General features: G+C 45.1%; 1 protein-coding gene across 1 annotated transcript; it reads right to left on the reverse strand.

The window, feature by feature from the left end:
* Positions 1–6,796: 6,796 nt before the first annotated feature.
* KCNK12 (potassium two pore domain channel subfamily K member 12) lies at positions 6,797–43,444 on the reverse strand. Its single transcript, XM_033145058.1, has 3 exons — positions 43,169–43,444; positions 41,302–42,522; positions 6,797–7,762 (listed from the first exon to the last, which is right to left on the reverse strand). The coding sequence occupies exons 2-3, from the start codon at positions 41,642–41,644 to the stop codon at positions 6,867–6,869; spliced, it is 1,239 nt and encodes a 412-aa protein (XP_033000949.1). The 5' UTR covers positions 41,645–42,522; positions 43,169–43,444; the 3' UTR covers positions 6,797–6,866.
* Positions 43,445–72,089: the final 28,645 nt, after the last annotated feature.

Genomic DNA, 72,089 nt, shown 5'->3' on the forward strand with positions numbered 1-72,089 from the left:
CATGGTTTTAAGTTTGGTGATTAGTTGCAATTCAGCCACTTCTCTTTCCAGTCTATTTCTGAAATTCCTTTGTATTAAGACAGCTACTCACTATATTTAAGGGTCTAGTGACTTCCGTTTCAGTGTATCTGAAGAAGTGTGCATGCACACGAAAGCTCATACCAAGAACAAACTTAGTTGGTCTCTAAGGTGCCACTGGAAGGAATTTTTTATTTTATTTTGTTTTGACTTTGGCAGACCAACACGGCTACCTACCTGTAACTGCATTATATTACAAGTTTTAACCAAGGAGCTGTGTAGCTTTCTCTTGATAGGGCCTATGTGCTTTAAGCAGACCTTGATTAATCCAATCGACACTAATCAAAACTAGGCTTTACAGAGATCAAAAACGCAATGCCTTGAATGCAGCCAAGGCAGCAAAATACGGAACCAATAAAACAAAAGCAACCAAGGGCTTCAGGAAACAGCTGCTCCAGCTGTTCTGGAAGTAATTGACTAGTTCTGGGTTATATGGCAAGAAAAGGCTGCTTGGTGCAATTAATTTTACTTTCCAGTTTTGTAGCTTTCCCTTTGCTCTCTTTATGTTTCTTGTTCATCACCCAGTGTGTGAAATATGCCTCGGACAGCTGAACCTCCCCACTGCTGTCAAAGGAAAAACCCGTTGCAATCAGTATCACCGATACGGGCGGTTAATGAAGCCAACGGGGGATTGGATCTGTCACTTTAGCAAGCAATCCACAGGATGCAGGACCGCAGGCTGCAGACGGAGAGAAGAAAGGCTCTTGCAAGCTAATCTGCAAGGCATGATTTGAAGGACCCTGTTGTTTCATGGGAAACCAAAATGAGAAGGCAAAGCGAGACAAGAGCAAAGGGAAAAAGCACACTGGGGTCCCGTCAGCATCAGATCCTGTTCCTGTGGCCAAAGAGGGGGCGTGACTCCCCTAGAACGAAAAGCTACAATGTTTGGGCCTTTTTAGTTTAGAGAAGAGGCAACTAAAGGGGGAGGATAAGGTAAAGGGACCCCTGACCATTAGGTCCAGTCGTGTCCGACTCTGGGGTTGCGGCACTCATCTCGCGTTACTGGCCGAGGGACCCGGCATACAGCTTCCGCGTCATGTGGCCAGCATGACTAAGCCGCTTCTGGCGAACCAGAGCAGCGCATGGAAACACCGTTTACCTTCCCGCCAGAGCGGTACCTATTTATCTACTTGCACTTTTTGACATGCTTTCGAACTGCTAGGTGGGCAGGAGCTGGGACCGAGCAATGGGAGCTCACCCCAGGATAGAGGTGTACAAAATTGTGCATGGTGTGAAGAAAGTGGACAGCGCTTGTCTCCCTCTCTCGTAACATTGGAGCTTGGCCACCAATGAAGCTGAAGAAGAAGAAGAAGAAGAAGAAGAGTTTGGATTTGATATCCCGCTTTTCACTACCCGAAGGAGTCTCAAAGCGGCTCACATTCTCCTTTCCCTTCCCCACAACAAACACTCTGTGAGGTGGGTGGGGCTGAGAGACTTCAGAGAAGTGTGACTAGCCCAAGGTCACCCAGCAGCTGCATGTGGAGGAGTGGAGACACGAACCCGGTTCCCCAGATTACGAGTCTACAGCTCTTAACCACTACACCACACTGGCTGTAAGTTGGGGGGCTGAGGACAGATAGAAGAAAGTACTTCTTCATGCAGTGCACAGCTAAAATACAGAACTCGCTCCCTCAGGAGGCAGTGATGACTACCAACTTAGATGTCTTTAAAAGAGGATTAGACAAGCTCATGGAGGAGAGGACTGTCAATGGCATCTAGCCATGATGGCTTTGCTCTGCCCCCACAGTTGGAGGCAGCAGCGCTTCTGATGACCAGTTGCTGGAAACCACAGAAGAGCTCTTGGGCTCATGTTCTGCTCCTGGTTTCCTGCAGGCATCTGGTTGGTCTCTTTGAGAACACGGTGCTGTACTACATGGGTCATTGGCCCTCAGCCTGATAGTTATCCTGAGAACATTTCTTGGAATTTGTTCCACTAAAGGAGACTCCGGGTGCCTTCATGACATAAACTCTTCTTGGACAGCTTGACCAAATGGGATTACCAATTGAGAATCTGTATGGCCCTAGCTGTTGCAATTTGTAAGTTCCAGTTTGTGGCATCGCTTGTTACAAGGTGCAACACCCTTTCTGAAGTCAATCTTAAAAGCAAGCTCCTGCAAAATAAGGAAGCTGGTTTAAATTCAGCTGCAAACCAATGGCAAGTGGCCAGTAATTACCTTGAGGGCAGCAGGTGTGATGATGGTTTGCAACAAGTTCTGATTGCTGCTACTGAGATTGCAAAGGAGCTAGAAATACTACCAAACTTCATAATAAGTTAGAAAAAGGAGAAACAGCAGTTTGAGTATGAGGCTCAAGAAGAGGAACCACAAGATCCAAACAGAAATTCAAAGTACCGTAGGTTTCTACTATGATGTCTTTGATATGCCCATACAATCTGTTGACGAGAGATTCTAACAGCTACAATGATATAATCCCCCTTTTGGCTTCCAGTATGATATATGTAATATCAACAAAAAAAATCTACTGAATATGTACTTAAGGCCTTCATGAATCTGGAAAAACCGTTGATGTGCAATGGAGACAGAGATACTGATGCTGAAAATCTGTGCTGTGGACTTACAGCGATAACTCGAAGATTTCCAAAGTCTACGCCACCCAAGGAGTTTTTAGTTTCATACCACAATAAAAAAACTCCTAAATTATGTGCCTAATGTTTCTGTTGCTTTAAAGGTCCTTCTCACATGCCCAGCGTCAGCGGCAAGTGAGGAGCGTAATTTCTCAAAGCTCGGATGTATAAAAAACTTATATATGCTCAGCTATGTTGCAAAAGACTAGTTGGCTTGGCAACTATATCAACTGAACATGCCCAAGCACCAGCTCTTGACCTGATGGAATTGGTGACAAAATGTGCAACAGAAAAGGCATGCAAAGTGAGATGTTAATGTGCCTGAAATTCAGACATAAATTTTAACACCGCAATTCACGGGATTATTAAAAGTGATTTGTGTGCTACAACATTGTCCTCTTATATTTGAGAAAGATAATCAAAGGTTGCTGTGTTACTTATTCTTGCAATTATTATTTTTTTAATCTCGCAGTTTCGTGCTTTTTGTTTTCTCCACAAGACACCTGTTTTTGAAAACTGAAGTTAGGAAAAAAAATTGGGGGGAGGTGAGGCGGTCTGCAAGCAGTTAGCCTTGTCTAGGGAGATGTAAAAAAAAAAAAAAGTAAAGGCAAAGGACCCCTGGACGGTAGTTGGAAACTGTATTCCTCTTCTCACTCCTGTCCAGGAGAATGCCAGATCCTGTCAACACCAACTGCTTACTCATTTTTTAAAGATCTGGTGTGCACAGCACAATTGCTAGCCACGCACAAGGTGAAATAGAAGAGGTGTTGTATGCCTCTGCCAGCACTTATTCTCTTGCTTCCACTTGTCCCCTTGCCCCCCTTTCAGTGCTTCCCTTCCCAGCTCCAGAGGTGAGAGGGCTCTCAGCAAGGTGCTTGCCTGATGGGCCCTTGGAATCTGTCGTTGCAGTCGCCACCTATGGGAGGAATGCAACACTAAAAAGGTAAAGGTAAAGGACTCCTGGACGGTTAAGTCCAGTCAAAGGCGAATATGGGGTTGCGGCATTCATCTCGCTTTCAGGCCGAGGGAGCCAGCGTTTGTCCACAGGCAGCTTTCTGGGTCATGTGGCTAGCATGACTAAACCGCTTCTGGTCCAACGGGACACCGTGACGGAAACCAGAGTGCATGGAAACGCCGTTTACCTTCCCGCCACAGCGGTACCTATTTATCTACTTGCACTGGTGTGCTTTTGAACTGCTAGGCTGGCAGGAGCTGGGACAGAGCAATGGGAGCTCACCCCATTGCGGGGATTCGAACCGCCAACCTTCTGATTGGCAAGCCCAAGATGCTCAGTGGTTTAGACCACAGCGCCACCTGTGTCCCATAATGCAACACTCTGCTTTCCCAGTCATCACGGTCAGCTCAAGCATTTCAGCAAGAAGGTCCAGTAGCATAACCCATTGTGGTGCTAGGTCTGGGGCATTGATGCTGATCCTGAATCCAGCAACGACAGATGTGTTGGAGCTGGGAATGTACCCTGTCTGAAACCCTGGAGAGCCACTCCCAGTTAGTGGTCCGACCTGGTATATGGTGGGTTCTTATGGCCCGATGATCAAGGCTCGAAGGGATAGGCAGGTGGTTGCTGCAAACTGAAAAGCCCAGCTTGGGTGGCTTGTGGAGATCTGGGAAACATCTGACACTGGAGGCAAATGTTAGCTCATTTCAATATTTGCTTTGGAATTGGCATTTTCAGTACAGCCAAACTTATTACCATGAGGACGGTCAACAATGTTCATATTGTTTCAATGCTGTTCAGTGCCTTCTCATTTCCAACTCTACCTTCTTCTTCTTCTTCTTCTTCTTCTTCTTCTTCTTCTTCTTCTTCTTCTTCTTCTTCTTCTTCCTCTTCCTCACTTTTCACACCTTCATTTACCTTCACTGCCTTTAGATTGACGGCCTGAGATGACCCTCATAGGATGACTTGATTCTTGCAGCATCCACAATGTCATCATCTCAGGTGCAGCATTGTGAGGCCAGGCTAAGGGCAGTGAGGGCAAATTAAGTAAAGGACAGTAAAGGCAAAGAGGAAGGAAGTGCGGCAGTTAGAAGCAGCACCAGCTAGGGGGATGAAAGAGCAGCACTGTAACATAGAAGCAAATATAAATACATGAATGCAATATTGCTGAAAAAGGTCAGTTGTTTCTTCACCTACTGAACAGAAAACTCGAGCAGCTTGCCCTTAGACATGTGTGTATGGAGAGAGAGAGAGAGAGAGAGAGAGAGAGAGAGAGAGAGAGAGAGAGAGAGAGAGAGACCTTGACCACACATGTGGTCTAGTGGACTTAGCTCAAAACATGAATTTGGAATACCTGAGTTCTAGTGCTACTTCTACTTCACAATATAAGCAATTATTTTGTGCCCTTGGGCAAATTCTCACCTATCAGCTGTAGGAATAAGAACAACCTGCCTTGCACGGTTATTGTGTGACGTTTACATTTTTTGGGGTGGGGAAACAAACCACGGTAAACAATTTTTGCAAAATTAAAAATTATGTGCAACTGCTAAGTAGCAGCCATAGTTTCATTCTGAGGTTTCGTTGTCGTGGATAGCACACAAAAAACTACCCCTTACAAAATCAGATATGTATGTTTCGGGATTGAAGCTAGGGCGTAACAGGTTCGCAGTTGCAGTGTGTGTGTGTGTGTGTGTGTGTGTGTGTGTGTGTGTGTCACAGGGATGCAGGAGCTAGGTTTGCAGTGACCCGTCCTTCGCTGATTGTTTAGACCACATTCGCTCCTTGCAAGGAGAAGCTCTACCAGAACCGAAGTTATCTGTGCTTTTGCGGAGTCCTTTCCCACAGTATCCAAATGCACAGGTGGCAGGGATGGATGTCTGCCATTCACACTGGGGCTGGGAGATGGGGCTGCAGCCTCCGTGTCATTGCTGTTGTATTTTAAACCTGGATGAAGATGGTGATGTTGATGTTTGCTAGCTGAGCGTTATAGGGTGCTAGTTCTGCTAGGTCTAAGAGTATTTTTTTTAGCTGCACAATGTCCCCTCCCTATGTGAATCTGCTCTGGAAGGTATGGTGGTGGTGGTGGGGAGACAGATATTGGGGTGCCGCCAGAGTGCAGGACATGGTGAGGACGAGGAAAGTTCCATTGCACAGCCAACACTTCTTGCAGTAGCAGAACTGTTGGATATCACCCACAGAAACTGCCTTTCCTCAGCAATGCACCTCATTGCATCTTTATGAGGCCCCGCCGTGGGGGCCAGTGAAATGGCTAGCAAGCTCTTGGCTGCAGCTGTGGGGAGATCAAGCGAAAAGGAGATTCCTGCCTTTACCAGTAGCAATTAACAGGCAGTGGTAAAGGCAATGGGCTCTTCAAAAGGGAATGGCTAGCCAATCAGGAACCACATGGTTGCTTACTGCTGACTGAGGTTCTTCTGCCACTATGCAAGTGTTTGCTGATTGGCTAGTCCTCCTCCTTTGGGATTGGCATCCTGAGTCCACACAGGTGGGGCCCAGCCAATCAGAGCGGTGTTTGCATGGTGGTGATTGAAGCTTCCCTGCAGCACCACTGCCCAGCTGCAATCAGTAGTGGTGGGAAATTATTCTATCTCCTGAGATAGTAGCCGGTATTTCCTACTAGTAAACTGCTTGATCAGCCACTGCCAATTTTATTTATTGATCTATATAGACCGTTTGCTGCTATCCACAGACCTTGAAGCGGTTTAGTGTAAGTTGCTGGTGGTACCTGTGGAAGAATTTAAAAAAATGGGCTAAAAATGCCACGGCAGTGGTGCCCTCCCATCAGATGCATAGCTCCCAACTTTTCCCTTTTCTTGCGAGGAATCCTATTCGGAATAAGGGAATTTCCCTTAAAAAAAGGGAAAAGTTGACAGCTATGATCAGATGTCCAACAGATAAACAACTATTTAGCTTTTAGAAGACATCTGTTCAGGGAAATTTTTAATGGCTGATGTTTTATTGTGTTTTTAATATTGTGTTGGGAGCTGTCCAGAGTGGCTGGGACAACCCAGTCAGATGGGCGTCGTATAAATAAAATAAAATAATAATAATAATAATAATAATAATTTTAAAGAAGGCTTTCTTTTTAAAACAACAACAACAACAACCCTCTCAAGCAAACTTTGCATAAAACTTGCCCTCGAGAACGACTGGATGCTTTTTTAAAATGTTGTTTTATTAAATAAAGAATAAGAAAACACCTCTGTTTTGTAGAAGATAATTTCAAAATTTCTACCTAGAATCGCTTGTCTCTGCCAGTCTATTGTTCATGATTGCTAGAGCGCCTACTCCTCCCGAGAAGCCGTTTTGCCTCGTGTTTATGCAGACGTTCCGAGGGTAGCCATTTGCCGTCTCGGACAATTGCTTTTGCAGGAGGGCCAGGGAGACTTTGTTGGAGGCGGTGAGATCCCTCATGGAGATCATCTCACCCGAAAGCCTCCTCCCCTCCGTGTCACTGTCGTACTGTCCGTCCGTCTCCATAGAGATGTTGTGCCGGCGGAACCGGGACCCCGGCGTGATGGCATTGCGGCGCCCGAGGCGAGCGGTCGGTTTATGGCAATCTGGGCAGCACCGACACCGGAACTTTCTGAGCATCCAGTTTAAAACCTGCTTGATTACAATCGAGATGACGTTAAAAAGGGAGTAGATGCAGCAGACCCCCATCAATATAAACATGAAGTTCCCAAATCTGTATAATCCCTGATTTCGGTACACGGCGTTTTGGCTGCTCACCAGGTCGCCAAACCCGATGGTGCTGAAGGTTACGAAACAGTAGTACAAGGAGTCGATGTAATTCCACCCTTCCACGGCGGTGTACATGGCCGAGGCACAGCAAGCGATAGTAATGGCAAGGATTCCCAGGATCAGCATCACGTGATAGACTGATGGCTTCCACCCAATCAGGCTGTCAACGTCGGACATGGATGAGCCCCTTCGGCAGGTTGGAGGTAGAAGGCCGCTCCTCCTCAGCTGCCTCTCGTGGCAAGCCTTCATCACCAAAGCAAGCAGGGAGATGATGCGCTCCAGGAAGAGGTTGAAGAAGAGGATTGTACCGGCACACCCAAAAAGACCATAAACGATGAGGAAGGCTTTGCCAGCGACCGTTGCCGGTGTGGACATCCCGAAACCTGCAGCAGCAAAGAGAGAACAAAGTGTTTATATAAAAAGATACGGCCCAGAAACATCATAACCAGACACTGGAGAGACCTATTAGGAGTAAGCATGGACCAATGGTACCAAGTAGTATGGGAAACAGCCCTACTAGAAAAACTAACCAGTAAGCTGAAACTGACACGGGGACAAATAGAAGAAGATGCCTTCACCCTGGTATGGTTCCCCTTCATCACACACACAGCCCAACAAGATAATGACAAAAATCTACCGACAGCATACAAATCAATATGGCTAACCTGATCCAAATCACCCACCCAGCCCACTCACACACACAAACAAAGACCACCACAGCCAACCACAAATGAACAACCACACCCTAGGCCAACCCCAACCTCTCTCACCACCAAAGGAGCACAAGTGAACAACAGAGAACCTGCACAAACAATGCTGACACCAAACCCTACATATATTAAGTAAAATAGAAACATAGTCACTCCACCCCACCCGTCCCCCACCCCACCCACCTCTTTCCCCCTTTTCTTCCTAATGTGTCAACAAACGAAATTGATTTATAAAAATGTTACATGGAAAAAATATGAGAGAGGCATTGCACTACCTTTGTAAATCAAGAAAATCTTTAACAACAACGACAACAACAACAACAAATAAAAAGATATGGCCTGATATTGTTTTGGTGCAAGAGGCTGGAAATTTCCTCTCTTCTCCCCTGGTGGTAACATTATAAGAATTAACAAAATGACTGGCAACTGGTGGAGTGGTGTTTTTTATATGTTTTGTTTTTTTAATGGTAACTCAAAATGTCCCATGTGAGGCAGGCCAAAGGCAACAAAAATGGAAACCACCAAAAGGAATTTGAAGCAGGAGCTGAAAGCAACGGAGGGTGACTAAATAGATGTTTACTAATCCAATGTGTTTTGGAACCTACTGGGAAAGCTAAAACCAATTTGCAAAAAATAAATAAATAAATAAATAAAAAAATCCTTGTGGGAAGTTGGCTCAGGTTATAAGAACATAAAAAAGTCTGTTGGATCAGGTCAGTGGCCTATCAAATCCAGAATCCTGTTCTCACCCTAGTGAACCAGATGCCAGTGGGAAACCAGAAAGCACTCTGCCCACTTGCAGTAAGTGAAACTGGCTCAAAATACGGCGTATACACAAACAAAATACCTGATACCAAGCCTGAGACAAAAATATCATGAGTGGATAAAATAGTTGGCAACAATGCTGTGCCATATGTTCTCTAGACTTGCGTTTTTCCTTGAAAGTAGCAGTGGCAGGTTGAATCCAACTGCAACCAAATAAAGAAAAGAAAAAGAAGAGGGGGAGGTCTGTAATCTCTCATTTGCTGAGATTATTTGCAATGGTTTGCAACCTCTGCTTTCCTACTGTTGTTCTTTGCTGCTGTTACTCCGGGGGCCATTTATTTTGCTGGTTCATTATTCTGCCTTAAGTGATGCCAGCCAATCAGGAATCACGTACCAGTCTCGATGATGTTGTGATGATTAACATGTAGTTGATTAGAATTAGTTATGTACTGACACCATTAAAGGCAAAGCGCATCTATCAGAGGGATAGCAATGCTTCTTGTGTAACTGGCAGTCCTAACCAATCAGAGATCACACCAGGAATCAAGCAGTCCATTTGACGGATGGGCCCTTCTTTCAAATTTGCATGAAGATGATCATGAAACTCCGGCACCCATTTCTGCTCTGCACCAGTTAGTAGCCCTGTGCCTAGTTCATTGGCTGGTTCCATCTAGCTTGCTCAAGAGACAGAACTTCCAAGCCCAAAACTATGTGTGATGTAACCACATCTGAAGTAGTTCAAAGAGCCTCAGAGTTTTAAGCAGCAGAATGCAGAGACATCCCAGAAGCTCTGGCTTCATCCAAGTCTCCACAGAGTTATCAGCTATTCTCCATTTTGGGAGATGCCATTTACAGTGAAGAATAGTCCTTCATTCCCAAACTCTATGGTGCCACTTAAAACTGCATGGGACAGACAACCCAGTTCTGCAGCATCTCTTTGAACTAAGGAATATGTGTATCTGGCAACTCCGCACATACTTTATTCAGTGACAATCCAAGGGCTTAATTTGAGGGCTTGTTTGCTAGTGTGTGGTTGTTGTGAGGAGGAGCGGGAAGTCTTTAATAACACACTGGTGATAGATGAATCAAAACGTACAGCAAACCCCCCATACTGAGGAGGGTATGATAACACACTACCAGGGACTCAGACAGCTGTAGAGATTTAGAGCTCTCGCAGAGGGGAAAATTACACCCTTGTTTGACCTCCACACCAATCAAGTTCTTTTTTTGTGTGGTGTCTAAACAACTCAAGGACATTTCAGAAAATAGGACGTTGCCAATTATGTTCTCAGTTCCTCTACTAGTAAATTGTAGAGCAAGTCTTCAAAAGTAGCCTAATACTCAAAGCTGGAACTCAAGGAATTGAAACAGAAAACTGCAAACTACACAGGAGTAATAATTTGCTAGTCATATCAGGTACTTGTAAACCTGGGGATTTGATGACAGCAGCAACAGGGTTGTACCATTACAAATTATTGCATCCTTCGATACCACATGAAAGGCATTTAGTGACTGCCATATATTTCCAGACACCCAGGTCATATGTTAATTTAGTGGCAAAGGAACAATTTCAATATGGTTTGGTCCCATAATGGTCCTGTAATATATGAAGAGAAACACAGAGGTGGAAGGTATTTCATAGGCCACCTAGTCCAACCCTTGACTGATGCAGGACACCCATGCCTACAGGATCCCTCAAATATTGGCATCTAGCTTCTGCTTTAAAATCTCTAATGAGGGAGAGCCCACCACCATTTGAGGCAGCCTGCCCTGCCCTCAAGAAACTTGGACACTGAGCTATTGATGTTTAGTTGAAATCCCATTTTGTATTTCGAATTGATTGGGTTGGGTCTAAAGCAAGGTTAACCGATGTGGTGACCTCTAGATGCTGTTGGACTATAATTCATCATCAGCCCCAGCAAACATGACCAATGGCCAGGGATGGCAGGAGCTGGTAGACACCATAGAATCTGGTAAACACCATAGAATCATAGAATTGTAGAGTTGGAAGGGACCCTGATGATCATCTCATCCAACCCCCTGCAATGCAGGACTATGCAGCTGTCCCATACAGGGATCAGAACTGCAACCTTGGCATTATTAGCACCACATTCTAACCAACTGAGCTACCCAGGCATATTGGCTACCTTTTCTCTAGAGCATCAGGAAACAAACTTGTTCTGTCATCTATGTGACAACCTTTCTAATATTTGAAGATGTTTGTTGTATCATCTCCTAATTCTCTCTTCTCCAGACCAAATATACGCAACTCTTGGGGTGGATATGATGACAGGGTCCCCCCAACCTTATTGCCTGGCTCCAAATATACACAGTGCTGATATGGAGTGACCAACTAGTTAAGTAGTCATAGAAACCTATGAGAGAAACCAAGGACTCTCTTGGGATGCAATGCTGGGATTCTCCTCCACCTAGGCTCAGGTTATGTGTAAATAAACCATATATCATAAAGGCACCACAGTCTCTACCGTGTCTTGTTGTCCAAATGAAAAACAGGCCCTGGTAAGCACGCTTGGTAGCCCTGAGATCTCATATAGCTTGGAGATTGGAGCAGCAGCTAACAATATATTTCTTTGCTGTCCCAATGAGGTTTCCAGTGCTGGGAAGTTATTTTTAGCACCCTGAAAACATGTCCCTGCCCCCAGCAGTGTGAAGGTGCCATCACAAGCCTCTGGGAGTAATGATCAACCTGACCCAATGTAGAATTAGGCACGACTCATTGATTTATTTTAGAAACAGCAACTTTGTTGTGTCAACACAAGCAATTCATAATCACGGACCCGTTGGCAATCCCAATGTTAAAAGAATAGCACAGTAGATTAACAATAATTGGCACGCAGCCTCAAGGAGTCAGAGAAATAATGAGAGAATTTGGAGGCATAGAGAGAACAATTGGAGCTAGAGGAGGAGCATGTTGTAATCATTTGCAAATAAGATAACGGGAACCTGTAGCAACAGGGGAAGGCTGCTTGGGGACGGATTTGGAGTGAAGAATTTGTGGGTGGCCAAGCACTCTCCCCCATCCCAACTCTCAATTTCATCCACCTCAAGCAGCTTTTCATTTGTTGTATAATCACGGTGTGTGTGTGTGTGTGTGTGTGTGTGTGTGTGTGTGTGTGTCATGGACTGGCTGGACACAGAGGAATGATGGGAGGCATCAGCTGGGGAACCCCCAAGGGACGAAGGCTCAGAGCCTGGGGATTGGTGGTGGGACAGTGATGAGTGGTCAGAGGGAGAAAAGGGAGAAGCCTGGGGGGAGTAAGTGTTGGTAGCTGAAGAGGTAACAGGGTTTAGTGAGCAGGGAGTCTGTGGCAGATAGAAGGTTGGAAGCAGAAGCAGACGTGGAAGCTGGAGAGGAGGGACCCAAAGAGGCAGATATGAGCCAGGCTGATGAAGAAGCCAGGGTGTCTCCCCATCCTGCTGCAACCAGCTCCTCTCCCCCCTGGTCCCCCAGGACTAGGAGAAGTATGAAGCGGGAGGAGCAAAGACAAGTGTGCCGGCATATTCTCAGATTGCTGGGGAAAGACCTGGCAGAGGCAGGAATTTAGGCAGCTGTGGGAAGGCGGAGACCTTCAGCCTCCGCAATTGCCTCATAGGGGTAAGACAGATTGAGAAGAGTTGCTGTGCTCATTAGGGCTTGGCTCCCCTGAGCTGAGCTGGTTTCTGCTAATAAAGAGTTAACTTCACATACTCAGTGTGATTTATTGCTGGCTGACTCTCTAACATGCGAAGAATCTCAGGTCTGGGAGTGAAATGTGACCCTCTGGACCTCTCTACCCAGCCAGACCACACCCTCTCTTCATAAGCCCCTGCTCTTACTGCTTTTATCTCACTCACCTTTTACCTAAACTAAAAAGCCCCAAACTCTGCAACCTTTCCTCATAAGAGAATTATTCCATCCCTGGGATCATCACAAGCTAGGCAGCTAAAAAGGGTACCCATCTCCCCAAACAATTTTGTTGATAAAATGCTGAGGTTTTGTTTGGGTACAGGACATTTCCCCCATGGCTGCAGGTACAACATAACCCTTCCTTCCTTCCTTCCTTCCTTCCTTCCTTCCTTCCTTCCTTCCTTCCTTCCTTCCTTTGTTAGCAGAGCTGATGTTGGGGCTTGTATGCTGAGCTCCAGGGATTTTCCAAAGAATTGTGTCCTTGCCGAAGTTTCCTTTGTTGTTGTTGTTCAGTCGTTCAGTCGTGTCCGACTCTTCGTGACCCCATGGACCAGAGCACGCCAGGCACGCCTATCTTTCACTATCTTCCCTTCTTGGCAGGGGAACTGAAGAGAAGCAGAAAATGGGCAAAACTGGGGTATGATTTTGCCCGGTTCGCTGTCAGCTGGGAAGATCTGTGCACCATAAAACTGGCAGCAGAATTACAGGTAGATACTGAAGATGAAAGCTAGAGCCGTGGTAGCCGCCTCCTTAAGATTCTGCAGAAATGTATAGCATGCAAATGCAAGTGATCAATAACCCTCTTCGCTGCAACAACTCACTAGCAAAGTTTATGGATCTGGTTGTTTAAAACAAGAGGGCAACTAGGAATCTGAATATTTGTTAAAAGGTTTGCAGCCATAAATGGCATTTATGGACAAAATATCTCTGTGATCAGGCAGAGGAAGCATGCAACCGCACCATGCGGGTAGGATCTTTTAGAAAGAAATATTGGGCTGACGTTGTGTAAACTCCTCCAATTATTAAATTACAACTGCCCCCAGTTAACAGATGGATCGCAACAGTAAATATGCTGTTTGCCTTCGATTTCCATCTGCAGGACTTTACCCAGTGTCTAGTTCTCGATTTATCGAGAAACAAGTGTTCTCTTTTCAGTGCTCTTTCTACAATAGCAGCGGAGTAAACATAATATCTCCATAACAACCAAACACATCAACATTGCCTCTTTGGAGATTAGACCAGCACTACTAGAATGGCCTGCCTTATAACAACTCTGAGAGAGCGTAGCCACTTCTCCCTTCATTTCCTTTCGTTCTGATTGGTTTTTCTCACTTTTCCAAACCATGTTACTGACTCTGGGGGGATGTGAGGGAAGGTTTGCAGTGCTGCAAGATCAAAGCGGAGGGGAATGCACTCGGAAAGCAGAAATGGTAGCGAATGAGACAAATAGCCCATGAAAACCCAAGAGAAAAGAACAAAAACCAGACAGTGGCCAAGCTACAGTTAACACATAAATAAATGCAGCGGGTCTGGCCCTTCTGTGACTCACTAAACTGAACAGCATAACTGTCAAGTTTCGGATATGAAAATAAGGGATCCTGGGGACAGTCTACGGTTCTCAGGGACAGTCCACGCCATGGTAAATCCCCCCTGGCTACAAATTAATTTACACCAGGCTACACACCGTCATCTTTCTCCACCTCAGGGTCTCTTTTCCAGGGAGACTTCTCATGCGATGCTTCAGGATCTGTCCTTCCGGTGAGCAGAATGGACACCACCCCCATGGCCTGCCTGACACTATTCAGGGTCTCACTAAAATCAACCATCTGAATGGTCCTGGGCCGCTCTTATTTTATGATTTCCAAATACTGAGCTCTGAACTTTTCCTAGCTCATAAAATTATGATTATCTTCCCAGTAACTACCACCCCTCACTTTTGGGCACTTGGAACTTAAGGAAGTGATTTTGCTCAGTGCCCTTTAGAACATCCATTATTCCTTATCTCCCAACTTTGTGCTATATAGCTCATTAGCAATCTGAGTGCCCCTACCTGAAAGCCCAGTACAAAAATCTGAGACTCATCTTCCTCTCCCCCAGTTCCTACATATAAACAGAATACACTACCTCAGAATGTTTAATGTGTTTCAACATGCTTATCTTCTGTGTAACAATTAATATGAAAATCTCATGTAAATTTAACCTACTCTGACATCAATCACATTGGTTTTTCAGTCTGTTGGTTGCAGTTCTCAGTATGTACTGTTTTTATGGTGAGCGAGGAAAAAAATGGCCCAATGCTGAATATGGCCCAAGGAGTCTTTGGTTCAAGATTAATTTTAATTGCTGGTATACACAGTACTTTCCAGTTACCAGCAGTGTGTCTTATGTTATTTGTTTATTTGACACAATTAGTGTATCGCTTAATCATTGAAGTGACTTACATAAAATATTTTCACTTTATCTATTCATTTTAAATTTCCTTAATATTACTAAAACTTGTATGTTTAAATATACTGCAATATATTTCATATATTTTGCTTTTGAATTATGGTGCTGGAGGAGACTTTTGAGAGTCCCATGGGCTGCAAAAAGATCAAACTTATCCATCCTTAAAGAAATCGGCCCTGAGTGCTCACTGGAAGGACAGATCCTGAAGTTGAGGCTCCAGTACTTTGGCCACCTCATGAGAAGAGAAGACTCCCTGCAAAAGACCCTGATGTTGGGAAAGATGGAGGGCACAAGGAGAAGGGGACGACAGAAGACGAGATGGTTGGACAGTGTTCTCGAAGCGACTGGCATGAGTTTGGCCAAACTGCAGGAGGCAGTGGAGGATAGGCGTGCCTGGCGTGCTCTGGTCCATGGGGTCACGAAGAGTCGGACACGACTGAACGACTGAACAACAACAAATTTCATATCTGCAATGTCTTAAATGCCAGCGTTTCCAATCTAAACTGAGTATCATGTTAGTTCCTATGCAAGCATATCTGCCATGTATTATTAGTAGTAAGTGCTATCTCTGTACAGTATGTGTCATTTCATACAATAACAAAAGCAAATGCAGGCAGAAACTTTTTTGAAAATCCAACCTAACCAGTGTGCAGGGGGGAGAGTGAGGCTAACCTTTGAGGATCAAAGGCTGCCTTCATACATTTTGTGAGTATTAAACAACAACAGCAAAAGACTGGTATTAAAGTTAGTTATGCAGTGAGCAGGAATGATATTAGATAAGCACATTGTGAGAGACCCTTCGTTTCCCACCAAGAGCCCTCACACTGTAAAACGTTTCCCCTGACTGTGTCTCTCCCTAGGTTTCACCGACGACTAAAGTGAATCCTAAAATGATGTTATGAGAGATGTCTTCGGGGTACCTCAGTGCTCCACGTTCTTAAAATGAAACTCCTGCCACCTTGGGATCTCCCGCCCTGGGTTCCCAAACTGCTGCAGCTTGCCTTTCCTTCTGGCAACTGCGTAGCACCTTTGGCTTCACTGCCCAGTCCTCTGTGTGTTAGGGAAATAAGCCACCCGTCCCCTCTATCACAGGAAACCTTAAGTGCTTTTCCCCTCAACCACACCTCTAGAGGTACTGACGCACTGCCAGAGTCCACAAACGTTGAAAAACAAAATATGTTTATTGAGGTAACTTAAATATCATGGATGTTAAGGTAGAATGCGGTTACAATGTTTTTCTATTAGGTACGTAAGCTTGGTTACAACATTAAACAGGATAAAAGCTTTCCTTCCCTAACCTAAGCCTAACCTCCAACCCGCTCACCCTCAATCCCTGACCCACAACAACCGCCCAACTGCCATTCTCTCCCTTTTAAAAGGTAGAAAAGACCCGCCTCTGCGATTGAGCTGCCAGTCATCTAGAGTGGGTGTTAACTCTTCGAGTGCTGGGCACCTGCTCACACCCAGGCACAGGGTTGGTCCGTTACACACATCAACTATGATTTGCAGGGGCGTCGTAGGGGAGGGGCGGTGGGGGCGGGACGCCCCCACTGACAGGGTGATAAGCGGTGCGTGGGGGTGACAAGCGGCGGCCCCTCCCGTCACTCCCACGCGCCGCCTCTCCCTCCGTCACCCCGGGAGCAGCAGCGCTGCATGGACGGGGTGCTCGCGAGCACCCCGTCCATGCAGCGCTGCTGCTCCCGGGGTGACCGGTGGTGCGTGGGGAGTGGCAGGAGGGGCCGCCGCTTGTCACCCCCACGCACCGCCGCTCGCTCCGTCGCCATGGGAGCAGCAGCGCACAGTGCTCCTGGGGCGACGGACGAACAGCGGCCAAGCGGGCGGGGAAGTGAAGCCAGCGCTTGAACGCGCCGCTTCATTTCCTTTTTTTCTCCCCTTTCGGCGCTGGCTGGGCTGTGTAGTCGCAGCCCAGCCAATGGCGAAAGAAGCAGCCGAAAGGGGCGAAAAAAGGAAGCAAAGCGGCGCGTTTAAGCACCGGCTTTGCTCCCCCCCTTTCCCTTTTGGCTTCTTTCGGCGCCGAAAGGGGAGAAAAAAAGGAAGCAAAGCGGCGCGTTTAAGCGCCCGCTTTGCTCCCCCCCTTCCCCGGCGAAAGAGAAAGCGGGCAGGGTCCAGGGAAGCAAAGCCGGCGCTTAAATGCGCCGCTTCGCTTCCTTTTTTTCTCCCCTTTCGGCGCTGAAAGAAGCCGAAAGGGAAGGGGGCGTGGCATCGCGCTGGGGGCATGGCGTCATGACGCACGCACACGTCATGATGCCTCGCCCCCAGGGGTGCCTCTTGGCTTCCCGCCCCGGGCGGCCAAGGGGCTAGGAACGCCCCTGATGATTTGAAAGTTCTGGCCAGGTCTTCTTTTTTTAGGAGTGGGACCAGTACCACAACATGGAGGTGGCCAAAAGCAACCTTTATCATCCCCGGTGCAAAGCGCGAAGCCCACGCAGGAAGTCGAGCCTCAGCGGCCGCCCCCTCCACACTTTTGCTCTCCCTTTACTTTCCGCTGATTGGTCAGCTACTCCCCTCCCACTTTCTGTTTGCCCTCACCCAAAATGGCCACCTCACCGCATGACTTCTAAACGCTTTAAGCCACTGGCACCCTCAAGCAAGATGGCAGTTGTTGCTCCCCCCCCCCCGCCGCCATCCTATACACAGGGCCTAAGTGGCGTTCAGCCTCCTCGGGACCTGCTGAGAGAGGCTGAGGATTAGGGAGACGAGCTGCTTCCTTTGAAAAAAGGGAATTTTAAGGGATATCAAAAATAAGTGAGAGCAGCGGGAAACGACTTGGAATAAGGGAGTTTCCCGCCCAAAAAGGGATACTTGACAGAACAGCTTGGACTTAGAGGGGATTAGATAAATAAATGGAGGATGGCTTTCAAGAGCTATTAGCCATGAAAGCTGAATGGAGCCTCCATGAGCAGGGGCAGTATAACCCTGAATACCACTTCTTGGGGTGGTCAACAGTTGGAGAGGGCTATTGCCCTCATCTCCTGTTGAGCAGTTTCCTGGATGTATCTGGTTTCCCCCATCTGTGAAACAGTGTGCTGGGTTCGATGGGTGCTTGATCTACTTGGCAAATCACCAATAGTGCATTGAAAACTGATACATTCCAGGAATAATCCCTCCTTGGCGGCCTCACTATCTCAGCATCACCTGAGCCTCTACATGGCTTAGAACTTCAGAATCTAAAGGAACTTCCCATGCCTCATGCTCACCAACTGAGGGTCTTCCATGAATTCTCCTTCCATCTGAAGTGTGAGAAACAAGAGAGGGGGCCTTCTTGGTGGTAGGCCCTGGGCTCTTCCTAAAGAACCTTCCTAGAAAGACCAGCATAGGGCCTGAAGTGACAGCAGCAAGGAAATATATTTTTGTTCACCCACGCCTTTTAACAGATTGTAATGTTAAGTTTTATTTTTAGGCTGGTACTATTAACTTAGTTCTATTCTGATAGCATTTGAATCCTTTATTTTTCACCCCATGTGATAACTGTAGCCCTTTTTGGTGTATTTGTAATTTGGCTGCTGATATATTTCCTGTTTTATTATATCATTTGTGAGCGCTGCAACCCCAGAGTCGTCCGCGACTGGGCCTAATGGTCAGGGGTCCAGGAGCAATTTTGAAACTGGGACGCTGCAGGATCAAATTTTAAACTGGAATGGCTTCTGAAAATAGGGACACTTGGAGGGTCTGTCATACCGATTTGCTTGCACAAATCTTGTGCGGATGTTAGACTAGGTCCAGTCTTTATTTAAACAATCTATATATTTCTAAATCTCTAACCATTATATAAGGAATACAATACAGAAAAGGTAAAGGTAAAGGGACCCCTGGCCATTAGGTCCAGTCATGGACGACTCTGGGGTTTCGGTGCTCATCTTGTTTTATTGGCCAAGGGAGCTGGTGTACAGCTTCCGGGTCATGTGGCCAGCATGACTAAGCTGCTTCTGGCAAACCAGAGCAGCGCACGGAAACGCCGTTTACCTTCCCGCCGGAGTGCTACCTATTTATCTACTTGCACTTTGACATGCTTTTAAACTGCTAGGTGGGCAGGAGCAGGGACCGAGCAACGGGAGCTCACCCCGTCGTGGGGATTTGAACCGCCGACCTTCTGATTGACAAGCCCTAGGCTCTGTGGTTTGACCCACAATGCCAACCGCATTTAAATTGGTTTAATAGTAACAACAAGCAAACCAGACTTCAATTAAAACGCCTGCTGGAAGGGGTGTGTGGACGTTGCAGGTTCAACAGGGAGGGGGCCTGTCTGATCTCAACTGGAAGGGGGTTTCCTAAAATTGTGCTCATACAATGCTAAACACATGGCTCCTCGTGGTTTACAAGCCAAGCATCTAAGTCAGGGGTCCCCAAACTAAGTCCCGGGGGCCAGGTGCAGCCCAACCGCCTTCTAAATCTGGCCCGCGGACAGTCCGGGAATCAGCGTGTTTTTACATGAGTAGAATGTGTGCTTTTATTTAAAATGCATCTCTGGGTTATTTGTGGTGCCTACCTGGTGTTTTTACATGAGTAGAATGTGTGCTTTTATTTAAAATGCATCTCTGGGTTATTTGTGGGGCATAGGAATTCTTCATATATTTTTTCCAAAATATAGTCCGCCCCCCCCCCCAAGGTCTGAGGGACAGTGGACCGGCCCCCTGCTGAAAAAGTTTGCTGACCCCTGATCTAAGTCAAGGGGAACCACTAACAGTGACTCAGCCTACGATCCCAGTGATCAGGCAAGGCTATAAGGGATTAGGTGGTCTATGAAATATATTGGACCCAAGTTGTTGTAAAGTCATGGAAGACTCTTGAACCTGGCACACTAGTGAATGGGCAGCCAGCACAGGCTTTTGAGGACTTGAGTTGTGTGCTGGTGATAGTCTGTCTCCATCAGCAGTCTGACATCAGTATTTTGTACCAGCTGGACCTCGCTAACCAGGCCCAAGGTTAGCCCCACACAGAGTGCATTGCAATAATTGAATCTTGTGGTCACCAATCCTATGGCCAGACTATTGGGTATTCATTCTGATTTGCTTACTGGGCAGTTACATGACAATGAGCCTTCCTCTTGCATTCATTCTGATCTGCTTGCAGGGTGTTTACGCACCTTCTCGTTAATCATTAGTTTGTTTCATACTTTTCAGTACATTTCCCAGTCATTTCCTAACTGCAAAAAACAAACAGGTGTTTGTTTTTTTAAAATGTGGGTTTGTTGTGACAGAGAGCATTGATCCACTTTAATTGTGCAAAGCTAACTTTCCCAGCATGTGAATCCCTTCCACAAAACAGTGACGGTCTGGAGGCGCCCATAGAAGGTGATAACGAACAGTCCTTTCCTCACTGTTCTTCATTGTCATCCTTCCTCCTCTGCTGTCTTCCTCTTTCTATCTTCATTTCCCCTCCTCCCATCCCTGTTCATTTCATTATTAGCAGGGGGTGGGGTGGGGAGACCATATGGGAATGGTTGTAGAAATATTTGGAGTTGGGAGAGGCTGACAAACTGGCTGAAGTTTGCAAGAAGAAATGACTTTAAAGAACGCTAAGTTCGCAGAGAGAAGGACATGTTTGGCGAATGACTGGAATGTAAATGATAGAAATGCAAGACCTGAGAAACGTAATGAATTATTGTGTTTTCACTTTGTATCTTGCATTTTTTAAAATAATACTGTCACAGCAGTGTGAGATTCCAGGGAGTTCCAGGTGCTTACCCAGGGTTTGTGTATCCTTTGGAAATGAGGCACAGTGCAGACTGGGCTGCCTTTATGATATATGGTTTACTTACACATATATACAACCTGAGCTTACGATGGAGGGGCTCCCAACTTTACACTCCAAAAGGGTCTTGCCTTTCCCATAGTCACAGTCCTGGGTCCAAGCAGCTTGCCTTGTTTCTCCCACTCAGTGTGGTGTAGTGGTTAAGAGCGGTAGAATCTGGGGAATTGGGTTCGCGTCTCCGCTCCTCCACATGCAGCTGCTGGACGACCTTGGGCTAGTCACACTTCTCTGAAATCTCTCAGCCCCACTCACCTCACAGAGTGTTTGTTGTGGAGGAGGAAGAGAAAGGAGAATGTTAGCCGCTTTCAGACTCCTTCGGGTAGTGATAAAGCGGGATATCAAATCCAAACTCTTCTTCTTCTTCTTCTTCTTCTTCTTCTTCTTCTTCTTCTTCTTCTTCTTCTTCTTCACATGGCTCCTAACTTTGCACTAGGTGGCTGCAAAGTTATGTCACAGCTTGTTGCTGTTGTTTAGTTGTTTAGTTGTGTCTGACCCTTCGTGCCCCCATGGACCAGAGCACGCCAGGCACTCCTGTCTTCCACTGCCTCCCGCAGTTTGGTCAGACTCATGTTGGTAGCTTCGAGAACACTGTCCAACCATCTCGTCTTCTGTCGTCCTCTTCTCCTTGTGCCCTCCATCTTTCCCAACATCAGGGTCTTTCCTAGGGAGTATTCTCTTCTCATGAGGTGGCCAAAGTATTGGAGCCTCAGCTTCAGGATCAGTCCTTCCAGTGAGCACTCAGGGCTGATTTCCTTCAGAATGGATAGGTTTGATCTTCTTGCAGTCCATGGGACTCTCAAGTGTCTCCTCCAGCACCATAATTCAAAAGCATCAATTCTTTGGCGATCAGCCTTCTTTATGGTCCAGCTCTCACTTCCATACATCGCTACTGGGAAAACCATAGCTTTAACTATATGGACCTTTGTTGGCAAAGTGATGTCTCTGCTTTTTAAGATGCTGTCTAGGTTTGTCATTGCTTTTCTTCCAAGAAGCAGGCATCTTTTAATTTCGTGACTGCTGTCACCATCTGCAGTGATCATGGATCCCAAGAAAGTAAAATCTCTCACTGCCTCCATTTCTTCCCCTTCTATTTGCCAGGAGGTGATGGGACCAGTGGCCATCCTTAGTTTATTTGATGTTGAGCTTCAGACCATATTTTTCGCTCTCCTCTTTCACCTTCATTAAAAGGTCACAGCTTACCCACTGAAAAACCTTTCCCCCTAGAGCACACCAGGGCAAACTGCAAATCCTGAAACTCTGCTCCTGGCCTTTGTTCTTCCACCCAACTCTGACCTCAAGGAGAGGCTTCACCTATTTGTCGGCTGGCTAGAACATCTGCTTTGTTGATCACCCACCTCTCTGACCCCTTTTGTTTGCTTGACGACTCAGCCATTAGCAGGCTGGCCTGGACACGGGAAGCTGAGCCCTGCTATTAGGAAGCTGACTTGCTGGCACACTTCGAGTAGATTACGTATGCAATTTCAAGCATTTTTGTAAAATAATAATAATAATAATAATCATCATCTCCATGTTCTTCTTTGTCATAAATTATCCCAGGGCAGTTCACACCAAAACTATGAAACAGAAGCAGATGGCGTGGTAGCACATGGGTGGCACTTTCCTGACCTCCTGGCAGTGTGTTCCTAACTTCCTGACCTCCTGGCAGGTGGCTGCTTACTGGGAGGGGGGAAAGGTGGCACAGGGCAAAATTGTTTATTAATTTATGAAATGTCTATACTGCCCGCCATCCAAGGATCACAAAAATATAGACCACCGTAACAAATAAAAACACCCTCCCTACAGTTTAGAAAGCCATAGATTGTTTAACTAGCCCAGTGCACCAACCAGAGCAGTTCATGTGCCACCCTCTCTAATGCATCCCTCCTCCATCTCCTCCTCCTGCTAAGCAGCAGCAACTCACCTGCCGGCAGGTCAGGCGAGTGCCTCCACCCCGCCATGCCATCTGCTACTGTTATAAAACACGGTACAATAGGTTATATTGATGTGCTTCACATCACATCATGTTTGTTTGTCCCTGGCTGGAAAACCATTAGCTCCGAATGTTTGTATTAATTAATACAAACGGCGCTTTTCAGAAGGAGCTGGCAGGTGTATTCCAGCCTGTCTCCACGGAGGGAAAAGATGAAAGTTTCCTGCAGTTAGAATTTGCCATCGCAGGAGAGAGGAGAAAAGTATCACATCTCCAGTCTCTCTTCTCAACAGGAGTGCACTAAGCAAAACATATAATTTCATAAGGAGGGAGGAAAAACTGAGCACTTCAAATGCCAAGAGTACTTTTTAAATATCACATCAACATTTTTCCTGCCATTGAGCTGTTCTAATGTCTTTTGGAATGAGTGAGCGCTTGTCTTGATTGAGGCTGTCATTTCCTGCAGGACGTGGGACCATTCCAAACACAGAGATGTCTAGGAGAAGATGTGCGAAGCAGACCCACCCCAGTCTGCAGCTTCACTGGCAATGCCTTCCAAATTGCTTTAAAAAAAAAACAAGAACACCACTCTCCCACATTTAAAAATGTATTATCTAATACAGCAGAGGATAGGTCGGTGTTTGGAAATGAGAGGAAGATTGTGTGGGCTTTATAGAACACTAAAATTGACAATAATAGGGGATCTTTAGGGTGTGTGTGTGTGTGTGTTTTTAGTGGTTGTCATTTTTTTATTTTGTGGATTAAAGGGAATAGCAGGAGAGGAAATGCTTCTCCTTCCTTGGAGGTTTTTAAGCAGAGGTTGGATAGCCACCTGCCATGGATGATTTAGTTGAGATTCTTGCATTGCAGGGGGTTGGACTAGATGGCCCTTGGACACCCTTCCAACTCTTTGATTCTATGATTCTTGCTAGGAAGGATGTGGCTCCTTAAGATATGAGGAGGACTGCCGTCTTGCCTCTTTAACTGGACCAGCTTTTGGGGGTGTACAGTATGTGTGTCTCTGAATCACCTCTTCCCCTCCTCAAGGCCCCTCTTTCAATAAGGAGAAAGGCTCCTGTACAGATTATCTGGTCTTCCACCCTCTCTGCAAGGCTGGGATGGGGAGATCTTGGCTAGGCAGCCTGAAAGCGTTACTGTGAAAATCTTCTTAGTGACAACTTTTGTTCCTTGGCAAAGCAGCCTTGCGCTCCCCATGTCCCTGCCTCCTCCAAATCGTGTTAGCAAACTTTTAATTCCTAATGATGCTTAATATGGATTCTAAGCAGGGTATAACATCCTCATGTTATGAGTATGTATTTGTAGTGTGCGAAAGTGATTAATGGATAATCCATAGTTAAGATAGTTTGAGCAACAGGATTGCAGCCAGTTTGTTCCCATTACGCTGTAATTCTCGCTGGTGGTGAAAAGGACCCATTGCAAGAAGTCCATTTAGCATGGAAATGACAGTGACCCATTGAATGCCAGCCCCCAAGGGAAGAGGGGCTGCATCAGGAGAACAAGGATACAACAAAATAGACATATATGATTTCTCAATGTCCTTCTCCTCCCACATCCTCCTGCTAAGTTTTACTATTTGACTTGGACTGACACTTCTGCGCTGGGCAAAGAACATTCTCCTTTTCAACCACGGGGCTATAATTCTTCCATCAAATTCTGATAACAAGACAAACTGTTCCCTGTCATCCTTCATGATGGATTTATAATCCTGTAATTCTTTTACTTCCTAACACTTGTTCGATGTCATCCGTTTCCTCCACAGAGTATTGCAGGGAAGAAGGGAGACACCTGCCAGATCTTTACCGCTGCATTTATTTTAGCAACGGTGGGTGGAAGAAGTTCACTGGTTGGAAACCGAATGGGCCACCAGCCTCCTCTTAGAGTAGTAGCTATTTCATTTAGGAGCACAAGAAGCAGCCTTATCCCAAGTAAGATGCCCATCTAGCTCAGTAGTGTCAATGCTGACTGGCTGTGGCATTTCAGGCAGGGGTCACTCCCACCCCTTCCTGGAGGTGCCAAGGACCTTCTGCATGCAAACCAGATGCTGCTTAGCTACACCCTTCACCCAAGTCATTTATAAAGTTATTGAACAACAACGGGCCCAGGACAGAACCCTGCGGTACCCCACTTCTCTCTTTTTTTCCAGGATGACAAGGAACTATTCATGAGTACTCTTTGGGTTCGGTCAGTCAACCAGCTACAAATCCACTTAATAGTTACCTCCTTCAGCCCACATTTTACCAGCTTCCTCGCGAGAATATCATGGAGGATTTCATCAAAAGCCTTACTAAAATCAAGCTACACTATGTCCACTGCATTTCCTGCATTTAGCATTAGAAGGGGAAGACCAGGTTGGGAATGGGTAGCTCCAGCCTTGGTGTCAGCAAGAATATGTGTAGGCGAGGAGGTGACTGTCCTGGAATGCAGAGCCACGGAAAACGTAACAGCTTCTCAGAATTAATCACTGGAAGGATGCTGTCAAGCTTTCATAATGAGCTAAGGAGACCTCGCTCAGATTTTCTTTTAATTGAATGAAGGCATGTTTGCAGTCATTTCAGTGGGAGTACCTTTCGCTTACGAGAAGAAGGGTTTCAGGCTTTGAAAGCAATGCAAAGGGTTTTCTTGGGGTTGGCAGAGTTCGTTCCAAGGGCCAAATCAGACATCATGGAGCAGCCATGTGTATTTTGCTGCAATGCGCTCTTTGTGTGACTTCCCTTGTGCAGAATACTGCGGCACAATTGCTGACCCTGTTCATATATAACAACTTTGCTCAGAGACCTATGCCCGTTGCTGATTTTCTGTCAGGCCAAGTTCAAGCTGTTACTATGAATATATAAAGCTCGGGACCCGTTGGCCTGCAAAGTTGCCACGCCCCACTTGACCACGTCAATCTTTGGAACTGGCACTGTTACAAGTTCCACGTACTGTAATACTCTTTGCAAGCAAATTGATATTTTAGTGTGGCAGCAGTCAAACTTCGGGACTCCCTGCCTATTGATACAGTTGCTTTAAACTGGTTTTACTATTAATTTCATTGTTTTATTCTTTTTGTACACCACTTTAGGGTTGTTGCTTTCGTTTTTCAAACAATCAAGTAGTATAACATTTTATGAAATAAAGCAAATATTTTATGTGGATGCCCAATTCATATATGGTGTGTGAGTGGCCGGGGCAGAAGGTAGGGGAGTATATTATTATTATTATTATTATTATTATTATTATTATTATTATTATTATCATCATCATCATCATGAAATGGAGCATACAGGTGAAGGAAGCTAAACATAGCTTCTTCACTTGCTTCGTGGTGCTCCATTACATCATCATCACTTTATTATTATTATTATTAGTAGTAGTAGTAGTAGTAGTAATAGTTAGTAGTAGTAGTAGTAGTAGTAGTAGTAGTAATATTTGTATTCCCTACCCACCCTTCCCCCAAAAATTACAGATAAAACAGCATATGAAAACAGAATTTAAACAGTAAAAACAAGCCCACCCAGAATCCCCCCAAACCATAATCCAAACCATAATCCATACAATCCCTTGCAGACTCTGTGTTATAAAGGTAAATGTTAAGGGTAAAGGGACCCCTGACTGTTAGGTCCAGTCGCAGACGACTCTGGGGTTGTGGTGCTCATCTTGCTTTATTGGCCGAGGGAGCCAGCGTACAGCTTCTGGGTCATGTGGCCAGCATGACTAAGCCGCTTCTGGCAAACCAGAGCAGTGCACGGAAATGCCGTTTACCTTCCCGCCTGAGCAGTACCTATTTATCTACTTGCATTTTGACGTGCTTTTGAACTGCTAGGTTGGCAGGAGCAGGGACCGAGCAATGGGAGCTCACCCCGTCGTGGGGATTCGAACCGCCAACCTAATAATAATAATAATAATAATAATAATAATAATAATAATAATAATTTATTTGTACCCCGCCCATCTGGCTGGGTCTCCCCAGCCACTCTGGGCGGCTTCCGACAAATATTAAAATACATTAAAATATCACAGGTTAAAAACTTCTCTAAACCTTCTGATCGTCAAGCCCTAAGCTCATTGGTTTAGACCACAGCGCCACACGTGTCCCTTTGTGTTATAAAGATATCTCCAAATATGACATGAAGACTGGCAACATCAACCCTGCCATATGGAAATCCCTTGCAGACAACCACAATGCCTGGATACAGGCAGTCAAGTTGTGTATCCATAGCAGTTCCCAGAGGAGGAATGACTGCTGGGAAGAACGCAGAAAGAAGAAACGCCATGGTGCATCTGCAGCAGCCCAAGCGGATGCCTTCATCTGCCCCAGCTGCAACAAAACATGTCTCTCCCATATCAGTCTCGACAGCAGCAGCAGGTGCTGCAACTGTCCAGCAGCTTCACCTCACCCGCCCAAGGCGCACTCCTCCATTGTCTCCCGAGACAGATGGACGCCAACAAAATCCATACAATACATTACAGGAAGGACACCCAAATACATTTTCAAAGGCCAGGGCAAAGAGCTGCATTTTCAGTAACCAAGAAAGCAGGTACACCCTGGCAGAAATGGTTCTGCTTATTTGGTTTGATTCCTAATTTGAAGTGTGACGAGAAATTTGATTCAGTTAAAAGCAAATTTACCTAATCTGCACCTCCTGAAAGATATGCAAAGAGAAACAAAATTCACGCTTCTCTGAATTTTGCAATGCAGATCTCTATCCAAGTAATGCGTACAAAAGTGCATATACTAGAGTAAAGTGTGCATATAAATACATTTATTAGTGAAGACTACATACCTAGGTGCATTATATTAGGGGGAATGGCTTTACAAGAAGTGTGTGTATTAGAGAAAATTGCATATGAAAAAGAGAAAATTCACACAAAAACACTGACCAATTTTCAGGAGAGCTTTTTTAAAAAACTACAAACTGATGGGAAAATGTGGAGAATTGAATTTGAGATTGGGGGAAAGTGCCAAACTGAGAGAAACTGAAGTTGACACATTCGCCAATCCCTACCCTTGATAGAAATATGGGTTCCCATCTCACCCCAAGCTTTATAAGTGAACAGTGTAGGCATTTGATTACTTGTGACTGTCCCAGTACATCTTGTTTGGCCTTAAGGCCAGGGGAGAATTGGATATTGCTGTCCTGATACTGTCACCGTTTCCTGGCTCTGAAAGCGAGGAACACGAGCTATGGACCTGTAAACTTGAGTAATAGCTGCGTCTGACTTTGAAACTAACCCAGTGGCTTTCACAACCCATTTATCATCCTGCCCTGCAATTTTTATTTTCTCTAAAATCAAGCTGACAACGGTGGTGTAACCTAGCTACCAGTGGATGCTGTGGTTTGATGGCACCCCTGTTTTTCTTAGAGCTGAATTCTGCATTCAGCTGCAGCCAAGGATAGATATGCTGGAAGATTTTGTTCAGTCGACCCATAAGCAACATCTCCATCATCACTTTGATCCAGCTAGAGCAGAGCTTCGCAAACTTTTCATGTTGCTGACACACTTTTTGGATGTGCCTCATTTCACAAGACAGTAAATGTCAGGGGCTGGACTGAGGAGGGATGATGGGAACCACCACCCCTTCCTGCACCTTCCAGAGAAGAGGAGGACAGTATACTTGTAGATTTAGAACAGTGGTTTGCAGAAGGTCATAGTTCAGAGGCTGCAGAGGGGAGAAGCTGGGAGATATTGGGAGAGCAGCAGGAAGAAGAAGCACCAGGGGAGAGACAGCTAACAGTGCCTCTTGAAAGCGTTCCTGACCCCCCCCCCCCAGGACCCAGCGTACATTGAGAGTAGTGGAACAGAAAACTCAGAGGCAGAAAGCACAGATCAGCCAGCACAGGGGTGATGTAGAATAGGAGGGACTGAGGGGGTGGGACTTTACTTGGGAAAATGCCATTAACTAAGAGAGACTGCGTTCCTTCGTCTCTCTCTGTGAATATTGAATAAACTACCTGGTAAGAACTCTTCTTGTTTTTCTGCTTCTTGGCATCCCACTGTGGGAGGGATAGGATTCCCTGAAGCCTTGACAGTAATTCAGTTTTACTAGCAAACCGGAGGTTAAACTCACCCCTTCTTTCCAGCCGTAGGAGGAGCACAGGGTACGTTCATGCCACACACCTGCAAACTGCAGCCAACATACTAATTTGTCGCAACACACAGCTTGGAGAGCTCTGAACTAGAGTAATGTTATTTGGATGGCTATATTTGGAATGAATTGGCAGTAGGCTGCTGTTGTAATGAAGCATCGAGAGCATCTGCTTTGAATGCAGAAGGTCCCAGATTCAATCAGCGGCATCTCTAGGTAGGGTTGGGAATGTCCCCCTGTCTGAAACACTAGAGAGCTGCTGCCAGCCAGTGTAGACAAAACTGAGCTAAATGGACTATTCTTGTGATAGAGCCACTTAGGGCACATTTGTGGGGGAAAGTGGCATACAAATGAAAGCAGCCATCTTCATAGTACAGGATCAGGCATCCGCATGGCTAACCTACATGAATCTAATAATAATATTGTGCAGGCCCTGTTGCACTGTCTAGATGTGTCTTTTGGATGTGGATGGGTTGCAAAGTTGCAGTTCCATTCTTGGCTCCCAGTTACTCGCTGCTGGCACCAAACCATGTCCATATTTACCGCACCAGCAGAATTTAAACCCCTCCTTTGTTTTGACACCCTCCCTGGTCCCCCCCAAAGTAGCCATGACTAATAGCATTCAGCAGACCGATCCTTTGATCACAGAATGACAAGAATAGCAGCCGGCATGCCAAGAACCCCGAATGGATGAGCAGCGTACAGAATTGAATTTTGGTTTGGCTATTGCTCATTTTGGTCTATATCTGATTTCCGTCAGAGCCCATGAAGAAAATCCTTGTGAATATATACCATGATGTGAGGGCAAATGAATGGCTTCTTCTCATCCTGCTACTGCTGGAAATAATTGTCAAGAATGCTCAATAGCATCTGCTTGTCCAGGATCCCTGTCACTCTGCAGAGGTGGATTTAGGAGAGTGTGAGTGGTGTCCCCCCCACATTTCGAGAGGGCACATTCCCACCTCTTTCCCAAAGCCTAGTAAGCACTTGCTTTGGAAAGGAGGCACAGGAGCTCTGACAGGGTCCTCCTATCTCTTTCCAAATGACTAGATAGCGCAGGCATAGGCAAGTGCAACCCTCCAGATGTTTTGGGACTACAACTCCCATCATCCCTGACCACTGGTCCTGTTAGCTAGGGATGATGGGAGTTGTAGTCCCAAAACATTTGGAGGGCCGAGTTTGCCTATGCCTGAGTTAGCGCTTGTCCAGCTTTGGGAAGGAAACAGGGGGGCTCTAGGACCCTGCCCGAACCCTTGCTCCTCTTTCCCAAAGCCCAGCACCTCGCTTACTGGGGTTTAGGAAGGTAGTGTGAGCAATGGGTGGGTGGACGTCTAATTTTGGCCTTGCATAGGATGCCATATTACCTAGGCCCTCTCCTGCACTCTGTTCTTTCGGCAAGGAAGTGGCATAACAGTGGAGCCTCCCCTCATTTAATCATTATGAAGGACTTCCAATAATGATTCTGTAGCACCACACAAGAAAAGCAATGCAGGCCAGATGGATGCACATTCAGCACTATTACCTTTCGGAGGCAACTACATGATGACCTGCAATTCAGAAAGCCAAGGAGCAGCCTTGAGTGTTGCAAATGCGCACTCACATTTGCAGCATTGCAAATAAAAACTGAAGCTGACTGCAAATAAATCAATTTACTTAGGCTGCAGTGTTACACACACTCACAAGTGAGTAAACCCCATGGAACTCAGCAGGGCTCACTTCTGAGGAGACAAGCATAAGATTGTGCTGCTCGTTTGCAACTCAGGACACAGTTCCATGAGACTTACTGCCTGGTAAATGGGGATAGGATTGCAGCCTTCATTCCATGTTTGAACTGTGATTATAGTCCGTACCTGAACTGTCCCTTCCAGGTTCTGGTGAGACGGGGTGGGGGTGGGGGAGGCAGAACGGGTGGCGGCAGATAGGAATGGAGGGATCTGTCAATTTCATTTGTCTTAGTTTCTCATTCTTCCCAAACTTAAATTCAGACTATTATTACACATAATGGGAACACCTTCTAAGACGTGAATTTGCATCTTGGTACACAGGGTTGCAGATATGCTGGATTTTCCAATTTAAAAAGAGAGAGGAAGGGAGGAATCCTATATTAGGGATGGAAGGATCTGTCAATTTCAGTTTTCTCACTTTTTCCAGCCTTCAATTCAGCTCTCTGAATTTTGCAGAAAACTGTGATTTACAAAAAAGAAACCCTCATGAAAATTCTTCTGCGTTTTTGTGCAATCTTTTCCTAAAAAACACATACTTGTCCACACTTTTTTGCAATCCATTTCTGCTAATATAGTGCATATCTCTGTGTTAATGTGACATCTTTCTGAGTAGGAATGCCCAGGATTGTGCCTGTAATTGAAGCAACTGAAGGCTGGCCATCACTCCAAGAGTCTCCTGCCTGACAGATACGCAAACAATTGCACACACTTACATGATGGTGTCTGAAGCCAGTGAGGATAACTCCCTTTCTGCCTCACTCTGCACTGTACAAATATATGAAAAACAACAAGGCGATAGAGAGCAGCTGCTATTGCTATCAGAACCACGAAGCACCTGTGAGAGGGGCAAAAACTGGGGGGCCTTTAATGAAACATTAACTCTCCCAAGTCCTTTTTCTTTAAAACTGAAAATGTTTGATGTAGAACATTCAGTTCAGCTCAGCCTCCCGAAAATACCAAGCCATTAAGGTTTATGGTCTTAGCTGAAGGCCAAAACAGTCACGGACCTATAACTATTAGCACTGCACAGAGATATTGAAATGCTACAACTAGATATAAGAATCAGCAGTACAGTCCACATATTGCCTTAATTCCCCCCCCCCCATTCTGTTATGCTTTGGCTGCCCTCTTTTTCACCCTTAGCTAAAGTTTTTGATTAAGTCGACTTGTAAGAGATTTTAGGAGTGCAAGCAAAACCTTCCCACGATCATCCTACAGAGCAGGAGTGGGGAACATTTGGCACTTCAGATGTTCCTGAAGTACAGCACTAAAAGAAAGTAAGAAGAGCCATTGACCTGAGATAGCTCAGTTGGTAGAGCATGAGACTCTTAATCTCTGGGTTGTGGGTTCAAGCCCTATGTTGGGCAAAAGATTCCTGCATCACAGGCGGTCGAACTAGATGGCCCATGTGGTCCCTTCCAACTCTACAATTCTATGATTCAAAGAGAGAGCGTCTGCTGCATCAAGCCAGTGGCCCATGTAGTCCAGCATCCTGTTCTCACAGTGGCCAACCAGAGGCCTGTGAGAAACCCTCATACTGGAGCTGAACACAAGAGCGCTGAAAGATACTCGGAGTCCAGTGTGACTTTCATGCTCTTTATTCAGCTCATAGTAGTGAGGAATGTAGTTCCCCCAAAACGTTTGCTTTATATACACTATTTACACAATGGGCCACACGTGATTGGCTAATTCCGGGATACTCCTGTATGCCAATCAGAGTGTGGATTCATTTCCACCTGGAGCTGGATTGGGTGGCTCCTGCAGACCAATCAGACTGCTGCAATCTCAATCCTATTGTTCTGGGACCAGTCAGACTGCTGCAATCTCAATCCTATTGTTCTAGGACCAATCAGACTGCTGCAGTTTGGATCCTATTCAACTCAGTACATAACAAGCGCTCTCTTCTCCTGGCCGATGGTTAAGCACTATGCATGCTATAGAGCATGGGTAGGGAACCTGTGATCCTGGAGCGTGGATCAAGGAGAAATCCAGCCCTTGAAACAATAAAAACAATTAGCTACCCAGTGTCCATAGTAAATACAAGGCTAGTTTTAGCTACCCAGTGTCCAAAGTAAATACAGGGCTAGTTTTAGCTACCCAGTGTCCAAAGTAAATACAGGGCTAGTTTGTGCACTGTCAAGCATTAAACTCCCTTGCATGCCACTTTTTCATCAGTTCAAGGTGGGAGAGTGGGGTGATATTTGGTGCAAAACTGGTCACGACTGCTGCCGCAGTGCTGGCAACAGAACTGGGTTCATGCCCTAGCGCTGGCATGTCGAGCCCTGTCATTGTGAACCTCTACTTTAGCTGTGACAAGGCTGCCAGAGTGTAATCTGCACTATAAATGTGTCTAGCTTGAAGCGCAAATAAATTATTCAGTGTTTAAAAATATGGCAATATTAATCAACACAGTTATATTCATCATTTTCTTTTGCTCCCTGGTGATTAACTGCGTGATTGATTAAAAACACTTCCAGAAGCCCTCATGTGCAGCAAAAAGCTATCATTTATTATTATTTTGTTTTTCATTGAATTTGTCAAAACACGATCTTGAGACTCTGCGTCATGAGCTGAATTTGATAACAATGCTGCTAGCTGAAGACAATCTGGTGGGATTCCATAAAGAGGGTTCCAATTACTTTATTGCAAGTCTTCTCTTTGGACATGCTGAACTTCGTTACCGGAAGAGCTCACTTAATGGGCCTTGACAGCTGGTGGCTACTTTGTACGGAAGGATTAAAAGTGAGTTCCCGATTCCCTCTCTATTAATTTGCTCCAGCAAGCATTTGGATAGTGACCGAAGAACAGGAGCCATGCCAAAAGGAATGAAATCAAATACTTGTTAAGATAGCAGGCAAATTGTGAGAAAGTATAAATATTCATTAAAAACAACGAAGGTGTGATACAAAATAAACAATGCAATGCATTAAAACAAAATTAAAGAAGCAATTATAATATGGAGATGACAAACGAAATGTATCTGAAAGCAACAACTCTCCATGCAGCGTCTCTTTTAATACTGCTCCTGCAGTCCAGCTATCCTAGGATCAAAAGCGGTGGAAATGTTCCACTGTATTATGAAGAAATAAATGCCACAAAGCAGAACAACACAGGGAAAGTTGCTAAGATCTTAAGAGAAGAAACGAGAGATTATGAAGGGGGGGGAATAGCACCAAGGTGCAAGAACAGAACAACAGCCACAGGAACCAAACTAAACTCCTCATCATATCTACTGAATTCACTGCGGTGAGACTTACTCATTCCAGCTGGGAAAATCCCTGAACAAAAGTAATGACCTGCACAGATTAAGAAAGCCAAAACTAAAAATTAGTGAAGTTAACCTCAATCAGCTTTGCAGAAATATAATCCTCCTGTTGGTAAAACAAAACAAAACAAAAATTATCTTCAAAGTGACTTAAGGAAGAACCTGTAAGTAAATTACAAAACCTTCTCCTTAGCTCCCAATAAAACCAGGCCAGTATGCTTTCAAGATCCAAGAATGATGCTAGGAGTGGTAGATGGAACTGCGGACGAAAAGCAGCAGAAGCTCGAAGCTGAAAATGAGACCAGGAAAAATCAAGGGAGCCAACGTCCTTTCCCTAATATTAAACTCCTCTCATTTCAAACCTCCTGCCACAACCTAACTGGTTCTCTCTAGTTTCATCCCCTGAATACTTAGTCCTTCGTTATTATATGGCAGGCATGTCCAACAGGCAGATCGTGATCTACTGGTAGATCACTGGACGTCTGTGGTAGATCACTGGTAGATCACTGGCTCCCCCAAAGAAGCTCAACAACTTTGGCTCCCCTTAAAAAAACCTCATTATTTTTCCCTGCATCTCCCCAAAATGGGGCTTTCCTTTTCCCTAAAAAAAGCTCAACAACAACTTTGATCTGAATGCCTAAAAATTGGGCCTTCCTCCGCCCCAAAAAAGCTCAACAACTTAGACCTGAACCCCCAAAAAGGGGGTAGATCACTGCCAGTTTTTAACTCTGTAAGTAGATCGCAGTCTCTTGGGAGTTGGCCACCCCTGATATATGGCTTACACCGGGAATGGAGAACCTCCAGGTCATTTCCACCCCAAGCCATACCCACCTACCCATACCTGACACCCAGAAGTGGCTCACCAAATGAGGTGGAGCCGCAACACTAGCTTCCTGGCAGGTGGATCACTGTTGATTACCGGGAAGGGGGGGGAGGAAGGTTGGTGCAGTGCAAATGCACTGGCAGGACTGCCAAATTGGCCCCTGTATCAGGACCCCCCCCCCATTTTCTTGTAATGTCCTACATTCAGATACCATGAAAAAGCTAAGTGATACAACAGTTTTTAATTCCTGCTTGTTAAAATCTCTGCTGGCTCATCACAGGAGCCTCCTCCCTGCTGATATGTATGTAAACAGGGTGGTGTAGAAATTTCTAGAGGAGGAGGGAGACTTCTATTTAAAAAAATATATTCATAGGTTCCTTTGGCACAGAAGGAAAATTGAGTTTTGTCCTCTTCGTATTTGCTGCTGCTGTTTTGATTTAATGTCATCTTATTTGTAATTGTTTTTATACTTTGATGAGAGACTCCACAGGGCCCCCACATTGTGTGGTACAGAGATGTGGGATATAATGTTTTAATGAATACATAAATACATATAAGTTGCTACCAGGGGTGGACAGCTCAGTCTGTAACCAGTTCATGTCAATTTCGCATTATCGCTTTTAAAAACCATACCAATAGTTAAATAAGTATTTTATCTCTACTTGAATTTTGGCACTTTTTATGAGAAAAGACTTGTACTATAAAATTAGGAGAGGTGCAAAAATCCAAAAGATAATTACATTCCAATCTGCACATAAGTCTGTGAAATTTGTTGTGGATAAATTGATTTTGGATTGAAACTGAGTTCCTCGACATCCCTATTTGTCTCCTGATGCTGCGTTCATGAAGTGATGAACCATCCTCTGGTAACTTTCCTGTAAAAAATTGGGGATCTGAACAAGGTGCTGACATTTGTTCTCAGTCTGGACTCCAGTAATACACATTTCTACTTTCAAAGCAGCATTATACCACTTTAAACAGTCATGGCTTCCCCCAAAGAATAATGGGAACTATAGTTTGTTATGGGTGCTAAGTGTTATTAGGAGAACCATGTTCCCTTTACAGAACTACAGTTCCCAGAATTCCCCGGGAAGAGGGATTTATTGCTAAACCACTCTGGGAATTGTAGCTCTGTGAGGGGAATAGGCGTCTAAGCACCCTTCACAAACTACACTTCCCAGAATTATTTGGGGGGCGGAAGCAATGACTGTTTAAACTGGAATAATACTGCTTTATATAAATAATTTGGCTAGGGCCACAGTTTGTATGCCTTACTCAAAAGGCAATCATAATAATAACAACAACATGTAATTCTTTTATAAAGTAAATCACTCAGCAATGCTAGACCAAAGGATATGATTGAAACATACAGTCAGAGGAAGAAGACGCTTTTTTTGTTCTTAATGGGCATGTTTTCTTTGCACCCTAGCAATTTCTAAAAGGAAGATAAGAGACACAAAACGAATTTAAACCGCCTCTTCAGCTTTCAACGCCATTTGTGGCTTTCCCAAAGGAATACATCACCCGGAAAAATGCCCCAATAAAGCTAAAAAGCATTTTCGAAACTACCAAATGAGGTGTTCACTCAATGCAGCATTGATCGTGCGTTAACTGAAATTTGCTGTTTGTAACAGAGCAGCAATTTTAGCCGAGTGGGGGGGGGGGGGAAGTATATTGGAAAACTGCGCCACTTACGGAAAAAGACAGAACTTTCAAGGGAGATAGATCACCGGCTGTGGCGTAGCGTTCCATTTCATTTTTATGCTGCTTTGCCTTCCCTGTTTCTCCAACCAACCAGACATTAAGAGTGCAGAAACTGCCTCACTGGGTGAGGATGAGATTCCATCTCGTTCACAGCAATGGCTAGACACAAGCAGGACACAATGCCGGCGGCTCCTTCCAATGTTCTCAGCACCTTGTTTTCAACAGATCAGGCACTGGTGACTTCAAAGTTACATTACTGCACTGCACTCTGTGTGGGGCTTCCCTTGAAGCAGATCCAGAAGCAGCAACTCGTGCAGAATGCTGCAGCGCCGAGATCTGCACGGGTTGCTGATTTGCTACTGAGCCGAGTACAAGGTGTCACTATTGGCATATAAAACACGTTGACAGTTGGGGGGCCAGTTTGCTTGTGGGATCGACTCACCCCATATACACCCACTCCGACCCCTTCAGTCTGCAGAAGTGGCACAGGTGCCGCAAAATAATTGTTCTGCACTTCCAAAACTGTTCTTTCAGTGTGGCAACACCTACATTTTGGAACTCTCCATCTGTTGACGTCAGGTGGGTGCCTGTGCTGTATTCTTTCTGGTGCCTCCTCGCAACGTTTTAATTTAGGCATTGCAGGGGGTTGGACTGGATGACCCCCAGGGTCCCTTCCAGCTCTACAATCTATGGTTCTGTTCAGGCATGTGGGTGTGTTTTAACCTCTTTTGTGATTAATTTTAAGTGTTTTCCACCATTTTCTTTATTAATCATTTTAATATTTCTTTGTAAACCACTTGGATCAAAACAGTAGGTCAAGTGGGCACAATTACTGAAAGTATTTATTATGATTGGGGCTGTCATCTGTTTAAATAGTTTTTAATTGGTGGATTATCCACCTTTTGACTGGTTAAGCGAATAAATAGTGAAATTGATTCCAGGTGCATATGAGAAAAAGCCTCAGTGTTGAACACTGTCTTTCTGAGATATCGCAAGAAGTTTTGAGATTACTCGCAAAGTACTTGTCACTGTGAGTGGCAAAAAACCCCCCACCTTTACTTCTCCTCTTTTTATTCCCTGTTTTAATAACACAACGGGAGTCTTGCTGTCAAAGGAGTTCCAGGGGCATGTAGCCTGCTTTCACCTCACATCCATATCCATCCTTATTCATTAAATTCGCCCCGAGCCCTTAAAATGAAATTAAACCAATAAATTCCAACATCCTTACTTATAAGTGCAGCGTTACAGAATGTGCTTTGAACCCTGCACTTTATCAAATGCTGAGGACCCATGAACTGGCCTTGCCCCTGACATGAGATGGCTTGCACCAGTTGCACCAAACAGCGTGAGCCTCGGGAAAAGTAGGAAAATTGAGCTAGGGAAGAGAGAACATGGGATAGCATGAGGGTATGTCCACCACATATCAATATGTGATTTTGTTCTAGTTTAACTTGCATGGATTCTACCCTCTGGAATCCCGGGTCTTGTACCTTAGTGCAGAGTGCTAACCACCCTCTGCTATAGATTTCTGCCTGCCTACCCAGAGCTGCAGTTCCCATTGTTCCCCAGAAAAGAAAACAAACAAACAAACAAACAAACAAACAAACAAAAAACAGGATCAATAGTTCTTTGGGAAAAAAACCACAAAAGCATTTTCTGTCCCATTTAAAAAAAAAAACCTGGTCAGAATAAAAAGGCCTTTAGTAGCTGGTGAAAAACAGTGAGGGGGGCAAGGTGCTCCATAATTTGGGTGCAGCCACTGAGAAGGCCCTGTCTCTTGTCCCAGCCTGCCCGCCTTCCATCCTAGACACAACGAAGAGCCTCTCTTTCCATTCTTAGGGAAAAGATAGCATGGTGTGCATAGGAAGCAATCCATAAAGTATTCTGGACTGAAGCCGTCTAGGGCTTTAAAGGTAACCACCCAAACTTTGAATTGTGTCCAGAGGTGTACTGGTGACTAGTGCAGCCATCTGCAGGACCAACGTACTGTGATCCCATGAGCTAGCGTCCACCAGCATCTTTGCAGCTGCTGTTAGTTATACACCTACTACGAAGCAGGAGCTAGACTTAAATCACCAGAGCAAAGGAAGAGTAGCCTTTCTTGAGCATACTGTTGAGACAGATGGTATCTCTCAGCAGGCTTAACCTAGTGCTTCATAGCCCTTCCTTGAGCAATAGGACATCTCAGGAAGACAACGTTTCATGGATCCTGTTTGCTTATGAGGGGAATATACTGGTCATATATATACACGGATGAGAGGGGAGAGAGAAAATCAGATGTCAATGGAGACAGTGCTAGTTTTTAAAGCAGTATCAGTTTGTCTCAGAATCAAATATCATGTTCTTGGAGCTCCCAAACCAGCAGCAAAAGACACACACTTGCACACACAAACACTCACACACGTCTTCTTCGTGGGCTGCAATTGAACCATTGCAACTTGTTCTCTCCAGGTGGGATGTTGCCGGCAGACAGTAGCCACCAGACCTCAAAATGCCATTCATCAAACACCTTCACCCTCGACTGACATGCAGGGCCCATTAATGGAACGTTTTTAGTCATTCCCTATCCAGGGGGTTGTGGGTGGGAGGAACCATTTTTGTAGTAGTAGTAGAAACATAGGGATCTGCCTTAACTCAAGTTGGACCACGGGTCCATCTAGCCCAGTGTCAACACTGACTCTGCAAGGTTTTCCGATGGGAGTCCTTTGCAGATTTACCTGGAGGTGTGGGTGGAATTAGGGCTGGGGTCTTTCTCTCCCTGCAATCCCATCCTCCCCCATTTTCTCCCCTTGCCACCTGCCTGCCCCTCTTCTGCACAGAAGTGTAGACACAGTTAAATGTGTCTTCAGGTGGCATGTGATAAAAGCATGCCTGTGTTACACCAGCAAAGCCCAGGGCGAACACTGAGCAAATGTGATGCGTGCACAGACCCTAAATCTGATTTAGTCTCTGCAACCCAATTGATCTATGGATCAATTTTCCACGCATTTTCTTGCACAAAATTTTGGAACTCTTACACACTTCCACACACCAGAGAGAGCAAACGGCTGTCCTCAGGCTAAAAATCACAAGCAAAGATTCTTGCAAAAATAGTCCAAATCCTATTTTTAACAGATATTATTTACTCACTTCTTGCTTTGAAGTATGCATTTTTTAATTCCATTTCACACCGAGGCAATCGTAAGATAAATTATGCTGATCAGTGTAAGGGAAGGGAGGGAGGGGAATATCTAATGGCTGTGGAGAAATCCAGAATTTCTCTTTGCATAGAGTTCTGCGGATATAGAGTTTCAGGACAATTCAATCTGGTTTCAACTTAGGCATGGGGGAAATAAAGAAACACTTTAGCAGCTGTGATAGAGTAGACCTGTGCATATCTACTCAGAAGTAAGCCCCACTGCAGTAAGGCTTACTCACAAATTGATTGAATTACACTGCGACTCCAGACCTATGGAATCCCATGGGCCTAGGTCTACAGCCTGGATGGATATGAGGACTGAGGCAGGGAGCAGGAATTTGACCATTTGTCTCCATTCTGCCCCTTGCATACACTCCACATCCAATATATAGGCAACTACTTACACAGCAGGGAGACGGCAGGTGGTGTGTGTGTGTGTGTGTGTGTGTGTGTGTGTGTGTGTGTTTAACAGAGGCATCCTGACTTTCCAAACACTTTCCAAACTCCAGTTGCTATAGCAACTTAGGAAAGCTTTCTAGAAAGAGAAACACACATCACTTCTGAACTTCACCTCATCTACTTCATTAAAGTGTGTCGCAGCTGTTTGTGTTTGTTTGGATTTCTGAAAGGGGAACACACGTGTGCGTTGCTCAACCCACACTTTTCCATTTTGGGGCGGAGGGGGGGAAATGAAGTCAACAACAAAACAACACCATTTGTATGATCACTGGCAATCTTTGCAAATGTTGTTCACTCCTAGTCCTTAACTCCCTCCCATGCCCTCTTCCTCACTGCAGATCAGTTTCAGAAGTGACACTACAAAGTGAAGTTGAACCTCTTGCACAATATTTGCACTTCCTGGCAATGCAGGTAGGACTACAGGAGGGGGCGGGGGGGGGGAAACTCCAACCCAAAATGTGCACTCTGGTTAATTGGCATTTTCTATTCACGTTAAAGACTGGCTGGTTTACATTCAAACTGATTCAAACCTCACACCTGAAAATGTATCAAAAGGATGGTTATATAATCACATGGAAATGGTGATCTGAATGCAAACCTATGTTGCATAGGTCTCCCATCTTTATAGTGGCAAGCACACTAAAGCTTCATGTGATCTTACATAGCGTGAAAACACCCTTAGCGTAGATGCTAATAAGACAGATTCTTCAAATTTCACATTGGACTTCAACCTGAATGAAAAGGGGGGGGCACATTGATGAAATAGGATGGGTGGAGAGAACAAATGAGAGTTTGGGTGGGTGGGATACAGAGACAAAAAGGGACGGATCCAGGGGGGAGGAGAGAGAAAGGAATTGGGATACCAAAAATGAGGGGTGGGCAAAATAAGTAGCAGGCAGGTGGAGAAAGGAAGATGAGAATGCAAACAGAGAGAGAGAGAAAGGTGTACAACATTTGGAATTATTGTTTTGGGCTTATGGGTGGGGTTATCAATGTTTGTTATGGTTCAAATAATATTATGTTTATATATGCTGTAAGCCACCCTGAGACCTTCTGGTGAAAGGCGGGTAAGAAAGAGAATAAATAAATAATTTGAAAATAACTTATGCAACACTGTAAAAATGACATCAGCTTGCAAACTACTCAGACCACTAGGCTTCTCTGTTCTGGAACAACGTTACTTCACACATACACACATTTCTAAATAGGAAGCATTTTAGTCTTTGTGTTTAGATGGATGAATCTATGAATGACGTGGTGAGCAACATTATTGTGCTTTTACTTCTTAAGAATGTGGTGTAGACTCTAGACATTTGACACACACATGCACACACACACACACACACACACACACACACAGAGACCTACCTATAGTTGACACCACTGTGCCCACAAAATAGAAAGCTCCCGTGAAATCCCATCTTGGTCGGAGGGCATCTGCTCTGATGCCGGCAGCCATGGCTGCCTCATAACTTCTTAAAAAGGCCCGTAGCTCAGGGAGGCTAATGTTGAAGATCTGGCTGAAGTTCTGAAGGGTCCAGTTCCAACGCTGCAAAGCTTCTGCTTCAGATGGGCTCTCGATGGCTGAGAAGATGGTGGCTCCAGCTGTCAGGTATGCTATGATGAGCACCGCTAAGAGGACAAACCTACCATTGTCCTCGTTGAAATGCGACACGCAGCAGCAGCCCTGAGATCTCCTGATAGACATCATCCAAATTTCAGCACCATAGAGGTGATGGACAGCGACCAACACCTCATTGGAGATAACGGCATGGAGCTACCACCCAGTTAAAGAGTCCAAGAGGAAAACTTGGGTCCTTTTTTGGAAGGCTTTCTTCTCTGAGTCATGAATCTTGGCTTGTCATGTTCAATGTCAACATAGAATTCCACCTGTCTGTATCCCACAGGGCTCCGCCACATCACCCTAGGCACACAGATTTTTTTAGAGCCATGCTGGGGGTTCTGTCATTCTTGCAGTTCAACGTTGAGCTCTTGACTTCACTGGCCATTGAGGTGTAAGAAATGGCTTTACTTTCCCAACCCAGATAGCTCCACTTGGCCACATTCTTTGTATTCCAGCTGTTATCTGAACCAAAGGCTAGCAATGAGAAAATGCATTCAATCCATTTCAGTAATAGTGAGGTATGGTAGGCAAGGCCGACAGAATCTGGTGTCGTCTTCTTCCTGAAGGATTCCCAGTGGAGTAGGTGATCTCTTTACAAACAGCCATCCTCCCTCACCCCACTCCTTGCTAACCCCTGCTTCCTTTTAGTTGAGGGGTCCTGGAGATAAAACTCATTCAATGACACATGACCAACATAGATAGTTCTTCTCTGTTGGGTCTCCTAGATTCTTTGTGGAAGTTGCCTTCTTGTGTGCCAGATGTATCTGGAAAGCTACTTGAAGCAAGGGCAGGAAAACAGAGGCCAGTTGCCTTCAGCACAATCTTGGAGGCTGCAAGAGTGTACATTCAGACAGCATTTATTGAGATACCACCAATCTGTATTTAAGTCACTTTGATCATCCAACCGGCCTCTCCCTTTCTCACTTGCTTCAACTTTGGGGGCATCTCCCATGGGTTGGAAAGACCTATATCAATGAGATATCAGCAGAGCTTTATTTAGGTCTCAGCTCACTAACCCTCATCCCTCTTTGTAGATCTTTATGCTCAAACTGGATTTTTGTTCAGCGAAATGCTTGGCATATGCAACAGAGCATTCGCCTGTGGGGTGGTGTGACTTTTCTTTTTGTTAGCATGCTGGTATCACTCCAAGAACCTGACTTGCTCCTTACACACAAAGAGATAGAGATATAGGTTTCACCCTCCCAAACCAAGCAACTATTGGGCATGCACTTCAAAACGAAGACATTTAAAGAAGAAAACAGACTAAAACTAAAGGGGCTAAAAAAGGACCAGGAGGTCATCCAGCTGGACCCCTTCCTTAACGCATGACCAACCTGCCCTCTACACAACCCTTTCAGATTAACCCACACTTAATTCACAACAGAGTGTGCCAAAAGCAAATGGTACTTTACCAGCTTACTTCCCCCCCCCCTTTACCTTTCTGTTTATTCATACAGAACTACCCCTGGATACTTCTCTTTCCGCTTCCACTTCAGAAGCTTTAGTTTGGCCATTCATCTTCTCTCCCCACCCCACCCCCAGTTCCCGGAGCCCGCAATCGCAGCCTCCAGCCCAGCGCTTCCTTTAACCCAGACGTGAGCAAACACGCACCATGTTCTTTTTCAAAGTACTTCTGATTCCCCGGAACGTGCAGGTTCTTTTTTAAGCCCCCTACAACGTTCCTGAAGTGGCTTCCGGTAAACCAGGCGGTGCTGATGGGTCGCCTTTGCCTCTACTCCTTGATCCGAATTGCCAGCGCTGGCGGTGTGGAGAATAGCTGGGAAAGGCAGTGCGGCTGTTCAGCACCACGGATAGCGCACTGCAGCTCCGCGTGCGCCCGCGACTTCAGTCTCGCTCCCTCTCTCAGTCTCCGCCTGTAGTTGAGCTCAGAGGGCTGGCAGAGCGAGGGTGGGGTGGGGTGGGGGGGAGAGGCTTTCCAGCTCCAGCTTGCGAGTCGATCCACGATCGTTGCCTCCCTTCCTCGTTTCTCTCGCGACGGATCTGGGTCTTGCAAAGCGCGCCGGCTCGCCCAATGCGAAGCAAATGGGGCTGACCAGAAGCTGGCGGTTGTGCCCGCCTTCGCCACCAGCCGGGAGAGCTCTTTCTCTTTATTATTTCTATCTTTCCTTGTTGGACCTGCTGTTTGTGCGAGAGAGGCGTTTTTGATGCTGATGCACGAGGTTGTCATTTATTTATTTTTCGGGAGGTGGAGGGTGGCTGGGCGCGATCAGAGGGAGGCTGGTCCAGGGCCGGGATTATTTCTAGAAGCAAGAGCAAAAGGATCTGCCACAAAAAACCCCAAAACAGAACAGAACAGAACAAAAACCGCTTGATTCTGGTAGAGGGTTGGTGTCTTCACGTCCTGCAGATCGGGCAGAGGAGCGTCACTTTTCTCTGCGTCGAAAGTCCAGGACAGTTTTTGAAATCTTTCCCGATGACTTGGCGTCTGTGCCTTATGTCCGGTCACTACTGTATACCAAAATACCTGTCATATATGTTTGCATATAAACATACATCGATTTAATGGAACAGGTGTGCATAAATTGATGCATAGCGGTTCAATTAAGCCTACATCTATCTATCTATCTATCTATCTATCTATCTATCTACCTATCTGTCATCATCATCATCTCTCTCTCTCTCTAGCGCAGCTTTGCAGAGAAATACAAAAACTGATTTAGTCACCCCTTATACACCCAGCCAATACCAACCCGCCTATCTCCAAATAGCTCTAGTTACAGACAGACTCACTGGGGTGGGAGAGGGGGAAGGAAGCAAATGATATAAATTCTATCATCATCATCATCATCATCATTATTTCACAGACCTCAAGAAGGCAGCACCACTGTCTTCTCCGTGCAAGAGGTTTTGCATTTCCAAAACAAACAAATCAACTGCAGACCTCTTCAACCAGTGACAATAATGGGAGAAAGTATCTCTATTATATACCCCATAGCTCTTCAAACTTCTTGTGTCCCTCCAGCCTATGTGTCAAGGCGGATGACGACAACGGCTGAGACATCCTTCTTGGTTTCAAGGAACTGTTGCTCTGCCATGTCTCGGTAGATGCAGGTTGGCGGAAAGATCTAGTTGTATCTCTTCTGTATATAAAAGCAGGCACAATTTTATGAATATTCCAGTGGAAACTTGTTTTAATCAGCAGTCTGAGCTACACCCCCTGCAAAATGCCTTTGTCAACATATGACTATGTATTCTTGCTGCTGCAACAACGCAGACTCTTGTTTCTGTGGGGCATTCTTGTGTGAGAGCCAATCGTAAAAGTGGACTCGTTTGGTACAGAGCAGTGTCATAAGATTTAGTGGTGACATTTATCTATTTATTTGTTCCTTATATTTATATTCCACCTTTCCTCTAAGGAGCTCCAGGTGGCATTCATTGTTCTTACTGCCTCCCCCCGCCCCATTTCACCCTTACAACAACCCTGTGAGGCAGGTTAGGCTGGGAAGAAGAAGAAGAAGAAGAAGAAGAAGAAGAAGAAGAAGAGGAGGAGGAGTTTGGATTTGATATCCAGCTTTATCCCTACCCTAAGGAATCTGGCGTTTCCGTGCGCTGCTCTGGTTCGCCAGAAGCGGCTTTGTCATGCTGGCCACATGACCTGGAAGCTGTACGCCGACTCAGGGGTCCCTTTACCTTTACCTTTAAGGAGTCTCAAAGCGGCTAACATTCTCCTTTCCCGTCCTCCCCCACAACAAACACTCTGTGGGGTGAGTGGGGCTGAGAGACTTCAGAGAAGTGTGACTAGCCCAAGGTCACCCAGCAGCTGCACGTGGAGGAGCAGAGATGCGAACCCGGTTCACCAGAGTCTACCGCTCTTAACCACTACACCACACTGGGAGATAGTGGCTGACCTAAGATCACCCAGTGAGGGTCATGACTGAATGAGGATTTGAATCTGGATTACCGCAGTCCTGCTCTGATACTCTAACCACTACACCTGCTTGTGACTGAGTAGTGCCACTATATGTTAGATAACTTTACAAGTTTCAGCATCTTTTTTATTTTTGAGCTGGAACAATACAGCGAAGAGCCAGCTGTGTTCCCACTGGACAGAGCAAACATGCTTCCAGAAAGCAACTGGGAGAAAAGGGGTGTGTGTGTGTGTGTGTGTGTGTGCGCGTGAGAGAGAGAGAGAGAGAGAGAGAGAGCGAGAGAGACTATCTGCAAGGGAAAAGAAGGGAGGGTGAGGATAAAGCAACTTCTCAACCACTTGTTGCTTTTCTACTTCAAACTGTACTTCCTACCATCTTACACCTCTTTTTTTAAAATAATTTTTATTACATGTATTTTTTATAAGAAAACAACAAAACATAAAAAAACAAGACATACAAAAAAACCATACATTTCACAAATCATTACATTGTATGGTGACTTCCCCCAAACTCCTCCTCTGAGCTTCATTGTGCATTTCTTTCCTGTAGCAGGTTCTTTTTCTAAACATTTAAATTGTAAGTAATAATAGAATCGATACTTTGCAAAGCGTCAAACTATACAAGTTACCGATAACCTAACTGTACTTCCATAAGGGTATTCTATATGTTGCAACATTTCTTCAAATACTCTTCCAATCTTCTTCTACTTTCTCCTCTTTCTGGTCGCGGATCCTTCCAGTCATCTCGGCGAGTTCCATTTATTCCAGCATTTTCATTTGCCATTCATTTATCCACCTTACACCTCTTGGGTAGAGAATGGGCATTCCTGGGAGGTAAACATAAAGCCGGATCAGTGCTTAAACGCCTTGGAAAGGTATTTCTGTCTTTCAGCAATGTCATGGCAGAGATGTGCGGCAATGACAGGAGAAGCTGTAATTTGCAAAACCTCCTGCCCACCTGAGCAGCTGTTAGGAGTGAAAGCTGTCTTACCAGAGTCAAGGAATTGCTAGTCTCTTAACATGATTAGGAGGCTCCACAGCAGGGTTTCAAAATGATGTTAACGGTCCCTGGGCGGTGGTAGCTGCAGAGAATGGATCAGCAAGAAAGAATGATGCTATTTGGTCTTGATGAGAGTTGGCAAGGTTTCCATCACATTGTGGATGGAGATGGACACCAGGGAGACAATGGACGGTGCAGGATGGCGCACTGCTGCCTCTGCCCCTCTCAGTACGGCTGGTTTGCACATGCAACAGAAGGAAGTGGGAGAATAGCTGTGGGGTAACCTCTTCTGCCTACATGCTTCACACAGGAACCAGATGCTGAACTAGAGGAGCCTTTGGCCTGATCCAGCAGGGCTCCTTATATATTCTCTGCAATATTAAAACAAAACCAGCACCATGACTGCAAAGGAGCATGTCTGCTTCTTTGCTTGTTGCCTTCTCTCTCCCTGCTGTGCTAGTTTTCTGCTTGCAGGGAGGTTTCTCCACAGAGGAGGATTAAAAAGAGAAAAGGGAACCTACACCTGAACTCTGAAATTATGCACTCCAATTTTTCGTTCTGCTTCCATGCATAAACTAGGCCTCACTCGTGGATTCAAGGGGTTGTCCCGACATGTGCAACTAATCTTAGGGCAAATGGCTGTGCAAATATACACTGTTTTGGTGGTTTCTGCTTGGATAAATGAAGCTATAGCATTCAGCCCAGCAATAATGTGAAATTAACTAGGACATATTCATTGCCAATCAGGTTGCATCTCAGTTCTGCAGTGGAGATTCCCCCCCCCCCTTCTTGCATCCTTAATAAGTTATCCTCTTATTATTTAAACATGTATTAAACAAAGACCAAATGAAATTCTGACAGAAACCCAATTTCCTGAGTTTATGTACAGAGGGTCATTTTATTTTATTTTCTCTCTTTTTTTAAAGGAGGCCTGGGCTGATGAAGGCAATTTTTAATAGAATAATAAATGGCATTAGCTTGGTTGTTTGGAGCAACATGTATGCAAAAGAAAGGAAATGCGCCCAGGAGATATTTAATTAAGCCACCCGTCTGAAAACAGGTCAGAACATCATGTACTGCTAAAGAAACGCAAATTTGGTGTTGTGGTTTTAACTGGTACTTTATTCACTGGTTGAAAGACTTTGCAGGTGCCTTGCCTGACTGTTCTTTGGACTGTGATAATTCACCTTGCTTGTTTCCATGGGGGATGGAAAATGTGTGTGTGCTCGTAGAAACCTTTGGCTTTATGTGGCTGGAATGTAGCCTACTGTGCAAAGATAAGCGTGGCATCCATTGCCCCGCCCACTTTTATCTCTGGCCCCACCCACCACCACCATACGGCCCTTGGAAAGTTGCGTGTGAAGGGATGTGGCCCTTGGAATGAAAAAGGGTTTCCCACCCTTGGACTTTCCAGCCATCAAGTTGTGTTTGCTTCTTGTCACTTGGCAGCTAAAATGTTCACTGCAGAGATGGGTAACTTGTGCCTCTCCAGCTGTTGTTGGACTCCAACTCCCATCAGCCCCAGCCAGCATGGACAATAGTCATGGGTGATGGGAACTGGAGTCCTGCAACATCTGGAGGTCCACAGGCTTGCCATTCCTGACTTACAGGAAATGTTCTGGTTGTCCAGGACAGGAATCCTATACCCATTTTTTTTTCTGGGAATAAACCCCACTGAACTCAATCAGACTTTCTCTGCATAGACTGGTTTAGGATTGCACTGTGTATAACCTTTCTACACCCCAGGCCCCAGCCCTGAAACCATACCTCAGTGAGCATCCATATTTTGGTGAATGCCTCCACCCACATGTAAGCATCTGTAAACTCAGATGAATTTGTGAAGGCTTCCAAATACGTATTTTTGGACATACCCAAGTGAATGCTGACAATCACTTTCAGGGAACCATCAACATTCCCCAGTATATCTTTTGAGCGTTCAGGTATTCTGGACATTTGCCTGGAATGTCTGCCAGCGAATGTCCAACATCTGCCAGTGAATGTCCAACATTTACTGAATTTCAAACTTTCGCCATAATATCACAGGAGATTGAAATGGTCTCTTTTGGTCACATCAAGGGAGGTGGGTTCTCCAAATGTGGAGGATTCCCATTATCCCTGACCTTTGGCCATGCCGATTGGGGTTGAGGGGAGCCCACCAACCTCTGCAGGACCACCATTTCCCCATCGCTGGGCAACATCAAATGTGAGCTGCCGAATGTGACATTGCTCGCAATTGAAGTAGATTGAGTGGATTGTAATTAAAATGTGTTTGTGCCTGCTGTCTTAAAGCGAGGAACTCCAGCGGTGCAGATTTAAACGTGCCTACGGGCAGCTTGCGGCTCATTGAGAAGGCAGTAGGAGGTGCTGCCCTACCATATGACACCCACCGGGAGCACCAAAATGGGACATGCTCTTGCACACTGCAAGAAATTATAAAATGCTCCAGAACCTAATTTTGCTCCTAGATTCTGGCCAGGAGGATTCCCCCCGCAAGCACAGGACAGGGCCCCAAATGCACCCATTTCTGGAAAAGCTTGTGATGCTCACACAGGACTTTCTTACATCACAGTTGGATTACTGCAACATGCTCTCCAAGGGGCTGCCTTTGAAAAGCACTAAAAACTTCACTTGATCCAAAATGCATTAGCTATAGTGCTGCCTTGAGCTGTGTTATTTTTTGGGGGGGTGGGGAGCATGTGTCTCCTCTTTTATAGTGGCTTCCCTGGCTTCCAGGCTGTGGCTGGGTTCAATTCAAAGTCCTGGTAATTACTATAAAGTGCCTCTGCAGAAGATGTTGGCAATCGGGCCCGTTTTCATAAGGGAGAATGTGGTCACAAGCATAAGCTGTATGAACAAGGCGGGAGAAGTTTGGGAAGCTGAGAAAATCTGCTGCAGCTGGCTGACTTTGGAGGCTCTTCTGTCTGCAGGTCTCTAAGTGGGTTGGTTTGCTTGAAGAGGCAAGAGCCAGAGGTCTATTCTGAACAGCACTAACATAGGATACCACCTAAAGCATGGGTAGGCAAACTAAGACCCGGGGGCCGGATCTGGCCCAAACGCCTTCGAAATCAGGCCTGCAGACAGTCCAGGAATCAGCGTGTTTCTACATGAGTCGAATGTGCCCTTTTATTTAAAATGCATCTCTGAGTTATTTATGGAGCCTGCCTGGTGTTTTTACATGAGTAGAATGTGTGGTTTTATTTAAAATGCATCTCTGGGTTATATGTGGGGCATAGGAATTCGTTCATTTTTTCCCCTTCAAAATATAGTCCGCCCCCCCACAAGGTCTGAGGGACAGTGGACCGGCCCCCTGCTGAAAAAGTTTGCTGACCCCTGATCTAAAGGATTATTTGCCTCTGATTATAGACCATGCAGGAGAATTTCAATGGGCCTTCTATGGAGTCCTTCCTCTTTGGACAATGACTCTGAGAGTGGCTATTTTCACCCGCACATGCCATGGCTCAGTTAGTGAGAGTGAGCACTGCCATGGGGACATCAACAATGGAGAGAGAACTACAAAGGCAGCACACAGTTCCCCCATTCTTCTGTATTGCAACTGCGATTAGGACTGATAGGGTGGAAGGCAAGGAGGCCAACAGTAGGTGGCGCCAGAACCAATGGCAGGCAGAACCAACTAATTCTAGTTTTGCCCCCCATCATCCTCCCTGCTTAGTTGAAACACCTCCCTTACAGTTTGCTAAACTGAAAACAAAAAGTCTCCGCTTCTAGTTCTGCACTATCCTGCAGCTATCAAACATTAATTAAAGAAGGTTTCGCCACTTCCTTTACATCAGTTACTTTGAAACAGCCCTTCAGAATTACCGGGGGATCCACAGCTACTCTTTATGCCTTTCATGCTGGAGATAATCTGAGTAATTTGAGTAATGATACAGACGTACCATTTCCTGGCATTACAATTCCAATTTTATTCTAATGGAGCAACTCTCTAAAGAGTTACAGGCTGACAACACACTCAGTTGGGGGAGGGCAGGGTGGCTTTCCCCATGTTATAAAATTCAGATTTTGCTTTAAGACAAGGTTGTGGTCCACAGGACCATAGAGCAGAGGTGGGGTTCCTGTGTTCCTCCTGATGCTTGTAGACAACGGCGTTGCGAGGGGTGGCGATGGGGGCGGGTCACCCCATGTTCCAGGGGGGGGGTGACACCTGGGCCGGCCCCGCCCCACCGGTGGGCCCCGAGCAAGCCACGGATCGAGGCAGCCTCACCCCGCAGCCTGCTCGCAAACCTGCTCTGCAGCCTGCAAGCAAGCCGTGGAGTGAGGCTGTTCCGTCCCGGGGCCCGCCCGCCAATGCCGCTATGGGGTTGCGGCTCGTTGGGCTGCCCCGCCCCTACTGCTTTTCGCTCTGCAGCTTGCAAGGTCGCCGCGGAAGCAGCAGCGCCAACCCAGACGGAGTGCGCCCGCGCGAAATGTCGCGCGTGCGCACTCCCGTCGCCGGGCCACTGCCGCTCCTTCTGTGGCAACCTTGCGAGCCGCAGATCAAAAACGTGGCTCGTGGGGCTGCCGCACGCGATTGGCAGGGAGCCGCCAATCGTGTGCAGCAGCCCCACAAGCTGCCTTTTGGCTCTGAAGCTCGAAAGGTCGCCGCGGAAGCAGCGGCGGCCCGACGATGGAGTGCGCACACGTGACATTTTGCACATGTGCAGTCCGCCGTGAAGTCACGACGCCCCGCCCCCGGGGGGTGCCTCTTTTTGCCGCCCCAGGTAGCGAGGAGGCTTCCTCCACGCCTGCTTGTAGACTCCAACTGCCATTAGTGCTGGCCAGTAAGACCAATGGCTAGGGATGGTGGCAGTTGTCATCAGGGCAGGGGGCAGCAGAGGTGTTGGAGCAGGAAATGTAAAAATGTAAACAGAGCAGCTACAGCAGTGATTTCATGGCATCCTCCCCTCTTTTCGAGCCACATCTCGGGCAATGTGCTGTGTTGCGGGCAGGTACATTTCACCTTGATCACTGATGATTTTCCCAATTCTCTGCCCTTGTCTCCTTCAACTGCTGCATGCAACTCAAAGCTGTTGCAACCTAGCATCCTCATGTAAGGGGAACTGCTGCGTCTTCAGCAAGACACTCCATCCAGCAGAGAAGGCTGCTGCTCCACCGGCAGCTTGAGCCAGACTCTGCACGGAAGCTGTCAGCTGAAGGAATGGCAGGAGAACAAGAGGCACAGCAAACCAGCTGACATTTTAAGAGATTGCAGATTAATTGCCTCTCTTGCAGCTTTTTCGAAAATTGTTGCTTTTGATAGCGTTCTGTAATCTTGTGCTAGGGTGGAGAGAATGGGATCTGTCAAGGATTATAAACTGTGAAAGAGGGAGGACCATAGCTCAGAGGTTGACCACAGGCTTTGCACAGACAGTGGCGAAGGTTCGATCCCCAGTAAGGAATAGACTCCTATTTGAATCATCATACTAGTGGTCTGACTCTGTGACATTACACCAAACCATGGTTTATTAACCTATCGTTTATTAAAACCACAGCTGGGTGTGATATATGAACCCATCTGAGCAGCTTAACTACAGTTTGTTTGCTGTCAACAAACAAGCATCTGATTTGTTTGTTTTCATTATGGCTTGGTGTTACGTGGGAACTGGATGCCCTTACTTAACCATGGTTTGTTCAACCGCTTCACTCCAGACACTCACCAGACCATAAGGGCATGAGGCAAGAACAGCTGGAAAACAAACACTGGAGAAACACGCATGACTTATTCTGATCATCTGCAGGGCCATCTGTAGTTAACTCATAGTTTGTTAAACAATATCCGAAACAGAATGTTGGATTAGATAGATTTGATCTCACAGGCTCTCCTTCCATTTTTAAGGAGCTCTCGGGGTTTGAACCAATATCACCTCTCTGGGAATTCGCCATCACTGCCTGCAACCCCTTTTATTAAATTATTATCATTATCGAGAGGATCTTCACTCCACATTTCAGCTATACAACACTCAGTATAGCTCACAAGGACATACAATGCATCGGAAAGTTAACAATCTGAGAATTAAAAGGAAACAGAGGTGGCACAAAACGACCCAACCATACAGGAAATGAACAGCTGGCCATGTTGGATGCCTGCTTAAATCCAAATCCCTTCAGAAACTAAAGGAAATGTAACACAGAGGGGACCATAAGATCTCCTGGGGCAGGGTCTTCCACAACCTTGGTGCCACCACAGAGGAGTCCCTGTCTCTCACATTCCCAGCAGACTGAGCTCAGAAAAAGGGAGTGGAGCATACCGAAGGGATCTCAATAACCAGGCAGGCTCACATGGATGGCAGTGATGGCAGTAATTATTTAGATATTGTGGTTCCATGCCATTCGGGGCTATAAACTGAACTGTGCCTAGACTTCCACATGGATAATCTATTCAAATAGTGCAGATTATCCAGCAATTCTACCTGCAACAGTCTACCTGCAACTTCTAGCTGAAGTTTCCAAATGTCTCCAAAGGCAGCCCCACATAGAAAGCAATGCACTAATCCCGTATTGGCCTCTGCAGCCACAGCAGGTGCTTTAACTCTCCAATGGTTTGACTTTACCCCTGAAGGTGCAATCTCCCATTGTCTCCTGAGGCAGACGGATGCCAACAACAGCAAAGAAAGAAAGAAAGAAAGAAAGAAAGAAAGAAAGAAAGAAAGAAAGAAAGAAAGAAATCCAGCCAAGAGGTAACCAGCACATGAATGACCTTGAAATATGTGTGCAGATCTCATTCTCCAATGCATATCTTTCCTCTTTTTTAATTTGCAGAATTTCTCAGGCAGAGGGCCTTCTCGGTAGTGGCACCCACCCTGTAGAACACCCCTCCCATCAGATGTCAAGATGTAACCTTTAAAAGACATCTGAAGGCAGCCCTGTATAGGGAAGCTTTTTTAATGTTTAATGTTTTATTATATTTGTATATATGTTGGAAGCCACTCAGAGTGGCTGGGACAACCCAGAAAGATAGGAGGGGAACAATTGTTGTTGTTGTTGTTTCTCCTCCTCCATCTAATGTTCATTTATACACACAACACCCCTGCCCAAGAATCCTGGGAACTGTAGTATGTTAAGGGTGCCAGGAAATGTGGCTCTGTGAGGGTGAAACTACAGTTCTCTGGATTCTTTGTGTAGAAGTCATGTGCTTTCAGTGTCCATTGGTGGTACTTTAAATGGATGGTGTGGATCTGCCAAAACCAGCTTGTTATGCACACATTTGAAGGTGGCAACACTTACAATCATGTGATGTAAAACTAGTTGCTGCCGAAGTCCCCACAGCAGAACAGAGTCCTTTTTGGGGAGGGGGGTGCGGAGAGAGTCAGTCACTAAGCCATACTGAAAGAACAGCGTATTTTAGCTGTGTGGTCTTTTTATATTTTTTTTAAAAAAACACCCCACCCTTCTCTGTGCTTGCTGAAATTGAGGTCAAGCGGGCAGGCATCACTTTTGGATCTGTTACTTAAAAAAAAGACTGTTCCAGCTGTGTTAGCATCCTGGAAGGAAGAGAGGGCACATTTTGAGCTACCAGGTCTTTTGATATGGAAACATTTTGGCTTGATAAGACATAGATGTGAACCCTCCCTGCTGTTTCCCAATGCTATAATACGGGAATTTCCCGCAAAAAACGGGAAAAGTTGACAGCTATGAGAAGAGTGCCTATAAAGAGGAATTGAGAGTTCGCCCCAGACAAAGATTCCCCCCCCCAGCAGCCCTGTAAATATGTTTTATGCATGAAGCAACGTTGTTGTTCAGTTATTCAGTCGTGTCCGACTCTTCGTGACCCCATGGACCAGAGCACGCCAGGCACGCCTATCCTTCACTGCCTCCCGCAGTTTGGCCAAACTCATATTAGTAGCTTTGAGAACACTGTCCAACCATCTCATCCTCTGTCGTCCCCTTCTCCTTGTGCCCTCCATCTTTCCCAACATCAGGGTCTTTTCCAGGGAGTCTTCTCTTCTCATGAGGTGGCCAAAGTACTGGAGCCTCAACTTCAGGATCTGTCCTTCCAGTGAGCACTCAGGGCTGATTTCTTTAAGAATTGATAGGTTTGACCTTCTTGCAGTCCATGGGACTCTCAAGAGTCTCCTCCAGCACCATAATTCAAAAGCATCAATTCTTGGGCGATCAGCCTTCTTTATGGTCCAGCTCTCACTTCCGTACATTACTAGTGGGAAAACCATAGCTTTAACTATGCAACACAATTGCTGTTCCATTAAGCTTGCGGAAATGTGAAAGCAAAGGCGCATAGGACTTCGTGCAACCGTTTGGTGTTCTTCCAAATGAACCAGGAGCTAAATAGCAGAAGGCAATTTCAGGGCCGAACGGCTGCCAGGCAGTGATAGGGAGACCAGATACGGCCCTTGCTAGGCCCTCAGGACTCTCCTTTCCCATGTCGCCTCCCTGCCCCTGCTCAGTACTCTCCTTGGCTACTTTTGCCTGGCTAGGATGTGACCTTGAACTGCACTTGCCTCAGTGGAGGATGGTGGCAGGAAGGAGTAGGAGCTTCTCGTTTCTGAGTGGCTGGAATGGAGCCTATGGCACAAAGGCATAGCTGTCAACTTTCCCCTTTTTTAAAGGGAAATTCCCTTATTCCGAATAGGATTCCTCTCGAGAAAAGGGAAAAGTTGACAGCTATGCACAAAGGTCACACCTGTTGCTCCACCCACTTTTTTCTGTCCCCGCCCAACACTGCCATATGCCCTCCCCAAGGAGGCAGCTCACAAGGGAACGGGATCTGTGGGCTGGAAAGGAAAAAAAGCTAACCACCTTTGCAACACAAAGCATGGCGCATCAAGCATGGTGGAGCAGGCAGTTACCTAGACAGGCATTGCTAGTTGAAGGCAGATTCACTTTCCCAAAGTATATACTTGCAGCCAGTGTGGTGTAGTGGTTAAGAGCGGTAGACTCGTTATCTGGGGAACCGGGTTCGCGTCTCCACTTCTCCACATGCAGCTGCTGGGTGACCTTGGGCTAGTCACACTTCTCTGAAGTCTCTCAGCCCCACTCACCTCACAGAGTGTTTGTTGTGGGGGAGGAAGGGAAAGGAGAATGTTAGCCGCTTTGAGACTCCTTCGGGTAGTGAAAAGCGGGATATCAAATCCAAACTCTTCTTCTTCTTCTTCTTCTCACTTTGCTTCTTGTCAGTTGAACTCCCAGCAATGCAATTCTCTTTTGCCAGCTACACTTAAAGCTACAGCATGTTTTCCCAGGAACATTGGAAACAGGAACACGGGGAAATTTCTTATACTGAGCCAGACCACTGATCTATCTTGCTAAGTGTTATACATTGATTGGCAGCAGTTCTCCGGGGTTTCAGGAAGGGGTCTCTTTCAGCCAGTGGTGCAGTGTGGGTGGGAGAACGGGGGCAGCTGCCCCGCGTGCAAAATTATTAGGGGGTGCAAAATTTCAGCACCCAGTGCTGTCTCAATACAGCTGCATGCTTCTGTCGCTGGGCTCCGTTGAAAACAGCTTTTCCATGCAAACCAGGAAGTGACTTCTCCAGACAATGGAATGACTCTTCTTTTCTTATTTTTGCGGCTGTGATCTTCTGGGTGACATGGACATGCATACTGGCTGAATGTACATGCATACTCCATCCATTTCCCTCCCTCCCACCCACCAACCCTCTGGGTTTGCTGGTTTTGACCTTTAAAGCCCTATGCGGCTTAGGACCCTCGTACCTAAGGGACCGCCTCTCCTGGTATGTCCCGTGTAGGACCTTAAGGTCCTCAAATAATAATCTTTTGGAGGTCCCGAGCAACAAAGATGCTAGGTTGGCCTCAACTAGGGCCAGGGCTTTCTCAGTATTGGCCCCGACTTGGTGGAACAGTCTATCACAAGAGACCAGGGCCCTGTGGGATTTGGCATCCTTCCGCAGGGCCTGCAAGATGGAGCTGTTCCACCTGGCCTTTGGGTTGGTTTCTGTTTGATACTTATGCTTCATTCTTTTATTGGTGGGCTATTTGAAAATGAGACTGCAGTTTTAATTTTGAATTTTGAATTTTTATCTGTATTTTAAATTGATTGTTTTTATGTTTTTGCTGTGATTTTAATTAGTGTTAGCCGCCCTGAGCCCGGTTTTTGGTTGGGAAGGGCGGGGTATAAATAAAAATTTATTATTATATTATTATTATTCTGCTCGGCCTTGAGTTCTGGCAACCCACGCTATGACACTGCTCCCAGCCCTTCCTGGAAAGACTGGGGACTGTCTGCATGCTCTACCACTAAGCTACAGCCCTTCCCCTCTTCCCTACCAGCAGACAGGCTGCATTTATTAGCTAATACACAAACCTCTTTGTAATACAAACTCCTACAGAAAGCTGGTATGTGGCCCTCAGCAGATTAAACCTGAAGGAATGTGGCCCTCAACAGGGAAACAGTTTCTCCCTCCTTTGCTACGGTGTATCTGCCTGAAACGAATGTTTAATCAACGCCCTGGACCTAAAGTGGTGACCAGATTTGGAGCTAAAGAGGTGACCAGAATCTTTTGGGTGAACTTCAGTGTTGAGCTTTTCCAATTGTTCCATCTATGCAAGCGTTGCAGCTTGCCGGGTGGAAAAAAAATCCCACTTCTCCTCTCTCTGCACACTGTTCTGGGGTTTTTCCTGAGTAAAACAGAGACAATTTCCAGACTGCAGGGGGCACAGGGGAGAAGTGTGTTTGTGTGTGGAAAACCCCACTGCACAAGCAGAAATCTTGACGCCGGGCTTTCATTGATGAATTAGGCCCTGTGAATAGCCCTGTACTCTGATTTGATATGAGAACATGCAGCCTATTCAGATTCTGAAAAAGAAAAGAAAAGTGGCCAAACTATTTAATGAAAATGTCCCAGCGTAGCACAATCAGTACCCGGGGAGACTAACTTCATTCGAAAATGAACGAGCAAATGGAAATTGCACGAGTGATTTGTGTGCTTTGTTGAAGGTGCTAAATTAATATTTGATCCATCATTTTGTCTAATTCAGATTTCGCTTTATGGTGAAAAATGAGCATTTGCCTCTAGCAGCAGTGGGATTTAAAAAAAAAATTCCAGTTTGAAAATTGGCAGGGCTGTGCTGTTCCCTCGGTCTGGGGCCGGCGCCCTTGCTCTCCCGGGTACCCTTCGCTGGTGTCGCTTTGTGCTTTTACAATGAAAGTTCTAGCACTCCCATCCCCTGAATTTCCAAAGCACCAAGCAGGGATTTGAGCTGCGTGACTCCCATTAACAGGAAAGCAGGCTGCCACATCACACGCTGCTTGCAAGATGTGCTTTGCAGGCTCATAATAACCTAGAGTTCCTTCCCCTGGAGCATCCCCAGAGGAAGAGCGGGAGCACATTTTGTTATTGCCTTCCGAAGAACCGAGCGCTTTTGCATCTCGAAAGTACCTGCTAACAAACAAAAGAACCTGCCATTACTATGACAAATGCATTTCCATTTGTAAGTAAACTTGTGGCAGCGCTAGAGAGTGAGATAGCATCCCTCAGACGTCAACACCTGAGCACCTACCTCCCAGCGTCTAATCAAGGGAGTCTCTCCTTGCAAACTAGCCCCAACCTGGGAGCAGAGATAAAGCAGAGAAACATGAATAATAATGATTCATTCATTCATTCATTCATTCATTCATTTACTTATACTCCGCCCATCCGGCTGGGTTCCCCAGCAACTCTGGGCGGTGTCTCCCAACAGATTAAAAACAGAATAAGACATCAAACATTAAAATCTTCCCTAAACAGGACTGCCTTCAGATGCCTTCTAAAAGTCAGATAGTTGTTTATTTCCTTGACATCTGATGGGGGGGCTTCCCACAGGGAGGGTGCCACCACCGAGAAGGCTCTCTGTCTGCCTGGTTCCCTGTAACCTCACATCTCGCAGTGTCCTTGCAGGGATTTGCTCCGGGCAATGAATGTGGTACTGGCAGTGCTTTCCTGCCTTCCTCCTTCCTTGGTGGGCAGTGCTGGCACCATACCCCCCTCACGGCCCAGGGGTGGGGAACACCAGTGTGGTGTAGTGGTTAAGAGTGGTAGACTCGTAATCTGGTGAACCGGGTTCGCGTCTCCGCTCCTCCACATGCAGCTGCTGTGTGACTTTGGGCTAGTCACACTTCTTTGAAGTCTCTCAGCCCCACTCACCTCACAGAGTGTTTGTTGTGGGGAAGGAAAGGAAAGGAGAATGTTAGCTGCGTTGAGACTCCTTCGGGTAGTGATAAAGCGGGATATCAAATCCAAACTACTCTTCTTCTTCTTCTTCTTCTTCTTCTTCTTCTTCTTCTTCTTCTTCTTCTTCTTCTTCCCTTTGCCAGCCACGAGGAGAAGGAGGTACTGCTGGCACCCCAATCCTGAAGGCCTGGCCCAGGCAGGGCTTACCTCCCCGCAGCTCTGGCATCGATGAGGGAGCCTCTTGCAGGGGCCGCCGATTGCACCCCCTCGAAAATTTTGTGCCCAGGGAAACGATATGTAATGAATTAAAAAGGATGTTCAAAATAACCCAGAAGCTTTTCTTTTGGGAATTATAGGGACTGAACTACCTAAATTGTAAAGGTAAAGGGACCCCTGACCATTAGGTCCAGTCGCGGACGACTCTGGGGTTGCGCCGCTCATCTCGCTTTACTGGTCGAGAGAGCCGGCGTTTGTCCGCAGACAGCTTCCAAGTCATGTAGCCAGCATGACTAAGCCGCTTCTGTACGAAAACGCTGTTTACCTTCCTGCCGGAGTGGTACCTATTTATCTACTTGCACTTTGACGTGCTTTCGAACTGCTAGGTTGGCAGGAGCAGGGACCGAGCAACGGGAGCTCACCCTGTTGCGGGGATACGAACCGCTGACCTTCTGATCAACAAGCCCTAGGCTCAGTGGTTTAACCCACAGCGCCACCCGCGTCCCACCTAAAGTGTACAGAAATTTATTTATGTGGGCTGCTACAGCAGCAAGAATGCTACTCGCCCCAAAATGGAAAGAAGCAGAAGTCACAGCAAAGGAGGAAGGGATAGATACAAAAACTTGTGGAATATGCAGAAATGGCGAAACTTACCAGAAGAAAAAGAAATCAAGATAAAAACCTTTTTTATATATAAAAGTATGGAAATGGTTTGTTGGAAAACAGATAAAAACATTGGCAGGATTATTGTAATAACCTGCAGTTTCATAAGAGTATATAGTTAAAGTAGATAATTAAATGAGCAAATTAAATGAATTTGGATATGCAGAAGATATTAAAAAATAATTTTAAGGAACCGCAGAAGGGGGGGGGGAGGAAGTCAAACTTTGAAATGTTAAAATGATTGTAAAATTAATGAAATGTATAAATTTGAAAAGTATAAATAAAAACATTTTTTTTTTAAAAAAAGGAGGGTTTGGGAAGGCAATGTCTGCATCACCAGGGGAGGGGGATTCATTTGTGCCCAGAGCCGGACTTCCGGTTTGGTGCCGGTCAATGGCGGACGGGAGCTGAAGAGCTCCGGTTCTCCAAGGGGCTTTAGGGGTTACCGTGCCTGCGCCGCGGGCCCCTTAAAGCCACGGGAAGAGCGTCCCGTGGACCGTGGTCTTGTGGGCTCCAGACGTGTCGCCCCCGCTCTCGGTAGACCCTCGTAAGGGGGAAAATCGAGCGAGCGGGGCAACGGCACGGAGCTGAAGAGACAGCTGCCCCTGGAGAACAAAGCAGCGATCCCGTCAGATTCGAGCACCCAGCACTTCCTTCCTAGAAACTTCAAAAGAACTCTGTAAGTAGAATTTATCTACTGGGATTGGAAATTTTTGAAGACTTTAGACTTACAGTGAAAGACTTTAAAGGAAGCCCGCTCTCTTTGAACTGCTTAACAGAGCAGGGTATCGGCAAAGGAGCTAAGCCGCGAATAACGGAAAAAGTTTACTAGTTCTGCCGAGCTTTTAAAAAGTTGTTTAAAAGTTGCTTGGACTGTTGGTAAAGACTTATTATTATTGAGAATTATGATAAAAGAAGACACCGCCCGCCCTCTGGATTAGGATTCCGGGTCGGAAGCAGGCTGCGTTACATTGTTGCCATTTACTTTAGTAACTGTTTACCAGAGGAGACATTTTAACTTTTTTGTAGCCGGCTGCAGCCAGTTTTGTTTGGAGGATTTGGTGGCTACATTGCAAGGAACGATACAAAAACTGCCTTGGACTGCTTAAACTGCCTTGGACTGCTTGGACTGCTTTTGATTTTGGAAGGAATTGAAACTTTTAAGATTTGTGATTTCTTTGCCTATATTATGGATGGTTGGAACTACTTGGGACTCCTGGCTCAGCAGTCTCTTTGTTCTCAGGATTGAACTGCTGGCCACCTGGTGTTTACTTTTGGGACTGTTGGCTTTCTGCTGTGAATGTCTGGGACAATTACTACAACTGGGGTGACCTTGAGACTCCAGCTGCAGGGTGCCCAAGAAATGCAAGATAGCACTAGAGCTAAAACAACGCAAAGGAAAGGTTCTTTTTCTTTAACAACACAGGAGCAAATGGCTGCAGCCATTGAAAAACTAACTGCTAGCATTGCGGAAGTGACAGAAGGCCTGAAAAAAGTATCTGAGGAGGTGAAGCAAACGCATACAACAGTGAACTCTGCAACAGATAAACTTCAAGCTGAAATCAAGGACTCCACCCAAAGATTGGAGAGATCCATTGGAGCAATTGAGGAAAACGTAAGGAAAAACAGAGAAGAAATTAATAAAATTGGTCAGGAGGTGACAGTCTTAAAGAAGGACTCAGAGGAATTTAAAGTAGTGAAGGAAAAAATAAAAACGGTGGAGGAGAAACTGGACAATATTGATTTGGAGAAAATAGAAAGGATTGGAACACAGCAGAGAAGTGTAGAAGAATCTCTTGCCTTTCTTCAACTCCGTCAGAGAGAGGGGAACATCCGCTTAAGAGGTCTTCCAGAATTGGAAGGTGATAGCTTAAAAACTTTTATAGTGAGCCAATTTTCAACATTTTGGCATTTGGAAGAGGACGACGTCTCAGCCCTCATAGTGAAGGCCTTCAGGTTTGGACCCAGAGGATCCAGAGGAAAGAAAAGCACCAAGACAGTCAGCGACTGTCTGATTGTGTTGAACAACAGATACGACAGAGACTATTTTCTGGACCTACATTACAAGAACAACCTGGTGGTGCAGCAGAACAAAGTCATTCTTTATAAAGATATCCCCAAATTTTTCCTCGATAAAAGAGTGTCGTACAACGACTTAACAACAGAGCTAAGAAGAAGAAATATCCCCTTCAGTTGGGAATTTCCAGAAGGCCTTGCATTTACGTTTAAAGAAAAGAAGATAAGGATAAAATCCCCGGCTGAAAAGCAAAAATTTTTGGACAAATACCTGGAAGACTTTAAAGGTTGAGCACTTGATCCAGCTTTTTTCTATCGTCTTCCAGGAACATTTCCGCCGCCAGGGGTACCAGGACCAAGTGAAAAAGACCCGGAAGAAGATAAGAAAGCGGAAGCATCTGGAGGAGGAGAGTAAAAAAGCAAAGGAAAATGGCGCTTAAACTAATGACGTGTAATGTTCGGGGATTGAACCAGAGACCGAAGAGACGCAGAGTTTTTTATAGTTTGGAAAAAAAGAATTTGGACATAATATGTTTACAGGAGACCCATATAGTTCGACGACACAGAAGAATATTACAAAATAAAAAACTAGGCCAAGAATTCATATCATCGGATAAAGTCAAGAAAAGAGGAGTTATAATCTACGTAAAGGAGAAATACAGCCCAAGACAGTTATTTAAAGATGAAGAAGGGAGATACATCGCCGTCGAAATTAAAGTACAAGGCGAAAATTTTTTGATTCTGGGACTTTATGCACCAAATGATGGGAAGTCAATTTTTTATAAAAATATACATGATCTGCTGTTGGACTACTTGGATTATAAAATAGTTTGCCTCGGAGATTTTAATGGTGCAGTTTCCACATTAATGGACAGATCACAAAGAGCTAAATTAACAAATGATGGGAAACTTCCAAAGACCTTTTTTGAAATGGTGGACAATTTGAACTTGGTGGATGCTTGGAGGTTAAGAAACCCCACTGAAACAGAGGCAACTTATTTCAGTGAACCTCAGCAGTCATGGTCGAGAATAGACTACATCTGGATCTCGAATGAATTGGCACCGAAAATACAAAAAGCAGAAATCGGCCCAAAGACATATTCGGACCACAATCCTGTACAAGTGAATTTAAAAATAGTTTCCAAGGACTCCTTCAGATGGAGAATGGATGATGCTTTGATGAGAGATACCAAGCTGGTAGAAAGAGCAGCAAAAAAGATGAAAGAGTATTTTCAAATCAATTTGAATTCAGAAGTGGAAAAGAGGATTGTTTGGGATGCAAGTAAGGCGGTAATGAGAGGGTTCCTCATAAGTGAAAAAGCAAAAAAGAAGAAACAACAAAATGCAGAAATGGAAAGACTGTTGGAACTGATTAAAGTTAAAGAGAAAGAACTAAGAGGACACCCCAAATGTTTAAAAATCCAAAAAGAAATTAAATACTTGCAATCCCAATATGCTAAAATTATGAATCAAGATATTGAATGGAAAATCAAAATGATGAAGCAGAGAACATTTGAATCGGCAAATAAATGTGGAAAGTTACTAGCTTGGCAGTTGAAGAAAAGACAGAAAGCAAATGTCATCAACAATTTAGTAGTAAATGGAAGAAACGTGGAGAACCCAGAGGAAATTAGATGGTGCTTTCAAGGATTTTATAAACAATTGTACAAGGAGGAGAAGATAGAAGAATCAGAGATAGACCGATTTCTGGAAAAAAATGGATTGCAAAAAGTCCCAGAGGACAAACTAACAATGCTCAACCACCCGATATCGACACAAGAGATAGAGGAGGCAATTAACAACATGCAGATAGGGAAGGCCCCAGGACCAGATGGATTGACTGCAAAGTACTATAAGACATTGAAAGACTGGCTATCACAGCCCCTGAAAGAAGTTTGCAATAAAATACTAGAAGGAGATAGGGCACCAGAGACATGGAAAGAAGCCTTTATCACACTGATTCCAAAACCAGAGACAGATAAGACTCCAATGAAAAATTATCGTCCAATTTCACTCCTAAATGTGGACTATAAAATTTTTGCGAACGTCATGGCTACAAGACTAAAAAGAGTGCTGAAAGATTATATCCATAAAGACCAAGCAGGTTTTTTACCAGGAAGACAAATAAACAACAATACAAGAATTATTGTGGATATTTTAGAAAAACTGGAAAAAACATAAATACAGATGCAGCACTAATGTTTATAGATGCGGAAAAAGCCTTTGACAATATATCTTGGACATTTATGAAGAAGAATTTGGAAAAGATGGCAGTTGGACAAAGATTTTTAAATGGCATTAATGCCATTTACACTGAACAAAAAGCAAAAATTATAATAAACAGTGTGATATCGGAGGAAATTAGAGTTGAGAAAGGAACAAGACAAGGGTGCCCTATCTCCCCTTTATTATTTATTACGGTCCTGGAGGTTCTTCTAAATATGATACGAACGGAGAAGCAGATCAAAGGAATAAGGGTGGGGGAGAAGGAGTACAAACTTCGCGCCTTTGCAGATGATTTGATGCTATCCCTACAAGAACCTGAAAGCAGTGTCCCCAAAGCATTGGAATTAATTGAATCGTTTGGGCAAACTGAATAAACAGAAGACCAAAGTACTGACTAAAAATATGAAACTAGAGCAAATACAAAAGCTACAGGAGGGCACTGGCCTCAATTTTGTTAAGAGAGTAAAATATCTAGGTATCAATCTCACTGTAAAAAATCTGAACCTATATAAGGACAATTATGAAAAATTGTGGATGGAGATAAAGAAAGATTTGGAAATATGGACAAGATTGAAACTTTCATTGATGGGCAGAATAGCTGCCATTAAGATGAATGTCTTACCAAGGATGTTGTTTTTATTCCAAGCCATTCCAATTTTGGATAAATTGGACTGTTTCAAGATATGGCAAAAGGATCTTTCGAAATTCATATGGCAGGGAAAAAAGCCGAGAATTAAATTTAAGATCTTAACAGACTCTAAAGAGAGAGGAGGCTTTGCCCTGCCAGACTTAAAGATTTATTTTGAAGCATCGGCCTTTTGCTGGTTAAAAGACTGGTTTAAATTAGAAAATACTGATGTATTGGACTTGGAAGGCTTCGACAATATGTTTGGGTGGCATGCTTATCTTTGGTATGACAAGGTGAAAGTCCACAAGACCTTTAAGAATCATATAGTGAGAAAAGCCCTGTATCAGGTTTGGATGAGGTATAAAGACTTGTTAGAGAGAAAGACTCCTAGATGGATCTCACCTGTGGAGGCCAAGGCCTATAAGAGACCTAATATGCCTATAAGATGGTTAAGATATGCTGATATATTGCAGCAAGAAGGTGAATTGTTTAAGTTGAAAAGTTATGCTCAAGTGAAAGGCGAAGTCGCCGACTGGCTGCAATATCATCAAATTCATGAGATTTTTAAAGCAGACAAGAAAATTGGTTTTCAAACAGATAAATCAAAACTGGAAACAGAATTGATCGAAGTGAACTCTAAAAACCTTTCCAGGATGTACAATTTGTTGCTAGAGTGGCATACGAAAGATGAATTGGTTAAATCGACAATGATAGATTGGGCGAAAGATGTGGGTCATAATATTATGATGGATGACTGGGAGAGATTGTGGAAAGAAGGTATCAAATTTACGGCATGCAATAGTTTAAGAGAAAACATCATGAAAATGCTTTATAGATGGTATCTGACACCAGTTAAGATAGCTAAAATGAATCCTAAAATGACAAATGTAAATCTATGGAAGGTACCTTTTATCATATGTGGTGGTCATGTCCAGGGGTAAATGCTTTCTGGGATAAGATTTATAATGAACTTAAGAAGGTAATGAAAATTACCTTTAGTAAGAAACCAGAGGCATTTCTCTTGAGCATGACCAACGAAGAGATACCCAGTCAGGATAGAGTGTTTTTTATGTATGCCACAACAGCTGCTAGAATTTTACTTGCAAGAAACTGGAAAGGTGAAGAGACCCCGTCAGTGGAAGAGTGGCAGACGAAGTTGATGGACTATATGGAACTCGCCGAGCTGACCGCGAGAATCCGAGACCAGAGGGAGGAGAAGGTGTCACAGGATTGGAAGAAATTTAAAGATTATTTAGTAAATAGTGTAAAATTGAATATTTGAGCAGAATTAGTTAGTAGAATTGGCTTTAGCTTGTTAATGTTAGATAAAATTGTTCAGAGGAAGCTTTGTTGTGAATGATTTAATTGTTTAAGAATATCTTAAGATATTGAGTTTAAGTGATGATTTATATTTGATTAATCAAATCTAAAGATTATTAAGAGTCTAGGTAAATGTTGATGGAAAAAGATATAAAGTTACCCAAAACTTATATGGTTTTTGAATGCAGTGGAGGGAACGGGGGAAGTCCCCACACAGAGAAGATAGAAACAAGCAGGGTATAAAGATAAGTGTATGTTTAGGTATGTATATGTTTTTCTTATGTTTATTGTTATTGTTATTATTGTTGAATTTGTTTAATGTTTATCGTATATTGTGTTTTTTTTAATGTGTATATGTAGTGTTTTTTCTTTGTCTTAATGGAAAATAATAAAAACTTTCTAAAAAATAATAATAATTTGTGCCCAGAGCCATTGCCCCCCTGCCCCCCACGTTACACCACTGCAAGGCAGGTTACATCAAACGAACCACAATATTTAAAACATTTTAAAAGATCCTACAATCGTAGAAATAATATTAGCATCAACTGCAGATCTCACCCTGTGCCAATCATGCCATGACTTTCCACAATGATTCCTGGGAACTGAGGTTCATTTTAGAATGCTGAGAAAACTTAAATTTCCAGGAGGGGCATTAAACATAATTCCCAGGCGGGCATTAAAACTTTGGGATATAAAACCCACTGTATATGTTTAGTACAGATATGCCAGAAGAGTTAACTCACCATGTTGCCTAAAAAGCGGGCTGAAGGTTTAGTCAAGGGATTCTCATCCCCCCCTTTTTTCCTTTTTTCTTTTTTTTGCCCTGCGTTCACAGGGTTCCTTGCCAGCGTTTCAGAAGGTTTCCTTAGATAGAAGAAGAATGGGTTTCGCTGTTCTCGCCAACCCACAGGGAGCAGTTTTGATATTTGCTTTGGCACTTTTTTTTTATAAAATAGAAAATGTGTAACTCAAAAGAAATAAAATAAAACACACACACTTCTGCGGCTAAAGGTCTGGAGCAAAAAAGACATAAAGGTTTTGTGCATAAATAATTTATCAAATAAACCGCAGGAGGCAGATGTAAATATTAAAGCTCTGCTTTTGACTGCTGGGGGGGGGGGGAAACTACCTAATGCTACATAATGGTTGTCAGTTTCCATCCACAGCTGCATCTGACTTCCCTTTTACAAGGAGTTATGAGAGCCAGCCTAGTATAGCAGAAATTCTGGGCTGCACTGGAGAGAGCTATGTTCAAATCCCTATGAAGCACCTGTAGCGATCCCACAGAGTTTCACGAACTTGGGTCTCCAGGTGTTTTTAGACTACAACTCCCATCATCCCTAGCAAGCAGGACCAGTGGCCAGGGGATGATGGGAATTGTAGTCCAACAACAGCTGGAGACCCAAGTTTGGGAAGCCTGACGTGGACTATAAATGTAGTTGTGATTTTCCAAGTGCAGGAACTCATCATGACAGTCTCCAAAGCTCTAACCCCAAGAAGTGTTGAAAAATGACTATGTTCTGCCTCCCTTGTTGGAGGCACTATATCTTGGAATGCCAGCTACTTGGAATCACAAGTGGAGAAATTGCTCCTGTTCTTAGGCCCTGTCTTTGGGAGTTCCCATGGGCATCTGGCTGGCCACTGTGAGATCAGGATGCTGAGCTAGATGGACCATTGGTTTTGTCCACCAGCATCTTATGATCTTGGTAACCCATCTCACAGTTTCCTGGATCCACCAAAAGCAGCAGGACTTGCTTCTGAGTAGAGATGCATAAGATTCCAGTGTCAGAGATATTAATACTACTGTATTTACTTGAGTCTAATGCGCCATCAAATCTAATGTGCACCTCAATTTCCAGAACCTTGAAACCAAAAAAAAGTATTTGCTGGCGAATGTAAATGTGCTGTCGAATCTAATGCACACCTTAATTTCAGCAGTGTAGTTTGGCCAAAAAAGGGTTAAGCATGAGATTCGAGTAAATACGGTATTTTGTCGAATTCCAGAACAGTGCCCGGCCAGGCACCGCTTTCAGGAAAACCCACAATGACAATCCCACTCACAGTTAATCAGTCACCAAGCCCACGACAATATGCTTTTCTGGTTGAGGATTTCAAGATTCTCTTTGCATGGGAAAATTAGGGCAAGATGACAATTAGGAGAAACAGTTGTTTTAAAAACTGAGGGTTGGTTTGCTTGTTTTGAAATTGTTTACAGACAGGAACCATAACTTACAAATCACATTGAAACCATCTTATATTTTCATGACCAAATATTTATTTATTTTTATTCGCCACCTTTCCTCTCCGAGGAGATCAAAGTGGCCCACACAGATCTCTCCCTCCACATTTTATCTCCACAACAACCCTGTGAGGAAGGACAGGCTGAGACGCATTGGCTGCCCAAGATCGCCCAATGAACTTCTTCATGGCTGAGTGCAGATTTGAACCCTAGTCTCCTAGATTCCAGTCCAATCTGTTATAAACCACAAGCATAATCCTTTCAAAAACTAATCTAAGACTATCTAAAGACATACTTTTCTGGGAGTAAGTCCCATTGAACTTAATGGGCCTTACTTTTGCATAGGCTGGCACTGTTGTTGCAGATTCCCTCCGTTTAAGAAATGACACCTTTTCTTTCCATTTAGCGCTACTTTTTGTAACTTCTTAAGCCAGGTTCCCTCCTTTTCCAAGGTACCATTTTCACGCATAACTTTGTCATTTGTATCTTTGATGCCCCACAAGATGCGAAACAAAATCCTGGAGGCGAAAACTGATTTTTCTTTATGGCTAGGGGGCCATCCTCGTTGGCAGGATCCTTGCTTGTTTACTGCATCCTGTGTGCACTGCCCCGGCTGCTGCATGGACACGATTTGGATCGGGGCCGCAGCATATATAACAATGCACTGCACAAATCTATATAAAGTACAGAGATAAATCATACAGGCCTACATGACAAGGCTGTTCTACAAATTACCAGGATAATATCTAGGAAGCATTGTGGTCCTTAGAGAAAGGGCTACAGTGTAGTACATACCTTAATTAGTTCCTTGGATTTTTTATGTGCGTTTAATATTGATGAAAGATGCACATTTTATGATTAAGAGTCCGTGCTTAAATGGAGCAAGGGAAATTGGAAGTCCACAAAGGCAGAGAAGAACATTCTGCAACTGCACAGACAGCATCCTTGCAAAGCTTAGCTAATAAAGTAATTAGTGCATTATTGTCTGACCCATGTGCCCTGCATTGTTATGTGAAGCTTCCCTAGACTTGGTGTGGTTTGGTCCTTCATGGTGAGCACACCCACCATGTATATTTAAAGCATTCATGTTTCAGTGCAAGAGTCAGACTTCTCTCAAAGTATCTTGGGAACTGCAGTTAGTTACAGGCCTCCTAACAATTCTCACCTCACAGAATCACAGAACTGTAGAGTTGAAAGGGACCATGAGGATTCTCTGTTCCGACCCCCTGCAATATAGGAATCTTCTGCCCGATGTGAGGCTCGAACTCACAACCCTGAGATCAAGAGTCTCATGCTCCACCAGCTGAGCTATCCATCATGCTTCTTTCTCTTTAGCGTGAGGCTAGATCTACACAGCTATTTAAAAAATACCCTGCTCTGAATACGCTCTGCAAAAACCCGTTGTAAAGCTCACAATTGAAAATATCCTTGAGTTGCGATTTCAGCTCTACAGCGCCCTCTGGTGTCGCTGTGTTATAATGCATTTAGAACGCTGCATTTTGACTAATGTAGCTAAATCCTCAGTCTCCCTTAACAAGCTACAGTTCCCAGGAGTCTCTGGGGGAAAGCCATGACTCTTAAAGTGGATAAAAGCACTTTAAATGTACGATCGTTTCATATGTTTGTCAGATATGACACATTTGACAGACTGTCCCAGACTTTACTTATCACAAAAATAGTCTCGTCTTGGGGGAGTGGGGATGCAGTTCTTGTGCAAGAGAGCCAGATCATCCTTGCGTAACCCGCGTTTGCTGTTATCTCACTCACTCAGAAACGATGACAAGTCTAGAAGCACCCCCTGCATTTTCTTCCCTTGTGGGAATTACAGCTTGCACATAGGATCCAGGCAGTTAAGCGACAGAGTGGCGCTGTGCAAAGTACAAATCAGCACGGGAAGGAATCCCTCAAGGAAAGAGAAGCAGCACAGAGCTTTCCCTCGAACACAGAGGGAACAAAAGCAATTTTAGAACAGGGGGAAGCCAGGAAGCGAATGTTATGCAACAGCACCTCCGGAACAGACAGGAATACAAAACGGGTAATCGTCGCAGGGAGCTTTGCGAAAGACTCTAATGGGGTTGGCTCCCGATCCTTATCACATTGCACTAAATGCATTATTAATACCTGAAGTGGGGAGGCCAGTGGCTATTTGGGGCTGAGAGGCTGTGCAGCAGCTATATAAACAGGGAATTTATGCAAGGACTACATTATGTGTTCTCTCTTCTTCACTTGTGGGAGTTGCAGCAGAGACACACAGGCTTTGCCTGAGGGGTGATCCAGCTACACTGATGCATTAAGCAGATCTACTGATCTGTGGCACACTTTGTACTTGTTTGAGGAATTCAGTTTTATTTTTTATTTTATGCCAGTGTCCGTCCCCGTCCCCCGTCCCCAATAACGTTGGCAATATAGACATTCCAGTCAATACAGTAAATAAATAAACCAGAGAATCTAAGCTTTTGGTTACTTGGCACACCATGGTATATGATAGCCGTCTTCAAATATCTCAAGGGCTGTCACATGGAAGAGGGAGCAAGCTTGTTTTCTCCTGCTCCGGAGGGTAGGGCCCAAACCAATGGCTTCAAGTTGCAAGAAAGGAGATTCCGACTCAACGTCAGGAAGAAGTTTCTGACAGTGAGAGCTGTTTGACTGTGGAATGGTCTCCCTTGGAGGTTGGATGGTCATCTGTCATGGATGTTTTAACTGAGATTACTGCATTGAATTCCACAGCTGTCACTAGAGGCCCGAGTGGGCTCGGTGGCTTGAAGGATGCATTAATTATTTTTGTTGCTGTATTAAACAGGATAAAGAAGAAGAAGAAGAGTTTGGATTTGATATCCCGCTTTTCACTACCCTAGGGAGTCTCAAAGCGGCTAACATTCTCCTTTCCCTTCCTCCCCCACAACAAACACTCTGTGAGGTGAGTGGGGCCGAGAGACTTCAAAGAAGTGTGACTAGCCCAAGGTCACCCAGCAGTTGCATGTGGAGGAGTGGAGACACGAACCCGGTTCCCCAGATTACGAGTCTACCACTCTTAACCACTACACCACATGTATAAACAGATACATGGTGAAACTGCAGGGGGTTGCTGCTGGTCAATATCAGGTCTATATCAGGTGCTGTTTACACACACACACACACACACACACACACACTCCTTTTAGGCTTTGACCATCAGCTGGCATTTTGGGCAAGCTTTCATTACAGATGGAATTGCCAGCTACTATGGTATCATACTGGGATACCAGGTGGCTGGTACGGGACAGCAGTACACTAAGAGGAATAGTTCCAGGGGAAGAAGCAAAGAAGGAGACAGTAAACAGGTTGGAGACAGAATTTCTGTGCACTGGCTATTATGCACCATTTGATTTGGTGCTGCAAAAAAATGTTTTGCTGTCTTGGAGAGAGAAGTTATTAGCTGAATGCATTGTATAAAGAACTGCAAAAGCCACAAAGCCATAAAGCTTTCATCAGGCCATGGAAATCCATTTTTCCTTGTTTTGTTATTATACAGTTGCTGCCAGGCTTTGCTTTAGCTAAAAGAATTCTTACTCTTGTATAGGAAAGGCTGACTTGTATTGTCTACTCTGCCTGCAAGTGGCTCTCTAGGATTTCAGACGGGGTACACTCACACAGAGGGACACTGGTGGCACTGTGGGTTAAACCACAGAGCCTAGGGCTTGTTGATCAGAAGGTCAGCGGTTCGAATCCCCGCGACGGGGTGAGCTCCCGTTGTTGGGTCCCAGCTCCTGCCCGCCTAGCAGTTCGAAAGCACGTCAAAGTGCAAGTAGATAAATAGGTAACGCTCCAGCGGGAAGGTAAACGGCGTTTCTGTGTGTGGCTCTGGTTTGCCAGAAGTGGCTTAGTCATGGTGGCCACATGACCCGGAAGCTGTACACCAGCTCCCTCGGCCAGTAACACGAGATGAGCGCCGCAACCCCAGAGTCGGACACGACTGGACCTAATGGTCAGGGGTCCCTTTACCTTTACCTTTACCATTCACACAGCCTTACTTGGATACAGCGGCGGAGGAAGCCACTCGGGCGCCTGGGGCGTGCCCAGGGGCAGGGTGAGCCGCCCATAGGGGTGGGGTGCACCACAGGGCCTCCCCGCCTGCCTACTTCCTCCCACTCAGCCTCCCTCAGCTGGGGGGGGAGGCATTGGGCAGACCGTTTGGGCAGCGTGGAGCCTGCGTGTGCCCAAGCCACTGCATCTCT

Source organism: Lacerta agilis, chromosome 3 (assembly GCF_009819535.1).
Source record: "Lacerta agilis isolate rLacAgi1 chromosome 3, rLacAgi1.pri, whole genome shotgun sequence".
Taxonomy (NCBI): domain Eukaryota; kingdom Metazoa; phylum Chordata; class Lepidosauria; order Squamata; family Lacertidae; genus Lacerta; species Lacerta agilis.

What these genes read in the sequence shown, in the direction of transcription:
- KCNK12 (XM_033145058.1), bottom strand. Translation starts at nt 41,644, where the DNA reads ATGATGTCTATCAGGAGATCTCAGGGCTGCTGCTGCGTGTCGCATTTC. An exon ending in CACAGTGGTGTCAACTATAG is followed by an intron (nt 7,763 to 41,301) that starts GTAGGTCTCTGT and finishes TTGCTGCTGCAG; the next exon opens with GTTTCGGGATGTCCACACCG.